The sequence below is a fragment of the Equus caballus genome, chromosome 3 (genome assembly GCF_041296265.1).
Source record: "Equus caballus isolate H_3958 breed thoroughbred chromosome 3, TB-T2T, whole genome shotgun sequence".
Classification (NCBI taxonomy): Eukaryota; Metazoa; Chordata; class Mammalia; order Perissodactyla; family Equidae; genus Equus; species Equus caballus.
Window position 1 is genome coordinate 59,112,383 of NC_091686.1, and position 72,089 is coordinate 59,184,471.

The 72,089-nt window shown below is 37.6% G+C and overlaps 1 pseudogene; it reads left to right on the forward strand.

Annotated features, from left to right (window-relative positions):
• Nucleotides 1-2,441: 2,441 nt before the first annotated feature.
• LOC102150594 (oocyte-expressed protein homolog pseudogene) lies at nucleotides 2,442-58,785 on the forward strand (annotated as a pseudogene).
• Nucleotides 58,786-72,089: the final 13,304 nt, after the last annotated feature.

Genomic DNA, 72,089 nt, shown 5'->3' on the forward strand with positions numbered 1-72,089 from the left:
GTGGTAATGCTAGTATAAATAAACTTACTGCGCTGCCAGTCATATAAAAGTGTAACACATAAAATTATGTGCAGTACATAATACTTGATAATGATAGTAAATGACTATGTTACCAGTTTATGTATTCACTATACTATGCTTTTTATCATTATTTTAGAGTGTACTCTTTCTATCTTTCTATTAATAAAAAAATTGTTTACCGTAAAACTGTATGCCATGTTATGCTGACAGCAGCCTCATACATCTCACATTTACTGTGTCTCCTGATTGCATTGTTTTCTGTTGTGCTTGATTTAATCTTGTGTTGTTTTGATCATCATGGGCTTTAAGTGTACAAAATCCACTGCTAATATTGCCAGTAAGAGGCCACATGGAGCGACTGACCTGGAAACAAAATTAAAAGTGGTTAAAGTCTAAGAAGGTGGAAAATTAGTGATGGTTATTGCTCACCACTCAGGCATGTCCCATTCCACCACAGCTGTGACCTTGAAGAACAAGAACGGTGACAGAGCTGTTAAACAATCTGCTTCATTGAAGGCAATGAGACTAACGAAAATTCAAGAAGGGCCTCTATCAGACATGGAGAAACTTCTATGACCTGGATTGAAGACCAGACACAGAAGCATATCTCTCTTAGCACCGTGACAATCATGGCCAAAGCAAAAACTTTGTGATGTTGAAAGAAAAGGCTGGACCAGACTGCAATATTGAATTTACTGCTAGCTCTGAATGGCTTAAAGAATTCAAGAATCGTTATTCATTACATAATGTGAAAGTGAGTGGTCAGTCTGTGAGTGCTGATGTGAAGGCAGCTGAAGAATTTTTGGAAACTCTAGATAAGCTGATTGTGGAGGAAAATTTCCTGCCAGAGCAAATATTCCAAATGGATGGAATCTCCCTATTCTGGAAATGGATGCCTAAAAGGACTTTCATCCATAAGAAGGCCAAGTCAATGCCAGATGTCAAGGTTTTTAAGGACAGGATAACAGTCTTGCCTGGGGGCAATGTTTCAGGCTACAAATTGAAACCCATTGTGATCTGGCACAGCAAGAACTCCAGGGCCTTCAATAAGCACATGCTGCCAGTGTACCACAGAAGCAATAAGAAGTCATGAATGACCTAGCCCCTCTTCCAAGATGCCCACCTGAATGGCTGTGCCAGCAAAATGGAGAAGTACTGTTTAGAGAACAGTGTACCTTTCAAGATTTTGCTCATTGTTGATAATGCTCCCGGACATCCGCCTTTTACTGGTGATCTTCATCCCAATATCAAAGTGGTGTTTCTCCCTCCAACACCTCTTTGATCCAACCAATGGATCAAGGAGATATAGCAGCTTTTAAGGTCTGCTGCCTAGGTAGAACCTTTGCCCAGGCCATTGCTGTAGCTGAGGAAGACCCTGAGAAGACACTGATGCAATTCTGGAAGGATTACAACATCTATGACTGCATCAAGAACTTTGCTTGGGCTTGGGATGATGTCACCAACGAGCATATGAATGGCATCTGGAAGAAGACACCCAAGAGGTTCGACTATGACTTCAAGGGATTCGCCAAAGGTCAAGATGATGCAAAAATCAACAAGGCTGTGGTTGAGACGTCAAACAACTTTAACCTGGGAGTAGATGAGGATGACATTGGGGAGCTCCTAGAGGCGATTCCTGAAGAATTGACTAATGAGGAATTGTTGGAACTGGAAAAATAACACAGTTAAAGAAGAGGCAGGAGAAAAGGAAACTGCAGGAGAAGAAGACAAAGAAGAACCCCCAACAAAATTCACAGTGAAGGGTTTAGCAGAAGCTTTTGCAAACCTCAACAAGCTCCTTAAAAAATTTGAAAACATGGACTCCAACACAGAAAGGTTTTCATTAATAGGGAGGAATGTTCATGGTGCATTATCTGCTTACAAGCAAATCTATGATGAAAAAAGAAGCAAACCACCATGGACATATTTCTGACAAGAGTGAGACCTCCTCAAGAAGAGCCTCAGGCAGGTCCTTCAGGAGGCGTTCCAGAAGAAGGCATTGTTATCATAGGAGCTGACAGCTCCATGTGTTGTTGCCTCTGAAGACCTTCCAGTGGGACAAGATATGGAAGTGGAAGACAGTGATATTGGTGATCTTGACCCTCTGTAGGCCTCGGCTAATGCGTGCGTTTTCAACAAAAAAGTTTAAAAGGTAAAAAAATTTAAAAATAGAAAAAAGCTTACAGAATAAGGATATAAAGAAAAAGGAATGTTTTTGTACAGCTGTACAATGCGTTTGTGTTTTAAGCTAAGTGTTATTACAAAAGAGTCAAAAAGTTCAAAAAGTTTAAAAGTTTATAAAGTAAAAAGCTTACAGTAAGCTCAGGTTAATTTACTGCTGAAGAAAGAAAGATATTTTTTGATAAATTTAGTGTAGTCTAAGAGTACAGTGTGGATAAAGTCCACGATAGTGTCCAGGAATGTCCTCGGCCTTCACGTGTGCCCACCACACACTCACTGACTCGCCCAGAGCAACTTCCAGTCCTGCGAGCTCCATTCATGGTAAGTGCCCTATGGGGGTCTACCTTTTTTATCTTTTATATTGTATTTTTACTGTAACTTTTCTATGTTTAGGTACGTAAATACTTACAACTGCCCACAGTATTCAGTACAGTAACATGCCGTACAGGTTTGTAGCCTAGGAGCGATGGGCTGCACCATATATCCTAGGTGTGTAGTAGGCTGTGCCATCTAGGTTTGTGTAAGTGTTCTCTATGATGTTTGTATAATGACAAAATCATCTAGCGACACATTTCACAGAACATATCCGCATAGTTAAGTGATGCCTGACTGTATTTAGAAAGAACAAAGCTTGACAACAAGGTAAGACATTTTTCTTTCTTAGTAACAAGTTTATATATATATATATCACATTTATGTGTGTGTGTTTCTTCAAGTCCGTTCAATGGTTTCTTTGACCTCACATTTAACTTTTAACCTCACATCTTCTTTCATAAAATACACTTCCAGTCATTTTATCTTTACAAAAAGAGAATATTTTACCGCAAGTTCAAGATAAAAAAGAAATTTGCAGCTAAAGGTCTACAGGGGAAGAAAATCTAAATGAGTCCATTAACGTAACTAAAAAGTCAGTCCATCACAAATGGAAAAGGCAAGTAAACAGTCACATTTAATGAAATGTAGTTAAGGAAATAAATCACTCTCTATTTCTCTTTTCCCCAATGCCAATGTTTCATGACTAGGTTTCTGAAACCAAGTGTTTGGAGATAAACTTAATTCTAAATGTGGTTTCTCAACTATTTAAATAGCAAGTCTTTCTCCCGTGTTTACTTAAATGCACACACAGAGCTTCATGAATCCAAACACTGAGTGCTTTATATACTAAGACTATGCAGTATCTGTGCAAATGAGAATGTACGTGATAAGAAACACCATGCTTATTCCCATTCTTTTCTGTCCCGAACAGACTTTTTAGAGATAAAAATGCTTGAAATTAAAGATTCAAAAAAGTTAACTTTTTAATATCACAATTAAAACAAAAGTTGACAGTTAACCTTTTACACTACACATTGTGTGGTAGACATTCCTATTTAGGCCATCAGGAAGTCACTGTTTTTTTTTTTTTGAGGAAGATCAGCACTGAGCTAACATCTGCTGCCAATCCTCCTCTTTTTGCTGAGGAAGACTGGCCCTGAGGTAACATCCATGCCCATCTTCCTCTACTTTTTCATATGTGGGACACCTAGCACAGCATGGCTTGCCAAGCAGTGCCATGTCCGCACCCGGGATCTGAACTGGTGAACCCCGGGCCACCGAAGTGGAACGTGTGCACTTAACTGCTGTGCCACCAGGCCAGGCCCAGGAAATCACTTTTTAAAAAATGTTTAACAAATATTCCACATTTTTGTTAAATAAATAAACATATAGAGAGCTTGTTATATGCCAGTTGATATTCTAGGCACTTGGAATACCTCTATAAGAAAAAAGAAATATATTAAACTTTGGAAGGGAACAGAAGGTGATAAATTGTTTTCTAATGAAGTAAAATTGAATGCATTTCTCTTGACTTATCTAAGTAGTACTGCCCTAAAAGTAGTTAAAATAGATAATAATACTAATTTCTCTGTTCCCTAATCTATAAAAGTAATAGTTATATTTCATAAACCAATGTTCTACTTCAACATATGAGCAGGAAGAAAGGATATTTTTTCTTTCCAAATTCTTTCAATCTCGCAAAGTACAGATAGTGATGCTATATTAACAAAAGAGTTTTTGTTCAAGAACGTCTCTATTGAATGAGAGCTCCACCCATGTAGGGACTTTCATCTGATTCATTTTTTGATGTATCTCTAGCATCTGGCACATAGAGGATGCTCAATAAATATTTGTTGAATGAAAATTGTTTTTAAAAAACCCTAAACTAAAGCATATAGTCTGCCAATAAGTAAGTTTAAAAGACTATCTCAGATCATCCACTATTCTGATGATGGAAAAAGTTGAGGAGAGGCCAAAATGGCATAAAACGGCAAAGGGTAGGGATGAAAAAAGGAAGAACCAGCATTGTCTAGTGATGTGAGTATCTGTGTCACATACTCCACTGTACTTCTGAGTTACAGTGGGCTCATCTTCACTCAGGTGAGTATGAATAAAACTCTTCACTGACTCTACAAAATCAAAACTATGAGTAAGGCCAGTGTATTAGTCTGCTAGGGGCTGCAGTAACAAAATATTACAGACTGGATGGCTTGAACAAGAGAAATTTACTTTCTCCCAGTTATGGAGGCTGGAGTCCAAGGTCAAGTTGCTGGCAGGTTTGATTTCCTCTGAGGCCTCTCTCCTAGGCTTGCAGACAGCCAACCGTTTGTTGCCTCTTCATGTGGTATTTGCTCAGTGCACGTGCATCCCTAGTATCTCTCTGTACGTCCTAATCTCCTCTTTGCAAAAGAACACCAGTCGGATTGGGTTAGGATCCACCCTAACAGCCTCATTTTAATTTAATCACCTCTTTAAAGGCTCTGTTTCCAAACACAGTCACGTTCTGAGGTACCAGGGGTTATAGCTTCAACATATGAATTTTGGAGGGACTCAATTCAGCCCGTAACAGCCACTGCGCTCAGTTTTGGCGGCCAACGCGCTCTGCTTCACAGGCGTGTAAAGCTAGTTCAGCGAGCTTTCTTAACCTCAGAGGGAGTCATGTGATTTTGTCCTCAGGAGTCTCTTTCACAGAGGAATTACTGTTGGGTGGTCAATGACTTGTGGTGATATGTGATCTTAAAATAAGCTATATCCCAAGGAGTGTAAATTTCTCTAAATCTCTTACAAATCTGATTCGAAACATTATGTTAAGTATGCAATGGAATCCAGAATGTTACAAAGTCACTGGCTATCACAAGAATGTAGGGATGTTAGGTCGTGTACAGCTAGATTGCTCTGAAAGTTTCTGAGACACAGACACGTAAACATATTTTATATGAAGATGATTAGAGGTATTTCTACCAGATCCTGTCTTACTTCTTCAAAAATAGACAGTAGAAATAAGGTAAAAGTATTTAATGAAAATAAATTGCACAGAGTGAAACTCTTACAGATGAAAGACATATGGGTTCTGCAACCAAGGATGGTATGTAAAAGAATGTAACACGTGTGGGCTAGAAGGAAATTAAATATCATTTTGCCAAGCACTTTTATTTTGTATATGGGGGAATTAATTCTTGAGAAAGACAATTGTCTTCTCCATGTGACAGAATGTAAATAGAATCCAGACCCACCTACTCCTCTTCATTCAGTGCCCTGGTTCCCATTTCCACACTCACTCTGATGAGTATATATGAGATCCAAGGTGAATGTCTTTCCCCAAGTTGTTTCTAATCTTGGTAGGATGTGATTCACAACTTAAGGAATAAGTGCCACCAACAAAATTTAGGTAGGAAATAAGAACCTAGTGGAAAGAGTGTAGAATCCAGAATCAAGAGACATGGGAACACAATTCACCATCTCTGTGACCTTACGCAAGACACTTCACTTCATTAAACCTAATTGTGTCATTTGCACACTGGGAATAACAATTCTTGCCCTATAAGCTTCACTAGGCTATTGATGAACAAAAAGGATAAAGGACCTGCAAATTCTTTGTAAATATTAAAGTGGTATTCAAACACTGTGATAATCATCGTTATATGCGAAGCATTAGTGTGCCAATGAGACCTAGCTTTTAGGCAGAGAGCTGATTTGGAAATGTAATACTAAGAATGAAAATGTCAGTTTTATTTACTTTCCTTTTAAAAGAAAATAGTGCCAGCTACGTGAACCAACTCAGAGTTCAAGTTTAAAGAACACTAGCTCCATTTTAATCAAAGGAGATAAACTATGGCCTGTAATGACAGCTACAACCAAGAGGACCTGGTATTAAAACCAGTGATTACTTGGCACCATTCCATCAGAACTAGGCTGTTTGGTAGAGAATTGTTCCAAAGCTCTAGAACTGAGTACTCTTCTTAGAATAGAACTCCCTGCTGGCAGGTCTCTGAAAATCCAATTAGCAACAACCATTAGGAATTAGTTATTGAAGATAACATCTACTTAAAACCTAAATGCACCTGTCCTTGCTAGTCTTTGCATACAAAATAAATTGATACTCATTTTCTCCTGGAGCCCGTACTTGTCTAATCTCCAGAAAATAGCCCCCGCTCTTTCTGAGTTTCCCGGAAGGCTATCTCAGGAACTGGTCCTTCATATTCTTCTGTTTCTGCCTCCCACACCTTCAGTGGCTGCCTCTGTTATTGATGAGCATCATGGGACCCTGATGTACTGTTCTCTGCTGGTGATAATCGCTGACATTCCATGGCATAATCTTTTGCTTGGCCCCTGGTCTTCCCCTACGTGGACACTCCAACTCACTTCCAGGACTGAGCATGCTCCAACCTTCTCCTGGCCTGAGAGTCCAGCCTCCTCTGATCTCCCATCCTCTCATCTCTGAGAAAAGAGAAAGACCTTCTTGCAGTCCTTCCCTCTGAAAGTCCAAGCCACTTCTTATGTCTTGCCCCAGGGCTGGCCTATTCACAACATGATTGACACTTTGCAGATACATTCCTTTCGGGAGAAAACCTCTATTTCCAGTCTGGGGTCTGGCTTCAGAGTAACACAATTAAAAGGGAATAACTTTCCCAAAGACTGGCTTGTTGAGTCTTAAAATTTTGATGTTTGGAATATGCAAAGTCTGGTTTAGTTTGTACTATTTTATGCTCAGTCCACACCTTTTTGCGTTATTTCGTTATTTCTTTTGTCGTGATGTAAAAAACTCAGGCCTGCCCCAGATTTCCCTGATGGTTTGTGCTTGGACTCTAGCTCTTGAAAACAAATAAACAAACAAATAAGAAAATACCCTGAGAAGAGAATTAAAAGACTCCTATAACCAGAAAGTCCTGGGATGGAGCTCCCTAAGGATGCCACATACTTGCCCCTTGTCACATCAGGATTCCCTCTTTCTCTACCTCTACCTTATACTTCTCTCTTCCTTGAGAAAGAATTCCTCCATGTAGCAGGTAGAAGGTTGAGGATTTCATGGCTGCAGACAAGTCTAGGCCAGTTGTCATCCTGCCCCATCTTAGCAACCCCAAAGGGAAGAACAGGAAGGATTCTGATCCACTATTGGTCACTTGCACATCCCTGGCCAATCATTACAGTCTAGAGGATATAGGTAGCTCCACTAGAACCAAATGGAGTGATGGATGAGGCCAAAGGAAAGCAGATGCCATTCCAAGAAGGAAAAGGTGAGCATGATGGACAAACAGAAGCAAGGGACTTGGATTGTCTAAATAAAACTTCAGAGACCTGAAAATGAATTTTCTGCCTCTTTAAAAATGGTTTACTAAAACCCTCAATATACATTACTAAACAAGACTCTTAATATCTTAGCCTGATAAACTGCAGTTAGGCACCTTCACTGAGTTAAAGACCATTTTGCTAGGTATTTGCCTCGTACCCCAAGTTCTGAAGTCCCCACCAAAGTGCTGCTTATTAAAGCAAAAGGCGTATCTGCTGCAAGCCCAGTGTCAGTCTCTTGCCTAGAAGGCAGAAATTGCTTGCGACCCTCTAAACTGGAGATTTTCCAGGTTTGAAATTAGTCCCACTGGAAAGACTGTTACATACGTAGTATTACTTAGTGATTATCCATCCAAAGCATGGATTTTAAAATCAGACAGATCTGGATTTGAACCTACCTACCACCTACTATATACACGACTTTGAACAAATTCTCAGTCTCAGCTTTCATGTGAATAAAATGGAGATAATAATCTCTACTCTACTGGGTTGTTCTGAGGATTAAGTTAAATAATGCTCTATAAGTGGTAGCTGTTATTACTGGTAGTAGTACAGTGGTTTTAGAACCAATTCAACTTTTACTTTCATTCGAATAGATTCTATATACTTTATTAAGAAGTGAGAGATCTTTCCAACTAAGTGACCATGCGGATCATCAATTCTAATCATTCAAGTGACTTAAAAAAGAAAATTGACAGCGACATCAGTTTTCAGACCCATCTCATCATTTTTTGCAGACAATGTGTTCACAATGGGATTTTGGAATGTATGCACTAAAAAGCAACAGAAGGAAAGAGAGTGAAAAGAGTGAGAAAGAATGAGCGGATGCTAGAGACAGTGAAATATGTGCTGGAGTCCTAATTCTAAAGGCAGGGGGTTCTCATACTAATTCCTAACTTAGAAACTCAGACTAAAGACCTCACAGTATTTGGAAATTTCAGTTCCACGGTCTGGGAGATTTGGGACTCAGATAACATTCATTATGCCTAAAGATATGCATGACCCTAAAGATATGCATGAGTCTGGGTCATATCCAATGTAAGTAGAAGGACCCCACTGAGAGAGATTCTTCCTAACTAAAACAAAACCATTGAAAATGTAAGACTCTTAAGGAAGCTTAATATCCCTGAGAAGGAGCGACCTGAATTCAGCATAATAAGGTCCCAGTCCTAGAAGAGTTTCATGTTTCAAAGAATTAAAGTTTGGAGAATTAAGAGTGTGGTGCATTAAGAACGTTGAGAGAATACATTAAAATCCAAAAGTTGGGACAAAGTCTGAAGAATCTTCAAAAATAACATCACTGAGGTTCAGTAGATTCTTTCCATGAAAATCTAAGATTCCACACTGAGATATGAGCAGGATATTCTGGAGAAAGGCAGATAGGGAGAGGAGAGAGAAGAAGGAAAGACAGAGGGGAAGGCGAGAGAGAGAGAAAAGAATGACCAGATGAGAAATGAGAATGTACTATATTGGGAACAGGAAATAAGAAAATGGTACCTGCCACAGATTTACCCATGAATCCAATAAAGTTTAAATTTTAGGGCCCCTCATTTGCTTAAGTCCCCTTTCAAGACCCAAAGGAGAAGCCTGAGATGTCTGTTCTCGAGGTATGTTCTATTAAATTTGCAAACCTAGGATCTTTTAACCCCCGACAGTCAAGACCACTGCTCTTTCCACTCCACCTTTCTCTCCAGTCAGGTGGCACTGGAGGGACTATGCATATTTTGGGATCAGACTAAGCGGAAGTGAAGTTAAGGATATCTTCAGTTTGAATTCAGTGGGATATATTTATGAAGTTCACAGTCACAGGGTCAGAGTTCATACTGCCATATGGCTATGTCCCATGGTACCAGTACCAGAAAGATGTGGCTGGTGGAGGAGAAAGAATGTTTAACATGGACAGAGCTAGAAGCTATCTTTGGAGAAATTCTTCAAAATGTTAGAACTTATATATGAGAGAAACTTGATACAGTTTTCCCTAAATTTGACAATTCTAAATTTTTGCATAAAATTACCAGTAACAAGCTAAGAGGCTCCATAAATTCTTCCAAACTGCCAGTAAATTAAAAATTCCTTGACTAACTATCTCAGAGGGTAGACTAAATCATTTTTCTATTCTTTTGTAGAAAATGATATTACTAGTGTCACCAGATAAAATACAAGATGCCTGCTTAAATTTGAATTTCAGATAAAGAACAAATAATCTCTAGCATAAGTATTCCCCATGTTTTATGGAATCTAAATTTAACTAAACATCCTAGATTTTTATTTGTTAAGTCTGGCAACCTTATAAATTTAAAAAAATCATTAGTATATGAAGAGATAACCAGAGAGTATACAACCAAAGAATGCAGGAAAGAAAGCATTATAGAGGTATGTCATGCAATTAATTAAGGAAGTCAATGCTATTTTTTATGATTTTGTGATATTTATAGTACTTGCCAGCTTTATCCTACAATAAATACATTTAAACTTAAATTTATAATTCTTCTTATAAGGCCGCCCACAGACCTGGATCTGCCCAAACCCCCACCTTTCCCCCATAAGACACAAAAATCTATCAGGACTCCCAGGAATGGAACGGGAAGGACAGCCAAAAGGAATAATGAGCTAATGCTGGCCAAATACATTAAAGGAGTAAGAAGGTGTTTTACAACTGTACCAGGGAAAAGAAATATTTGAGCATATGTAGAGCCATTAACAAATAAGGAAAGGAGTGAAATTAATAATGACTCTAAAACAGCTGAGATAATGAACTCCTTTTTCAACTCTGTCTTTGGCAAGATAAATAAGGAAATGGAATTTGCAGAATTAGGAAGTAATGAAGACCTTGTAAAAATATCTATTAATATAAGGTAGGTAAAAAATGCTTAGAAAACCTGAATAAATCAGAGTGACTTGGAAATATGCACCCTGGAGTCCAGAGGTGAGCACATAATGAAGTTACTAAACTACGACCATTGTTTTCAAGAATCGTGAGGTCTAAGAGAGGAAAGTGAGAGCAGAGAGAGGGAAATGGGAGGCTGCAAATATAAATGGACTCAAGGAAAGAATTTGAAAAGTTTAAAAAATTATTCTAGCCACTATAATGTACATCTGAATTATTTAATAACCCAAAGAAAACAGAACACTTTTTAAGGAAATCCAATAAAAACATTTATTAAAAGTGATAAGATTGCAAAATCAGAGAGGAGTCAATAATTTGTATGTAAACTAAGAAGGCTGCCAGATAATGAAATAAGCATGTATACTATTATGTTTCATGAACATTTGTTCTCCAAATTATTCTTTATTGGTTGGATGAAGAATATAGTTATGTAATTAAAATCAAGTAAAAAGTCATAAATAGCACTAAAATGTAATGCTGGGCAAAAAGTAATGGGAGACCACGGGAGTGGACTGAGCAGGAGCTATGCTCATTGCCAGTCAGACTCTTAAACTTGCTTTTAGAGATTCTTAAAAAAGAGATAAACCAAGTCTGTAACTGATAACAGTTTCTCACTAGGAAGATACTTCAACAGAGACCCCTTAAAAGCACAAGGTCAAAAACTGGAGTTCCTAACATAAGGCAGGCAAAACCAATTTTCACAAGACGAAAAATAAAATCCACAGAACTACAAATCAATGAAGAATTGGTTGAAGAATTAGCCAATTCATTCATTTTATAGATGGAAAAATTGAGGCCCAGAGAGACTAAAGAACTTGCTCAAGGGCAGCTAGAAGCAAAGCCAGAATTGGAAACCAGATCTTTCTGATTCTGTGTTTACTGGTCACACTTTACGTTTTGTTGTAAGCTCCATGAGGGCAGAGACCAAGTTTGTTTTAAATTGCTATACCTCAGCGCTTCATCCATGCCTGGCACACACTCAGTATTTGCTAAATTATTTAATAAGCGTGATACTATCATTCTCCATTTTTACTTTTAACTTAATAAAGAATTTCCCTCCATCCTCTCCTTTGGTTTCTAATGTCCTATAAGCAAAGGATTTTGGTACAGTTACTACTGAGGTGCCACAAGCAAATAAGTACTTATTCATTCTTGAAAATAGTGCTAGGGCCATTAAGGCCAACAGTGGCATTAAACCCCACACAAAGACATTAGAGTTAGCTCAACATTTTTGCACTTAAAGAAAATATTTGTGGATTCATCTTTGTGACAACTCTTTCAGGAATGCATGGGGTTGCATTCATTCAAAAAGAAAGTGATCTCTAGAGAACTGAGATTATGTATGTAAAGAACCTAGCCAACAACAAGCTTCATATATAGTGGAATAGTGGATGTTCAGCAAATGTTTGATTTCCTCTCTCATCTTTGAAACAGCAGGGGCATTCACAACCACGTCAGTCAGATCACTTCTTATGCATCCTGGAGACAACCCAGAATGCCAGTAGATGTTAATGTGAATGAAGAACAGTTTAGGAAAGGTGATGGAGGAGAGCCAAGAAGTCTCAATGAAGTACGTGGTCTCAATCTACTCTTAAGTGAGCCCTCCAACTATATCAATACCTGATTATATTGTCAACTAACCTTGTGACATTAGTGAAAGTGCCCTGTGTATCTGCAAATGAACCAGAAACCTCTGCTCAGTGAGGACTCCAGAATTTCTACAGAGGAAGGGCTAGGGGCAGCAGTGTTTCTAGATGCTAGGAAAATTGCGTACCAAACACAATATTTTAATTTAGATTGTGTATTTACTTATGGCGGCTGAAGGGGGTTGGTCTGGTCATAGAGATTATCAGTATTTCAATGTCCATCTCCCTCCCCAAGGAGGCCACATTTCGGCCTCTCACTGCCTCTGCCCTTAAAAATAATAAAGAAGCTAATCTTGGGCCCCTTGATGTGATGTAGGGAAGCGCTAAGCCTGGAAATGATCTATCTACGATGTGATTAACAAATAATTTGTCTCTAGGAGAGGCTGCACATGGAGAAAAATACAGCAGCAGAAGACATGGGAATGACTTGTGCTGACTGCACCACCAGCCTGGGAGGCACATTAGAGGTGATCTTAAATCCTGAACAGCTAAGAAAGAGGCTCAACTCTAGAAGTAGGACAGATCACAAACCACATTTGTCTGTTGTGTTCCTAAGTGCTTGTCAGTTCTCAGAGACCAAGCTCACCACAGTTAAGGATGTTTGGAATGGAGTCCTTTGTTAAAACATTGGGTTAGCGGGCCTATTGTGATCTTTTTAACATGGAGATGCTAGATTTCTTGACTACAGATAACCACAAGGTTGTGTACCTCATCTGTCATTTAGGTGCAAGTGGACAGTTAAATTCATATCTAAATATTCTCAAATTACTCAGACATGTTTCCTTCCCTTGAGTATTTTCCCCCCAAATTATTATGGCATGCGAGTTCCTCTTGTATGTCTCCTTTTGGAAAACCAGAACTGGGTCACTTTGCATTGTTGCTCAGAAAGAGACTTACTAGGAAAACAGATGAGAGGAGCATTCTCTCAGCTGACTTAGAAACTAATTATAGAAAAATGCAAAGACAGGATTCTTAGAGACTCAGAGAGATCAAAGCTGAGTTCAGACATGTTTCTGAAAAAGCAGACGCATAAATTCCATTCTGTCATGGAGAAAATTCAGTCTTCTTTTCACTTTGTTTTTAACTCAAATTTAAATGTTCGACTCTTCTCTTAGCAGAACATTGTTTTAATAAATCCCTTTTTGATAATAATTCAAACAGACAAAAAAGTTCATTACTTAATAAAAGAGACAAAATTGTGTCATTGTTTTGGCTGTGGCTTTTTAAGGAAACAGACTTCAGAAAATCACCCCAAGCAACATTAGTTTGAAGGTACAGCATTTATTAAGCTCAACTACATGAAAGGTACTGTGTAGAGCAAAGAAATTACAGAGATAAATAACACATGTCTAAAGACATAATTAGGAGAAGGGAGAGACACGTTTACAAATAACCATGATCCAAAGCAACTATAATAAGTAATTGATTGTGAACTCAACATGTCAATAGATAAGGGCCAAGATAATACCTATAAAATCTTACACTATATTTGAAGTAGTAAAAAATATATTCAGAACCATGAGGGGCATAGTTTTTCTCTATTTGGTGGTAGTTGGATCATATGTGTATTATTGGGTTGAGCTCTGAGTTTTATACTTTAAGAGGGATATAGATAAACTGTGTACCTTGAAATGAGAGTGAAAGGCTGGTGAGGAAATGGACAAAGCATGCTCTAAAGAGGAGCTTTAGGAACCGGGGATGTTCAGCCCTGGGAAGGGCAGTAAAGTGGTAAATGATAAATGTCTTTAAAGAACTGAAGGGCTCTCATATGAAGAGGGAGTGGACTTCAGTGGGCAAAGCAAGTATCAGTGGACGGAAGTTAAAATAGACAGCTCTGGATATAAGGAGAATTTTCTAGCAATTGCAACTGCCTTTAATTGGAATGTGTTGCCTCTGAAAAGCATGAACTGCTTGCTTGTAAAATTGTTAAAGGAAAGGTTGCAAGATTACCTGTGGGGGTTGTTGAAGGAGGGGTTTGTACCACAATGAGGCTTGGGCTAAATGACTCTTCAAGACCCTCCGAGGTCTCTAAGATTCTAAGTGCTATATGAGAGGAGTAAAAACATACAATGGAAGAATGGACAGGCAGGATTAATGCTGACTACAACAGTCGGGAGGACCCTGTACAGAATGGAGGACTTGGACTGACGTTTGAAGAGCAGCTGGGATCTCAGAACACAGTGATGAAGAGAAAGTGCATTCCAAGTCTAAGAAACAGCACAAACAATTGTAAACGATGTTACCCTGGGAAATGGGAATATGGGTCATGGAAAGAGTGTGGGCTCTGGAGTTAGATCAACCTGCATTCAAGTTCTGGCTAACTTTCTTTCAGTGACAGCATCTTCACCCCTGATTTCGCCTGAAACGTACTCTCCCAGGTACCACATCCTTCTCCTAGCTCCAAACCAGTTCAAGAGACATCTTAATGGGTCTCACACGCTTCTTAAACCCAATGTGTTTCCAACTAAGCTGGCTGCCTTCCATTTGAAATCTGCTCCTATTTCAAATTCCCTATTTCAGTGAAAGCATCACTGCGTACCCTAGTTGTCTGGCCAAAAGATAGGAGTTGGCTTAGATTCATCCTTTTCCACGCTGCTCATACCCACTGCCAACCCCCACATCCGGCCACTTCATCTCCTAAGGAGGTTTAGATATATCCTCCTCCTTTCCAAGCCCACTACCTCCGCCTTTGTTCAGAGGTCTGTTGTTTCTAACTCTATCTATCCAACTCTATTCCCACCACAGTTTTGCTTTCAGCACATCCTCCAATGCAGGGTAAAAATGCCATATTAATTGCCAATTTTACCCCATATCTCTGCTGCTTAAAAGTGTCACCAAATTCTTATCATCTTCATGATAAAATTCAATTTATTTAGTGTGGCATGCAAGGCCCTTCACAGTAGAACCCCCGTTGAGTTGAACTCAACACAACCCTATTCTACTCTCAACTCCAGCCCTAGTGAATTTCTTGCAGCTACCCATTATACCACATTTCTCTAGGCCTCTAGTCCTTTTCTCATGGGAACTCTTGGGCTAGAAGCCCTCTCAGTTATCCTCTTGGTTCACCCATTGGTGAACCAAGCTCTGGTATGATCACCCTTGGAAGCCTTTCCTAAGCACATTTTCCTCCTCCCTCCTCGACTTTGTTACGAGCTCCCATAGCACCCTGTACACACCTTTATCGAGGCATTACCTGCACTCCACTGAGATTGTCTGCTTATTCCTCCATCTTCCACACCAGTTGGTGAGCTTCTTGAGGGCAAGAATTGAGTCCTCTGCCACTGGATCCCTGGCACCTGGTAGGTACACAGCAGGTACTCGTGGAATGGATGACAATTCTCCTTACTGATTGTATTATCTTGAACTTAACTTCTATGACTCTCAATTTAATAATCTGAAGTATAAATTATATTGCTGATTTCTCTGGGGTTTTGTGGGAATATGCGAGAAAATAAATTATTATTATTATTAGGACTATTTTGCGGCTGGAGCACAGATTGTTTGGAAAGATGTAGCACATAATGAAGTCGAAGCTAGTGAAGGAAAGGTGTTAGATGTCAGGCTGAAGATGCTTGGTTGAAATGCAGAGAGATGGAAATAGTCCTCATTGTTATTCTTGAAGTTCGACACCTACACCAGGAACACAACAGTTTCAATAAGAATTGGAGCTATGGTCTGACGACAGCATATCATGGGGGTTAAGTGTCAAAAAAACCTAGGTTCAAATCCTAACTATGCCACTTATTAGCTGTGAAATCCTAGACCAATTATTTACATGCGAGAAAACTGAGGAACAGAGAAGCTGAGGATGTTGACCAAGATCACAGAGCTCGTAAATGACAGCAATAAATGCTCCTTAGGAAATACTGAACAGGTGGTGACTATTATTAATCGTTTCTCATTACTCTTTACAGCCCATTTTCAGTGCTGTTGGTGAATGAGTATCTTGACAGATGCCACACTGCTTCTTTAAAGCATACATTTTCCAGTCAGGTGATCACTGGGGGAGCTTGACAAATCAAGAGGATGGCTCATTGTTTAGTCTCTGGGAAGGAGAAGAACATCTCAATTTTGAGGATACATTATTATCAACAAAGAGCTTGTTATCATAAGTAATATTGAGTGGTATCAGGATATGATCCAAAAGTAATAAACGACTTTACTCTTTTCATCTCTTTTCTTATCTTTCTTGTTTAATAATTTTTGTGTCGTTAGAATAAATTCATTTGTGTTCACCTCAAATTCTTTCTGAAACAAAGTAACACATTTAATCTGAATCTAAGTGTTTAAAATATCGCTTGAACTTACAATAACAACAAATGTAAATATAAAAAATTTGCAAAGCAGACTACATGCTAAAGGCCCGAGCTATAATGAAATTATGATGTTTCTGTTTCTGATCCTATTATGCTAGTGCTTTCCTTAGTCTGATGAAAAATGTAGTGATGAACCCAGCTCATAGCAAGCAAATCAAGTAGTGACACGACATGGTACTCAGGGCTCAGGCATTCTACACAATTAGCTAAACTCAAAGCACACTTAGAAGTAAGATGATTGTGAGTCCAAGGAACAGGCTAAAGCTTTGTTTTCGTCCCCACCCTCTCCCCTAAACTCCAGCACCCAGAGGGTCACTAATGCCTCCTCTGCAAGATTCAGTCCCCCTTGATAACACTGAGGGCTGCTATTGGGAAATGAAACCCTTGTGATTCATTTATTGGATTTCTTAGAATACCTGTTTCATTTTGTAACATACTTGCCAAAGTCAACCGATGGCAAATTCTAAGGTCCTCTTCATTTAGCTGCCATTTATTGAACACTCACTAAGTGCTGAACACTGTTTGAGAGGTGGGGATGCAAAGGAAAGAGGCACAGCTCACAGGCACCAGGAAGTTCGAGTTGAGGAGAGGAACTCTATGTAAAAGCAGAACTGCAAAATAATATGAAATGTGCTAAATGGTGACACACAGGATCTGCAGAGGATGTACAGATAAGTGATGACTTGGGAGGTCTGGGCTTCTTGTGGTGACAAGGACGGGGTTAAAGGGCAAGGTGAAAAGTTAATCTTGACTCCAATAGGGGCTCAATAAATATTTGTTGAGTGAAGCAGCCAACAGGGATCTTAAAATTCACAAGCCAAGGGTTGTGAATTACAGATGATATCTACTGTATTTAATCACTTGACATCTACAGTTACTGCACTTGGCCAGCTTTGGGCATGAAGGAGAAACAGGAGATACTGGGGATGACCTGCCCAGGTATGGATACTGGAGGGGAGCCCCATGGCTCTTATCCTCCACCCTAAGGATAGATACAAAATTTCACTACCAGCTGAGTGGGTCCTGTTGGGGACAGTGAAGACTCCAGCCCAGCTGCAATTTTCACACAAGTCAGTTTCTTCCTACTGTCTATCTACACTGTCTTCACAAGGGCTTCCTCCGCCTCTGTCTGTCTTTTTGTTTACTTTGCTTTTAAACATCAACTGTACTGTTTAGGACCCTGTTTCTATTTCACTAGAAATGTATTAGCTTCATTTCCGAAGTCCTCTTGTCTCATAAATAAAAGCTGGAAAAAAGATGGACCAGGGGAATACCTGAGGCCAGGAATATCACCCACTTCCCTTCAGGATGCCACTCCACCCCCATTCAGTCTCTCATCCTCTCAAAGAGTCCAAAGAAGCTGCTTGCAGATAGCTTGAGAAAGTTGTTGTTTGCTGTCAGTGTGGAAACAAGATGGTGACAGCTCAAGAACCAACTAAGGCACTTAGCCACATGGAGCTCAGATGGTGCATAAAATCATTCAGTGTGAAGGATTCGGTGGCTGGGCCTCTGTTCATGCCAAAGTTTAACCACGGAGAACAACCAAAGAGAAGAGAGATGGCTGAGACCTGCCGAGTCAGACGTCTGACCTTTTTATGATAAGCTCACCCCTACACAGTTTGAGTGAGTGACATACTACATTCAAATGCAATATTCTCATTTTAACCTTTCAAAGGGGAAAACTACTGACGGAGTCAGAGATTGGAGGAATTCTAAACCACTGCCCAAGTAAGTCTACTGTGCCAGGAGAGGTGGTAGTTTTCTCTCTTGTGACCAAAAAGCTAAAGAGGTCAACCCTGTCAAAAAGAACATAAATAATCTGTCTTGAATTGATAGTGTATGTTTGGTGTGTGGGGGAGGGAGTCATAAAAATATCCATTTCTCCTTAAGGAGTGTCACTGATCCTAATTGTAATAATGATAAACAAAGGTTACCATATTGTTCCGGGAAGCCTTCTAGGCACTTTCCATGTTTTAACACACTTAACCCTCACCAATATCTTATGGGATTGACACTGTTATTATTCTTATTCTACAAATGAGGAAATTGAGGCACAGAGAGGTCATACAATTTTGCAAAGACACACAGCTGGCAAGAAATGGAACAGTGTTTATACTTATGCAGTCTGGCTCCAGGATATAGTCTTTTAATGACTACAATAGTTTAGTTTAGCAAGACATCCAGCTATCTAAAAAGATTCTGTGTTTACATAAATATGTTATTAATAAAATCCAAGTTCCAAAATTAGGCCAGAAATGAAGATAAAAGAGAAGATTAATGTGAAGTTTATAGGCATAGTGAAGAGAACATTGGAATAAGAATTTGTTACAAATGACGAAATTTATACTGATGATTTTCATTCAACCCTACGATTTACTACCTGAGGGTATTTTCATTCCCTCATCTGTAATATAAAGATAATGACACCTGCCTCACAGCATTATAAAATTAAATAAAACTTTGCAGGTAAATATCTAGTGCACAAGTGTAAATAAATGGTATCATGGGACACGTTCAGCATCTGTGTTGGGAATTTATCCATTTTGTCTCATTCTACACTTACTTCTTTGACCTCATAATTGCATTGGGGGCACCAAGATAATCCAAGATAACCTTCCAAACAAAACATCCTAAACTTGGGGCCAGCCCAGTGGCATTGTGGTTAAAGTTTGGCACGCACCACTTTGACGGCCCTGGGTTCATGGCTTTGGATCCCAGGCATAGACCTACACCACTCATCAAGTCATGCTGTGGCAGTCAACCCACATACAAAATAGAGGAAGATTGGCACAGATGTTAGCTTGGGGCCAATCTTCCTCAAGCAAAAAGAGGAGGATTGACAACAGATGTTAGCTCAGGTCCAATCTTCCTCAGCAAAAAAATCCTAAGCTTAATCACATCTGCAAAGTCCTTTTTGCCATGTAAGGTAACATAGTCACAGGTTGTGGGCATCAGGATGCGGATACCTTTGTGGTGGGGAGCATTATTCTGTTTGCAGAGACCATGGTCAGATTCTGACTGAAGTGATCACTAGTGGAAAATGCAAGAGTATTTGATCAGAAGAAATGCAAGAAGAAAAGATTAATAAAGATCAATAAATCCTAGGTTTCTCTTTTTATAGGATCATGAGCAATGCATATCATATGCTTATGATGACAATATTAACCTCAGTCTTGCCATTAAGTTAAATCTCTAACTTTTCTACTTTGTGACAATAGACCATCAATCGGTGATCACATAAGACAGGGATTGCCAACTCAAATGCCCACAGAGACTAGGTGGATAACGTAAATGAATGAAGTGTTTCGGGTATTGGATTAGGCAGAGATGGCTTATGTGACTTGTCTAGAAGGGGCAGCTTCTACTCAGTTGCAGCCAATTGTTGCCATACAAATGCCAACAATTATTCAACAGAATTTAGGAATCTGGATTTTTATGTGAAGACCCTTTCTTTTTAATAATTACTCAGATTTTAAAAAATCCTTCTGCTGGTCAAACAAAACACTTTGGCCTTTGGTAATCTGCTTGCCAATCATCAATTTGTCACCTCTGGAGTCAGAGAGACCTGAGTTCAAATTTTGATCTTGACACCTGCTAGCTACCTGATCAACTTAGGCATGTTGCTTTCCCTTTCTGAATCTCAATTTTCCCATATACATACCTCACATTGGTCGAAATAAAGGATGTAACATGTAAAGTTTTAGCATAATGCTCAGAGCACTCCATGTGTGCACACACACTTGGGTTTACTTTGAAGTTTCCAAAAACTTCTTTTATATGCATAACATTCCTAAACAACTTTATGAGAGAAACTTGTAAGCAGATCTTCCTTCAACCAAGCAGGAAGATTGGAAAATTCCAGCAGAATTCCATGAACGTTCCTAGGAATCATGAAGGATCCTTTTTCAGGAGATTCTTATGCTTTCTACACCCAAGTCTTCCTTTCGGTCATTATCATGTTACCTAAGAGAACCAAAACCAAAAAAATGGAGACACAAAGAGAGATCAAGTATGTTGATAATCTCATTAGACCCATTTCCCTGAAATCTTTCTGTCCAGCCTGTACTTGTTTTCCTATTGACAACAGCAAAGGTCAGTTCCTGGACTGTATGGAATATTTCAAGGAGATGCGTGATTCTGACCTCTGAATGAAGGCTGACTCCCATAACTCATAGGCTAGCTTCGGGAAAGCCGCCTTTGATCATCTCAGCTGGGGGGGATTCTATTAGGAGTGCTTACTGAAGACCGTGCACACACTGCCATTTTTGCCCACCCACTGTCTACCCACGACAAGGTAGTGGTACATGGTTTCTTCTGACTCCCACAAGTGGTACTTAAGGTTTAGTTTATTTCTTTTAAAGTTCAGCTCCCTTCATAATGACTTGTCAGGGGCCAGTCCCCATCACTTAATTGTCAAAGGAGCACCATACCAAGATCAAAGTAGCTGTGGAGATGGAAGGGAAATATTAGGATAACAGAAAAGAAGAAAAAGAAAGAAAAGGAAAGAAGGAAGAAGGGAGGGAAGAGTGTAGAGTCGGGTGGGATGCTAGCATCACTCCTGGGCATCCCCTTCTGCTTGTTTGTGTCTATTAAGGCTTCACAGACATGCGTCTTATGCTATACCTAGGATCTACAGGCAATCTGGGGCTCTGGGGCAAGCTAAGCTGCACATTCCTAAAAAGAGGCCAGTAAACTTTCAGGGACTCAGCCATGACCACCATCTCTGAGCTTTGAATACACATTTCACACTGGGTTCTGTTTGGCCTCTGCCTGGCTTCACAGCTGTGCTGATTGCTCAGTGGGGAACACCATGTCTGTTCTCCAAAGGAATTTAACAAATTAACTATGAACAAAGTTGCTTGGACATAACATAGATTCACACATGCTGTGTGATGCCAGAGAGAAGCTGGTCAGCTTGCTGTTTTCACAGATATGAAAAGAAAATTCCCAGGACCCACCAAATGGATGGAAGTACAACAATGTTTAGAAAAGAAGGCAGGAGACGAGGTGAGGGCACAGGGCAGCACCACAGGCCAAGATGAAAATCCCTAGAAATACCCACATTAACAGGATCACAAAGGCAGTTAATTAGTAATCAAAAAAAATCTCATCTTAAGCAAATCCTCACAAATTAGTACAATATCTATACACATGCAGAGATATATGCAATGATTTAAAACTAACAGTCAAAGAGAAACAACTTGATAGCCTGCATGGCTCCAGGGTTTGTGTGTGGTATTTTATGTACATGATCTCATTTTAGTTCACACGATGACCCAGTAAGGTGCATGTTAAGTCTGGAAGACAGTGGGGGAGACCAAAGCTCAGAAAGAAGTTAAATGGGCAGAGAAGGTCACAGATGGTATGATTCCATTTACATGAAGTATCTAGAATCGGTAAATCCATTGAGACAGGAAGCAGATTAGTGGTTTCCAAGGGCTGGGAGGAAGGGGGAATGAGGGGTGATAGCTTAATGGGTGTAGATTTCCTTTTGGGGTGGTGAAAATGTTTGGGAACTAGACAGAGGAAATGGTTGCACAACATTGTGAATGTTCTAAATGTCACTGAATTGTACATTTTAATATGGGTAATTTTATGTTATGTAAACTTTACCCCAATTTAAAAAAGAAGTTAAATAAATTTGTCTAGAGTTACACAGCTAGTGAGTGGTAGAGCCTAGATTGGAACCCATGTTTGGCTAACTCAGGTCCATAACAAAAGATGACCAGTCAGTAAATTCATTAGTGGTTCGTATATAGAACTAACTGTATTTGCAAACGTACAGTGTTCTCGTTTTAACTCTGGCCCTTGGTACACTCTACTTCTTCATATCCTTTTTCCTCAGTTCACCTGCCCTAGACTTTTGCCTGACTAACTTCTGGCTCTTTAGGATTCCTTCTCCCTCGCTATGACCATACCAGATGCTTGAATACATTATTTATTATGCTGTATTTTAGCCCTGATTTATTTATGAGACAGAGAAGTTTTGTCATGATGATTAGATACAAGAATAGTGTTGGTGAGGCACTTTTATCAAAGAAAGGCAAAATTAATTGTATTGATTAGTTTAAATCAAGAAGCAGAGGGGTTCATAATGAATCTCTCCGACTGGTAGAAGATCATTTTTATATGCTTTGGTATGTTTATCTTTATTTTTTCTCTATACCAAATATGAATAAATAAGCATTAGATTCAGAAAAAAAGTCTTTCTTACACCCTGCTATCAACTTCAATAAATTTATAGTGTACAGAAATATTATTTAATTTTTTCATTAACCTCTATCCTCATTGCCTTTTCGTTGTTATTCTAAACATCATCACCAAAAACACAACAGGACAAAACCTATCACGTTTTAGTGCATTTTTCTTTAAGTTAATATCTAGTACTTCAACAATATTTCTGGATATTTTTTACCTTAAAGGTAAAAATACTTAATTCATTAATCTTGAGTTCATAGAAAAATATCTTCTTTTTATCTGATTTACGGGTTTAAAAAGCTCTGTGAACTGGATTGAAATCCAACCACCACTTAGAAATTCCTTGTGTGGATGGCTATATCCCCAAATCCCAATCCACGTGGAAAGAAAATCTCTGAATACAAACCCTCTCGAGCTGGGAACTGCCTGTCCTGCTCTTCTCTCAAAGAGCCACCGATGCTAATTCACTCATCCACGCCAAGTCCTTGACAGCCAGTGGCAGGCACTATTTCCTCCATGTTCTGGATGGGGAAACCAAGGTCAGAGGGGTTAAATGATGTAGGGAAGACTCACAGTTAATCATTGACAAGTTTAACTCTCAATCAGTCAGAAGTGCTGATTTCTAATCAAAAATTTAAAACACAGCCAATGTTGAGAAGCGACATTTCTTTTGTTTTCAAGAAGAACCAGAGCATCTTCCACACACTAATATCCCAGAAGCCTTGTCCCCTGGAACTGTTGACAGTCTGCCACTTTCTAGTCATCATATTTAAGTTGGGCCCAGTCAGCTTCACTGATACTACAGAACGCTGATAGCCTAAAAGCCAGGAATGATTTTCCATGAAGCATACAATGGGGGTAAATTACAGATAAACTGGTGAGAGACCATAGATGGCATTGGATTGTTCGTGGAGAAACTGCACAGCCACAGTTAATCTGCTACATAAATCCCTTGATTCGGCACAAATAAAATTTTGATTTATGACATTAAACTTTTAAATGAAAAAGCAGTATGTTTTTGTTTGACTTAATGTGAAGCATACTGAAATTGTACTCTATTTCTACAAGGAGTGGAGAGCAAGAATGTTCAAGGGGCTCAGCTTATTTTTTAAGCTGTCATTAGAAATGATTAATATTTAAGAGAAATCAATAAAAATTGAATTTGAAAAAATCAATATTTAAGCAAAAGCATTACAAATCACATGACTAACATTGACACCCTTCATATATTAAAAAGGTTTGTTTTCCTATGGCATGTGGGTAATGCTACAGCTGTATGAAGCAAAATTTTAAAGTGGTGATGTATTAGTATGAGCCATAGGGATAAATCATTTTGAAAATCAACCTCAGTCCTTTAAGACAAAGAAAAACATCGGAGTAAATGCCAGCAAATATTAAATCTCACTGTCAAATATATATTAAATGTAAGTACGTATGGATTTGTATATATATCTATTTCTAGCAATCTTTCTTCTACTCCTTCTTGCTTGTACAGTAGCTGTATGTCAAAAAAGAAGACATGGATATTTAAAATGGTAAATATAATTGTGCGTCATTTAAGTTGTGACAGAGGTAAAGAATAACAGTATCCTTAACTTCAGAAGCATGTTATAATCCCAATCCCAAGGGATTTTCCAAACACATAGACACTCTTTGTAGCTAGTTATACCCTTATCCCCAATTCTCTGTAGGATTTTCTATCCTGGTGACCAAAACCAGACTACGCATGAGCTTCACAGGCTCTTCTTGTCCCTTCAAGCACTAGTGTCCCCAAAACTGAGCCCCTCTCTAGTTTCTGCTTGGCTTTTCAAGGACAGCCTAGTCTCATTCCAAGAGAGATGCTCCCTTAACCATGTCACACTGTGCTGCGTGTGACCCAAGAAAAACAATGGAAGAGAACATTCATCTAAGTCTTCTTCTATTTAGAATTGTTTTACTACACCCCCAAATTTATAAATCATTCCTATCCTTTCATTCGGATACTCTTTCAACCTCACGTCCTTCCACACTTCTCCATGTTCACTTTGTTTTAGCTAAACTGGCCTTGACATACAAAGAAACGGTGCCCTGTAGCTTGTTCAAAGGATGATCAGTCTACCTCCTTTGTTGTACTTGGTCCCAGCTCTGAGGTCTACTAAGAGGATTAGAAACCCAAATCCCTCAAGCACTAGTAGTACATACAGTTTCTACTGTTCCGATCCATGGGTGTTTCTGCTAATTAAATGTTATCTCTACTAGCAAGTAGGCTAGATCTTGACCAAAAACAAGTACTGAAATATTCACTCAATTTAAAGAACATAAAAAGATACCTCCAACATCATAGAGATTTTACTATAAATGAATAGTTATACAGGAAGAATTTTAAAAGATTCAAGCCAATTTTATTATGATGATTAAAATCATAAATTGTTTCACATTTCTTTAAGGTGCTTTCTAGAACGGGAATTTATAACTTGTTAAATTTTTTTTAAATTCTGAAGCTAGTTAACTTCCTGCCAAGTATTAAACACAATTGGGTTAACTCAATTTCCTTTTAGTCAGAAATTAATCTTTGAGCCACTCAAATGGTTCATTCAAATTGACTAATTTTCTAAGAACTTGTATAATTTGTCTAACGTATAATGTGACAAAATGTAAAGTTGGTTGAATGATTTCCTTTGTCAGGAATAATATGATCAATGTCTATCTCCTAAAATATTGTTAAATCAATGCTGCTTACAGTCGACTGAGAACAATTGTAAACTGGAATTTTTTTCCCTCAAGACAAAGGCCACCATCTCGAAGTCTCCATATGTATAGGTGTGGGAGGCAGAGATACCTATTCAGCCAGCAAAATCAGGTGAATCAAATATTTTGGATAGCAGAGGTTCTAGAGGTTCTTTCCAGCTCGTCTCATATCCAGAGTTAAATAAAATTTATTTCTATTATGTCCCTGTTCCATGCACTGTTAGTGCACTCATTAATACATTAATTAATTCACACATTCATTAAACATATTTATTAAGGGCCTACTATGTGTCTTAATAAGAAGACATATTTAATCAGATTAGTAAAACAATATGATGAGCAAAATGGGAGAAAAATCATGAGATATTTTCGGAGCAGAGGGCAGAGGTAATTAATTCACCCTGGAGAGTGATGTCAGGCAAGCCTTTTAAAAGGGGAGGCACCTGATACTAGTTTTAAAGGCTGACGAGGAAGAAGAGGCGGAGGAAGTATTAGCGAAGGCATGACGCTCAGCATACTGTGTGCTAGAGCAGTTTTGTGTCAGCAGAACACCAATTTGAAGGCACAGAACTGCAGCAGATGAGGTGGGAGTGCTAAGCCAGGACCAAGCACCAGGGGCTTGGCCACCCTGAGGAACGTGGATTATATCCCGTAGTGAGGCAAAGTCATTGAAAGGCTTTAAATAAGGGAGCATCATAGTCAGATTTGAAACGTAGGTTATCCCCTATGGTGCCTGCATGGAGGAAAGCAATTTGAGGTGGACAAAACTGGAGCACTAAAGTGATTCGAAAGTTATGGTAGTAACCCAAGTAGAGACATAGGAGGAGTCAGAAACTGGACAGAGGCAATAGGCTTGAAGGACACGGTGCGGATTCAACAAATGTTTAAGTTCTAAAATTTGCAAGACTTAGTGAGTAATGAAAAATGGGTGTTGCGTTGGAGGGTGAGGAGAAGGGCCATCGAGACTGACAGATTTGTAACCTTGGTGACTGCTTATGTTACTCAAATAGAGAATCCACAAGGGGAGACAGGTTTAGGGAGAAGGTGCTCTTCTCCATCAGTTTGAAATCTGAACAGTATGAATTACATATGGAGTCTCTCACTACCAGAAAGATAGCAGAGTATCTCACATGTTGACTACTGGAAATTAAAACAGAAAGTCTGGGCTAGAGATAAAATTGTGGAATCAATCCACATTATACAACAGTTTAAAATACAAAAGCAGATGAGATCTGATCTTTTACCTCACTTTGACAATGAGAATATAGTTTTGGTACCATAAACATGGCCACTTGTGGTTGTTATTTTAGCTGATCTTGTAGAAAACTCCTTGTGCTCTAGAAATTATCAGGGACATTTCTCCTCCCTTCAGATGAGAATATTTTAGTGAGTGACTGTTTTCTAAACTGTGTATCATAACCTCTTAGTAGATTGTGAAGTCAATTTCGTTGATTCAATAAATATTCATTCTGAACTAAATAAAAGGGAACAAAATAGACCAGGATAGAAGAGGCAAGAAAACAGAATGCATCTCGTATAGTAAGTGTATGTACTGTTTGTGTGTGTGTCTGTACTGGGTTGCAGTGTTTGGATTGTGGTAAACAACCATTTGAAATCTCTTCCCCAGACTGAGAGAAATTCAAAGTGGTCTCTTTTAGATAGGAGAGAAAAGAGAAAATAAAGAGAACTCTAAAAATAGCAAGTTAATATTTAACAGTCGGTTCACACTTGTATTTAGGGGAACAGCTAGAATTAGGCAGAGGCCAACAAATCATGGGTTAAGAGAAGATCCAGGAACTTTACAGGAAGGTAAAATAAAGAATGATATGCCAACTTGTGTAGAACTTGGCTTTAAATAAATTGTTTATTGTAATTAAAAAAAAAGTAGATGAGATCGATTAAAAATATGGTATAAAAGGAAAAGAGTATTGGATTAACGATAAAGCACTGAGGCACATAAAAATAAATACTGGTGAAGCAAGGCTGGCCCAGTGGCGTAGTGATTAAGTTCGCAGACTCAGCCTCAGCAGCCCAGTGGTCACCATTTCAGATCCTGGGCGCAGACCTATACACCGCTGATCGAGCCACGCTGTGGCAGCATCCCACACAGAAGAACTAGGAGGACTTACAACTAGGATAGACAACTATGCACAGGGCTTTGGGGAGAAAAAAAAGTGCATAACAAAAATATTGGTGAAGCAAGAAGTGTCCACAAAGGAATTTGAGAAGGAATAACTTGAGAGTTACAAGGAGAGTGGGCTGTCATTGAAGACTAGGATGGCAAAAAGTTTCAAAACTTCCCCAAACTCTACAAAACACCCACCTCCAAAATCTCATGGAAGAGGTTGCTACAAAAACACCAAAAAAGTGAATGCCTGTTTGATTTCCTCTGCCTTTGTGAAATCTCCCTTTGACTTGTGTTTTACACTTTAAACTAAAGTAAATTAAAATTAACTTTAAATTTAGAACTTTGCAACTCTGGGGACAAAAAAAATTGCGAAACTAAGACGAAGAATCATGGTCTCAGGTCTGGGTTTTCCTCTGTCCGTGACAGAGTTGAGAAAATCATCTCTCTTGTTAAAATTTGTTACTACCTTATCAGAGAATTTGATTCAGCTCTGGGTAACAGGAAAACCTCAAATAACACAGCTTTACAAATACAGAAATTTAGTTCTCTCTCTCAATCCATAAGTACAGAGGTCAACAACCCAGGGCTAATATAGCACTCCACAGTGAGAATGACATGGGTCCCACTGGATATAACTTTCCTCCCCAAGATCATCTCATTATCCAATATGGTGGCACCTGTCACCAGGGAAAGGAGAAATGGGGCTCATCCCTTCCCTTTAAAGACACTTCCCAGAAGTTCCATTTGTTACTTACACTCGTGTACCATTGTCCAGTCCTTAGTCACATGACCACACCTAGATGGAAAGTAGGCTAAAAGATATAATCTTTATTCTGGGCTGTTATGTGCCAAGCTATAAATTCTATATACCTTAATAGAGCCAAGAGATTCTAAGATCACCATTATCCAAATAAAAATAGTCCCCTTTCTAGGGCGGTCTATCTTTTCAGTTTTCCTGGGACTGAGAGGTTCCCTAGGATGCAAGACTTTCAGTACTAAAAATGAGAATGTTCTGGGTAAACCAGGGTTACATATCACCCTACCTTTGACATAGCCAAAAAGATTATACACTTATTTTCAACAATACTGCCAATCCTAAAATCATGTTTGGAATGTCTTGTTAAAATATAACCTTTAGAACCTGAAGTTGATTTACGAAAATGTACTCTGTAGTAGAAAATCTTCATCTCTGAGGGAGGATTTCATTTCTGCAAATAATTAAGACTCTTTTGGAGACAAGTCTGATAAAGAAGGTCAAGTAGGAAAATACTCTGACAATAAACCCAAAATATATGTCAGGAAATATTTTAAGCATTAATGACATTGTTGAAACAAGACTTGAATCCTCTCATAGGACTACTTTGAAAGGAAATAACTGTAAAGGAAAACGACTTGCTAATTTACAAGCAAAACCCGATATATTTTCAAAAGACAATATAGGTTAATTAACGTTAATTAACAAAAGGCCCCAAATATTAATAAAATTATATTTAATTCCTTTGAAAGTAAGATTGTCTCAAGCATATCTGTATTTGATGTTTTTCAGTCACTTAAATTTCCAGTAAACCTGCATTATTTTTTAATTGTGATTCAGAACCAACATTGTCCAAGAGATCATTTCCCATTACAGTGTTTGGAATTGACCTTACCTGTTTTCATAACAAGTGATACAATCCAGAGAGAGCTCCCCAGGTGGGGATATCATTCTGATGGCTTCTCTAATAACCACACCTGCACGACCTGCAGTGCTGCAGGCTTTTCGTCAGCCAGGAAGGGAGGGGATGCCAAGGACCCACTCCAACTTAATGTTTACTTGTCAAATCTGGACTATATTTTATTTCACAGAATCAGAAGTAATGTCTCAAAACACTTGCTGTGGGGGAGGACTTCTAGATTTGAGCAGTATAGGGCAATTTCATTGGACATTTCAATCAGGTGGCGGATTTGTGTACTATTAATGGAGAAAGTTAATGAAAACAAGTCTCCAGAAAAAAGAAGCAGCTGCAAGTCAGCATTTTAGACCTTTTGGCACCAAAGAGTTTGTTCTCATTGACAGGTAGGCACAGAAAAATCATTCTACTATTGAGAAAAAAAATGCGTTTTATCACCCTCATCATATGTGAATACAAATTTCTTGTAGAATGAAAACACAGGAAACTAATAAGCCACTATTTGGCAAAGGAAGAGGAGGCAACATTTAGGCCTTGAAAGATTTTGCTCCCAAATTATTATTATTATTTTTATTGCAGTAACATTGGATTATAACATTATGCAGCTTTCAGATGCACACTGGAATATATTTCGAATTCTGTGTAGATTACATCATGTGCACCACCAAAAATCTAATTATAGTCCATTCCCTCACATGTGAACCAAATCATCCCTTTTGCCCTCCCCCACCTTCCACTATGGTAACCATCAATCCAATCTCCAATGCTATTTGTTTGTTTGTCATTGTTTTTGTCTTCTACTTATGAGTGAGATCATATGGTATTTGACTTTCTCCCTCTGACTAATTTCACTCAGCATAATACCCTCAAGGTCCATCCACGTTGTCACAAATGGCCTGATTTCATCATTTCTTATGGCCCAGTAGTATTCCACTGTGTATATAGCTCATCTTCTTTATGCATTCGTCCCTTGATGGGCACCTAGGTTGCTTCCAAGTCTTGACTATTGCGAATAATGCTGCAGTGAACAAAGGGGTGCATGTATCTTTATGCTTTTGTCTTTTCAAGTTCTTTGGATAAATACCCAGCAGTGGAATAGCTGGATCACATGGTAGAACTATTCTTAATTTTCTGAGGATACTCTATACTGCTTTCCATAGTGGCTGCACCAGTTTGCACTCCCACCAGCAGTGTACAAGGGTTCCCTTCTCTCCACATCCTCTCCAACACTTGTTGATTCCTGTCTTGTTAATTATAGCCATTCTGACCGGAGTGAGGTGATATTTCATTGTAGTTTTGATTTGCATTTCCCTGATAGCTAATGATGTTGAGCATCTTTTCATATGCCTGTTGGCCATCTGTATATCTTCTTTGGAGAAATCTCTGTTCAGATCTTTTGCCCATTTTTTAATTGGGTTGTTGGGTTTTTTGTTGTTGAGATGCATGAATTCTTTGTATATTTTGGATATTAACCCCTTATCTGATATATGGTTTGCAAATATCTTCTCCCAATTTTTAGGTTGTCTTTTCGTTTTGCTGATGGTTTCCTTTGCTGTGCAGAAGTTTTTAGTTTGATGTAGTCCTATTTCTTCATTTTTTCTTTTGTTTCCCTTGCCCAGTCAGACATGGTACTTGAAAATATGCTGCTAAGACTGATGTCAAAGAGCATACTGCCTATGTTTCCTTCTAGAAGTTTCATGGTTTCAGGTCTTACATTCAAGTCTTTAATCCATTTTGAGTTGATTTTTGTGCATGATGTAAGGGAATGGTCTACTTTCATTCTTTTGCATGTGGCTGTCCAGTTTTCCCAACACTATTTATTGAAGAGACCCTCCTTTCTCCATCATATGCTCTTGGTTCCCTTGTCGAATATTAGCTGTCCATAAATGTGTGGGTTTATTTCTGGGCTCTCAATTCTGTTCCATTGATCTGTGTGTCTGCTTTTGTGGCAGTACCATGCTGTTTTGGTTACTATGGCTTTGCAGTATAATTTGAAATCGGGGAGTGTGATACCTCCAGCTTTGTTCTTCTTTCTCAAGAATCCTTTGGCTATTCGGGGTCTTTTGTTGTTCCATATAAATTTTAGGATTCTTTGTTCTATTTCTGTGAAAAATGTTGTTGGAACTTTCATAGGGATTGCATTGAATGTATAGTTTGCTTTATGAAGTATGGACATTTTAACGATGTTAATTCTTCCAATCCAAGAGCACGGGATATCTTTCCATTTCTTAGTGTCTTCTTCGATTTCTTTCAACAATGTTTTATAGTTTTCGGTGTACAGATATTTCACCTTTTTGGTTAAGTTTATTACTAGGTATTTTATTCTTTTTGTTGCAATTGTAGATGGGATTGTATTCTTAATTTCTCTTTATGCTACTTCGTTGTTAGTGTATAGAAACACAACCAATTTTTGTATGTTGATTTTGTTTCCTGCAACTTGACTGTATTCCTTTATTATTTCTAAAAGCTTTTTAGTGGATTCTTTAGGATTTTCTATATATAAAATTATGTTGTCTGCAAAGAGTGGCAGTTTCACTTCTTCTTTTCCAATATGGATCCTTTTTATTTCTTTTTCTTGCTTTATTGCTCTGGCTAGGACTTCCAATAATATTTTAAATAAGAGTGATGACAGTGGGCATCCTTGTCTGGTTCCTGTTCTTCAAGGGATAGCTTTCAGTTTTTATCCATTGAGAATGATATTTGTTGTGGGTTTGTCATATATGGCCTTTATTATGTTGAGGTATTTTCCTTCTATATGCATTTTATTTAGAGTTTTTATCATAAATGGATGCTGTATCTTGTCAAATGCTTTCTCTGCATCTATGGAGATGATCATGTGATTTTTATTCTTCATTTTGTTAATGTGGTGTATCACATTGATAGATTTGTGGATGTTGAACTATCCCTGCATCCCTGGAATGAAACCCACTTGATCATGATGTGTGATCTTTTTAATGTATTGTATTCGATTTGCTAGTATTTTGTTGAGGATTTTTGCATCGATGTTCATCAGTGATATTGACCTGTAATTTTCTTTTTTTGTGTTGTACTTGTCTGGCTTGGGTATCAAGATAATGTTGGCTTCATAGAATGAGTTAGGAAGTCTCCCCACCTCTTCAATTTTTTGGAAGAGTATGAGAAGGATAGGTATTAAGTCTTCTTTGAGAGTTTGGTAGAATTCACCAGGGAAGCCATCTGGTCCTGGATTTTTATTTTTTGAGAGGTTTTTGATTGCTGTTTCGATCTCCTTCCTGGTGATTTGTCTATTCAAATTGTCTACTTCTTCTTGGTCCACTTTTGGAAGGTTGTAATGTTTCTAAGAATTTATCCATTTCTTCTAGATTATCCAGTTTGTTGGCGTATAGCTTTTCATAGTATTCTCTTACTATCTTTTGTATTTCTGAGGTGTCCATTGTAATTTCTCCTTTCATTTCTGACTTTATTTATTTGAGCCTTCTCTTTTTTTTTTCTTGGTGAGTCTAGCTAAGAGTTTGTCCATTTTGTTTATCTTTTCAAAGAACCAGCTCTTGGTTTCATTAATTTTTTTCTATTTTTCTTTTTTTTAAAAGATTTTATTTTTCCTTTTTCTCCTCACAGCCCCCTGGTACATAGTTGTATATTCTTAGTTCTGGGTCCTTCTAGCTGTGGCATGTGGGATGCCGCCTCAGCAAGGCTTGATGAGTGATGCCATGTATGCACCCAGGATCCAAACCAGCAAAACCTGGGCCACCGAAGCAGAGCACGTGAACTTAACCACTCGGCCATGGGGCCAGCCCCTTCTCTTCTTTTTTAGTCTCTATTTCATTTATTTCTGCTCTGATTTTTATTATTTCCTTCCTTCTGCTGACTTTGGGCTTTGTTTGTTCTTCTTTTTCCAATACCTTTAGATACGCTGTTAGATTGTTTATTTGGGATTTTTCTTGTTCATTGAAGTAGGCCTGAATTGCTATAAACTTCCCTCTTAGAACTGCTTTTTCTGTATCCCATAAGTTTTGTCATGTTGTATTTTCATTTTCATTTGTCTCCAGGAATTTTTTGATTTGTTCTTTGATTTCTTCATTGACCCAATCGTTGTTCAGTATTATTTTGCTTAATCTCCACATTTTTGTGGCTTTTCTAATTTTCTTTCTGTAGTTGATTTCTAGGTTCGTACCTTTGTGGTCAAAAAAGATGCATGGTATTATTTTGATCTTCTTAAATTTATTGGGACATTTTTTTCTGCCTAATATGTGACCAATCCTGAAGAATGTTCCATGTGCATTTGAAAAGAATGTGTATTCTGTGGTTTTTGGGTGGAATGCTCTATATATATCTATTAACTCTATCTGGTCAAATGTGTCATTTAAGGCAAGTGTTTCATTCTTGATCTTCTGTTTGGATGATCTATCTATTGGCGTAAGTGGAGTGTTAAAGTCCCCTACTATTATTGTGTTACTATTTCTCCTTTTATGTCTGTTAATAATTGCTTTATATATTTAGGTGCTCCTATGTTGGGTGCATAGATATTTATAAGTGTTATATCTTCTTGTTGGATTGTTCCCTTTATCATTATGTAGTGCCCTTCTTTGTCTCTTGTTACAGTTTTTGTTTTAAAGTCTATTTTGTCTGACATAAGTATTGCTACCCCCACTTTCTTTTCTTTGCCATTTGAATGGAACATCTTTTTCCATCCTTTCACTTTCAGTTTGTGAGTGTCTTTAGGTCTGAAGTATGTCTCTTTTATGCAGCACCTATATGGGTCTTGTTTTTTTTATCCACTTGGCCACCCTATACCTTTTGGTTGGAGCATTTAGTCCATTGACATTTATAGTAGCTATTAATAAATATATATTTATTGCCATTTTGTTACTTTTTTCTGTGTGTTTTAGTAGTTCTTCTCTGTTCCTTTCTTTTTCTCTTGCTCTCTTCCCTTGTGGTTTGATGACTTTCTTTAGTAATATTTTGATTTCTCTTGTCTTACTTATTTGCATACTTATTATAGGTTTCTGATTTGTGATTACCATGAGGATTACTACATAATATTCTATGTATAGCAGTCTATACTGAGTTAATAGACTCTTTAACTTGACCTCTTTCTAAAAGCTCTACTTTTTCACACCTCTCCTCCCACAGTTTATGTTTTTGAAATAATATCTAACCTCTTGTTTTATGTATCTATCCATTACACTTTTATCATTGAAATAAGTAATTTTATTACCTTTATCTTTTAACCTTCATATTATCTTCACAGGTGATTGATCTGCTACCTTTACTATATTTTTACCTTTACCAGTGATATTATTGCCTGGTTTTGGGGGGAGCAGGTGATAATTTTCTTATCCCTATTTGTGGTCATCATTTTCCCACTTAAATGAGTCCCTTCAGCATTTCTTGTAGAACTGGTTTCTTGGTGATAAACTCCTTTAATTTTTGCTTGTCTGGGAAGCTCTTTATCTCTCCTTCCATTCTGAATGATAACCTTGATGGATAGAGTATTCTTGGCTGTAGGTTTTTTCCTTTTAGCACTTTAAATACATCATGCTGTTCTCTTCTCGCCTGTAGGTTTCATTTGAGAAGTCTGCTGATAGCCTTATGGGCTTTCCTTTGTATGTCACTTGTTGCCTTTCTCTTGCTGCTTTTAGGATTCTCTCTTTATCTTTAATTTTGGACATTGTAATTATGAATGTGTCTTGGTGTGGGCCTGTTTGGGCTTACCTTGTTTGGAGCTCTCTGTGCTTCCTGTACTTGGATGTCTGTTTCCGTCCTTATGTTAGGAAAATTTTCAGCTATTATTTCTTCAAATAAATTTTCTGCCCCTTTATCTCTCTCTTCTCCTTCTGGGACACCTATAATACGAATGTTAGTGTGCTTGATATTGTCCCAGAGTTCCCTTAGACTGTTCTCACTCTAATTCTTTTTTCTCTTTTCTGTTCGGTTTGGGTGATTTCCTCTAGTCTTTTGTCTAGCTTGCTGATCTGTTCTTCTACATCCTCTACTCTGCTATTGAGTCCCTCTAGTGAATTTTTCATTTCCAGTATTCTATTCTTCATTTCTGATTTTTATATTTTCCAGTTCTTTGTTGATGAGCTCACTGTGTTCATCCGGTCTTCTCCCAATATCTGTGAGCATCCTTATGAGTTTTTGTTTGAACTCTTTGTCTGGTAGGTCGTTTATTTCTGTTTCATTTAGTCCTTTTTCTGGGGGTTTGTCCTGTCCCCTTGCTTGGAATGTATTCTATTATCTCCTGATTATGCCTCTTTCTCTGTGCTTATTTCTATTTGTTAGCTGAGTCAGTTATGTCTCCTGATCTTGGAGAAGTAGCCTTATGTAAGAGATGGCTTTTGAGGCCCAGTAGTGTGCTTCCCTCTCATCAGCAGTCTAAATGATCCAGGAGTGACCCCTTTGTGGGCTACTGTGTCCTTCTGCTGTGGCAGGGTTGCTGTTAATGCAGGTACCCTGGGGTCTAGTCTTTACTTTCCTGGCTAGCTGTTTGTAAATCCAGTTTGAGTAGCCTCAGCACCATTGGCTACAAGGTCTAACAGCACACTCCTGTTGCAGTTTTCCTGTTAATTGGGTAGGTACCTAGTGTAGCTGGTTGCTAGGCTCAGCGACTCACAGTTGCTGTAGGCCTCAGGCCTACAAGGCTGTTGTCAGTTCTCTTAGGAGTACAGTTGAGAGGGGCTTGCCCTGGGCATGGATCACTCAATTGTTTCAGGTTTTGGAAGGTGGGACTGATCCTTTTTATGGCTATTTGTGAAGCACAAGTCTTCTACCACTGATAAGCCTACTCCCCCACAGGACCACACACACCATCAACACAGTCCTGGTCCGTGCACACTTCCCAACCCCTTGGAGTGTACCCCTACACCCCACTGCAGAGGCCCCCACCTCTCCATCAATACCCCCCACAGTTCACCTGGTCCTCACATGGCCCTGCCCAACAGAGGTGGACACACTCGCCTGCCTGTAGAGGAACAAGGTGCCAAGTCAATGCAGACCAACAAGTAGCCTTGAGGGCTTGCTGTTCTGCGGGACTAGGCCCTAGGGAAGGCTGCCTGCCTTGGCTGAACTGGATTAAATCTGCACTCTAGCTAGTGTGGCAGACCCCTGGGCTAATAGGCCAGTGGAAGAATTTCAATGGTGTCTACCAGGGTCATGCCTACGCTAGATCACAATGTCCACCACCAATGTCTCAGTCTCTGGAGAGGTCTCTCCTCTCACTGAAATGCACCCAGAGCCCACCAGGTGAGTCTCTTTTCACCAAAGGACTGTCAGCCTTCTCTCTGGTGATTTTAGGTTGCTGAGACCGGTGAGTTTGTGTGTGGGCCCTTTAAACCCCGGGTCTTTTTGGCTTTCATCTGATAGCTTTTCTGGGGGTATCCCCTACTGCAGTTAATAGCTAGCAAACCCAGGTAGTAAGACTCTAGTCTCAGTTATGCTGAGTCTGAAGGATGCTTAAAGCAGTATCAGCCCCCACTCCAGACCTCACTCCTCCAGGGAGGACTGCATACCTTAGGGTGACTCCTGCCTGGCCAGCTGAGAAACTCTGCTGCTACTGAAGGTGGGTTTTTTTTCTCTCCAGAAGGAATTTCTGCCTCTTCTGCCTTCGTCAGGACTGTCCCTTGTTGTGGGGGTTCCTTTTATATCCAGTTTCCAGTTTTCTATTCAAGGTAATTTTTCCAAAAATAGTTGTAACCTGGTTGTGTTCATGGGAGGAGATGAGTTCAGAGTCTGCTTACACTGCCATCTTGATGAGATCTCTTTTGCTCCCAAATTAAATTTCACCTTATACTTTGTTTGCATAGAATGTATTTGATTCTGTTTAGATTGTTCTATTTACCAAAAAATAAATGAAGACTTTTGACCTGACTTTATAGTTTTTATGACGTGCTCTCATCCAGCTCATAAATGGAAAGAGTTTTGTTTTGTTTGTTCCTACTGGAGTCAGTGTGGTGAACAGCAGCAGGATGGAAAGCTCTGCCAACCACTTTCCTTGACACGTAAGGAAAGTGCTTTCCACTTTTGTCTACCATCTTGTATCTACCACAACACTAATTAAAATATTCTCTCCCTTTTTCACATCTCTTCACATAATGTCTCTATAATAAAGAATGATTATCATTTTATAGCAGTTCATAATTTGTGAAGTACTTTCTAAATCAACATTTCATTCTACCCTTCCAATAACACTTCTGGATTAATATTATTTTGCCTATTTTTCAGACAAAGAAATTGAAGTATAGAATGTTTAAGCATCTTACCAGGGATCTCACAGCTGGGAAGCAACTAAGAATTCAGTTCTTCTGAGCTTAAATTCAACATCCTTTCCCCAATGCCAAAGATTCTACTTGAAAAGTTGTCATAATTCTTTCATGCTGCTCATCAGAGGACAAAAATAAAACCAGTTCATGCCCTGTTAATGTGAGAAAGGTACACTAAATACCAATGTTCTTCAGCAAAGATCTGGCAGAAACAGGACCTAAAAACTCACATAGACATGCCCACACCTGTACGCGTGCACACACACACACACACACACACACACACACACACCAAGCAAGAGGAAGCAGGCAGTTGACCTTCTTGGAGTCTATATAATGAAATCCATAAATCCTTTCCACAGAAAAAGGCATGTGCCTGCATACAAACTTTATGGACAATTTCTAGGAGTTGACCGAGCCCCCTTAGCTCCTCTGTGGACAACTGTAGATAGAATCTCTACTGCACTGGAATTTTTTAGTTGCCAGACTCTCCTAACCTTATCTGTTTACCAACACATCAAATAGGCATTTTCTAGTTCTCCTCTTACTGGGCCCCTCAATAGCATCAGACTCTGGTCGCCATCCTTTCATTCTTGAAACATTTTCCTTGTTTAATTGGTTTGATATCACAAGGGTTTTGTCCTACTTATCTGGCTGTTCTTTCTTAGTCTCCTTCTCTAGCTCATCTCTTTCTACTGGTCTCTGAATGTTGGGAATTTCTCCGGGCTTGGCCATAAGTGCTTGTCAATCTTTAATCTCTCCCTAGATGACATCATCAACGCCTGAGACTTTATCAGCATAAGTAGATAACGTCCAAATTTCCAGTAAATATATTTCCAGCTGGTGGTCTAGCGGTTAAGATTCAGGACCCTCACCACCATAGCCCAAGTTCATTTCCCAGTCAGGGAACCACACCACCCATCTGTCAGTTGTTGTATTGTGGTGGCTTTGTGTTGCTGTGATGCTGAAATGTGTTGTGTGTTGCTGTGATGCTACACCACTGGGATTTCAAATGCCAGCAGGCTCACCCATAGTGGATGATTTCAGCAGAACTTCCAGACTAAGACAGACTAGGAAGAAGGACCTGGCAACCCATTTCCAAAAAAATTGGCCATGAAGAACCTATAAACAGCAGCAGAGCATTTTCTGGTACAGTGCTGGAAGGTGAGAGGATGGTACAAAAAGACCAGGCAGGGTTCTGCTCTGCTGTACACAAGGTCTCTAGGAGTCAGGATCAACTCCACAGCACTAACGACAAGTATTTATTCAGCTGAGACCATTTTTGTGCATTCCAACTGCTTAATCAATATCCACTTAGATGTCTCAAAACCATATCAATTTGTATCTGTCCAAAAGTCAACTTCTGTGTTGTCTCTAGAACTTAGTTCCTCACATGTATTCTGTCTCAGTGGCTATCTAACTATCTAGTAGTTATGAGTGGAACAATTTCTCACCATCATCTTCAATCTAATCCAACAAGAAATTCTGCCAGATTGACCCCCTGAATATCTCTATCACTATCTTCACTATCCCAGCCCAAGTGGGCATAATGACTCATGGGCTACAGCAATAGCCTCCTAATTGATTTCCCCATATCCATTCATGGCCACTTCACATTCATTCTTCATGTTACAAAAGAGAACTTTTTAAAATGAAACTGATCCTTCAAGCTTCCTGTGTAAAACCCTTGAGTCGTTTACTATTGTCCTTAGGCTAAAACAATATCCTTTATATGACCTTAAATGTGCTAAGCACAATTAGCCTTTATGGCCACATTTCTTACTACCTTTTACCCCTCAATGTCCTGTTAAATGACTCTCTTTCTGAATTTATAGTGTGCCTTCCTCTCTCATCACAGCTAATTGGTCCCTTCTGCCTGGATACTCCCGCCTCACACCTATCACACTGTCCTGGTTACCATCTATTCAACCTTCAGCTCTCCATTCAAATGTGATTCCCTCTGAAAAACCTTCCTTGATCCCTCAGATTAGTCACCCCTTAACCCTTAACACCTTGTCTTCCTCCTTCCTAATATTCATCATAATTTCTAACCGTGTGTTTATGTAATTGTTTGATGATATTCTTTCTTCCACACTAATATGAAAGGTCCATGAGGATAGAGATTAAGTCTTCTTTACATTGAGGAGTAATTAACATACAAAAAACTCACAGATTCCTAGGTGTACAGTTTGAGATGCTTTAAAAATGTAGCCACCCGTGGAACACCTCCATCAGGATACAGAGTGTTTCCACCACCCAGACAGTTCTCCACACGCCTTGTTAACCAACCCTCCAAACCCAGTGTCAACCCCCACTCTGATTTCTATCATCACATATCAGCTTTGCCTGTTCTTCAACTTCATATAAATGGAATCACATGGTATTCCTCTTGGTCTGGCTTTCTTCATTCGCACATGTCTGTGAGATTCATTCACATTGTGTGTATCAGTAGTTTGTTCTTTTTATTGCTGAATCCATTTTATGAATCTATCACCATTTGTTTATTCATTCTTCTGCTAATGTACATTTAAGCTGTTTCCAGTTTTTTACTGTTATGACTAAAGCTTCTATAAACACTTATGCAAGTCTTTTAGTGGGTATAAGTTTTTATTTCTAATGGGTAAATGCTTAGGAATGGACTTGCTGCGTTCTAAGGTAGAGGTATGTTTAACTTTACAAGAAGCTGTCACATAGTTTCCAAACTGTTTGTAGTATTGTCCATTCTCACTAGCAATGTATAAGTTCCTTTTGCCAGTATTTGCTTTTGTCAGTTTTCAATTTGACCTAGGTTAGTGGGTGTAAAATTGTCTCTCATTGTGCTTCTAATTTGCCCTTTCCTGTGATTAGTGATCTTAAGCAAAGTTTGATGTGCTTATTGGCCATTTAAATATGTTCATTTGTAAAGTGCATATTCAAATATTTTCCCTTTATTTGGGGAATAGGAGTTCCTTGTTCTTCTTATTATTGAGTTGTAGAAGTTCTTCACAATTTCCAGACACAAGTCCTATGTCAGATATACGTATTGCAAATATTTTCTTCCAGGTGTCTATTTATTTTCTAAGAGTATCTTTTGATAAGTAAATGATTCTTTTTTTTATTGAGGTAATGTTGGTTTATAACATTGTATAAGTTTCAATTGTACATCATTATATTTTGACTTCTGTAGAAGTCGAAACATGGTGTTTTGACTGCGACGTGTTCGCCACCAAAAGTCTAGTTACCATCCATCACTGTACATGTTTTCCTTTACTCCTTTCATCCTCCTTCCCCTCTGTAACCACCAACTTGTTCTCTGTATCTACGTGTTTGTTGTTATTTGAAATCTTCCACATATGAATGAAATCATACAGTATTTATCTTTCTCCATCTGACTTATTTCACCTAGCATAATACCCTCAAGATACATCCATGTTGTTGCAAATGGCAAGATTTCACCTTTTTTATGGCCTAGTAGTATTCCGTTGTGTGTATATATGTATACCACATCTTCCTTATTCATTCATACATCAATGGGTGCTTAGGTTGTTTCCAAGTCTTGGTTGTTGTGAATAATGTTGCAATGAACATAGGGGTACATATATTTTTTTGAATTAGTATTTTTGTGTTCTTTGGATAACTAACCAGGAGTGAAATAGCTGGATCATATGGTAGTTCTATTTTCAGTTTTTTGAAGAATTTCCATACTGTTTTCCGTAGTGGCTGCACCAGCTTACATTCCCCCAGTGTAGCAGGGTTCTCTTTTCTCTGCATCCTCTTCGACACTTGTTATTTCTTGTTTTTGAAGTGATGTCTCATTATGGTTTTGATTTGCATTTTTCTAAAAGTTAGTGTTGTTGAACATCTTTTCATGTGCCTGTTGGCCATCTGTATATCTTCCTTGGAAATATGTCTGTTCAGATGCTCTGCTCGTTTTTTAAGTGCGTTGTTTGGCTTTTTGTTTTTGAGTTGTATGAGCTCTTTATATATTTTGGATATTAACCCCTTGTTGAATATATGATTTTTAAATATATTCTCCTAATTGGTGGATTGTCTTTTCATTTTATTAATAGTTTCTTTTGCCATGCAGAAGCTTTTTAGTTTGGTATAGACTTATTTATTTATATTTTCTTTTTCCCTGGCCTGAGGAGACGTATTCAAAAAGATACTGCTAAGACCAATGTCAAAGAGTGTACTGCTTATGTTTTTTCTAGGAGCGTTGTGGTTTCACATCTTACATTCAAGTCTCTAATCCATTTTGAGTTAATTTTTGTGTGGTGTAAGATAATGGTCTACTTCTGTTATTTTACAAATGGCTGTCTAATTTTCCAAACAGCATTTGTTGAAGAGACTTTCTTTTCTCTGTTGTATGTTCTTGGCTCCTTTGCTAAAAATTAGCCGTCTACAAATCTGTGGGTTTATTTCTGGGCTCTCAGTTCTGTTCCATTGATCTGTGTGTCTGTTTTTCTGCCAGTCTCATGCTGTTTTGATTACTTTGTAGAATAGTTTGAAATAAGGGAGTGTGAGACCTCCAACTTTGCTCTTTTTTCTCAGGATTCCTTTAGCTTTTCAGGGTCTTTTGTTGTTCCACATAAATTTTAGGATTCTTTATTCTACTTCCATGAAAACTGTCATTGGGATTGCATTGAATCTGTAGATTGCTTTAGGTGATATGGCCATTTTAACTATGTTAATTCTTCCAATCCATGACCAGGAAATATCTTTCCATTTCTTTGTGTCTTTGATTTCTTTCAACAATGTTTTATAGTTTTCAGTGTACAGGTCTCTCACATCCTTGGTTAAAGTTATTCCTAGGTATTTTATTCTTTTTGTTGTGATTGTAAATGGCATTATATTCTTGATTTCTCTTTTTGTTATTTCTTTGTTAGTGTATAAAATTGCAACTAATTTTTGTGTGTTGATTTTGTACCCTGCGACTTTACTGTATTTGTTTATTTTTTCTAACAGTTTTTTTGGGAATTCTTCAGGTTTTTCTATATATATAAAATCATGCTCTCTGAAAATAGTGATAATTTTACTTCTTCCTTTCCAATTTGGATCCCTTTTATTTCTTTTTCTTGCCTAATTTCTCTGGCTAGGACTTCCAACACTATGTTGAATAAGAGTGGCAAAAGTGATCATCCTTGTCTTCCTCCTGTTTTTAGAAGGATAGCTTTCATTTTTTTCACCATTGAGTATGATGTTAGCTGTGAGTTTGACATATATGGCCTTTATTATGTTGAGGTACTTTCCTCCTTATCCGTTTTATTCAGAGTTTTTATAATAAATGGATGCTTAATCTTGTCAAATGCTTTCCCTGTGTATATTGAGATGATTGTGCAATTCTTATTCTTCATTTTGTTAATATGATGTATCACATTGATTGATTTATGGATATTGAACCATCCTTGCATCCCTGAAATAAATCCCACTTGAGTGGTGTATGATCCTTTTAATGTATTGTTGTATTTGATTTGCCAATATTTTGTTGAGGATTTTTACATCTATGTTCATCTGCAATATTGGCCTGCAATTTTTCTTTTTCATGTTGTCCTTGTCTGGTTTTGGCATCAAGATAATGTTGGTCTTGTAAAATGAGTTAGGAAGTTCCCTTTCTCTTCAATTTTTTGGAAATTTTGAGACAGATAGATATTAATTCTTCTTTGAATGTTTGGTAGAATTCACCAGGAAAGCCATTTGGTCCTGAACTTTCATTTTTTAGAGGTTTGTGATTACTCTTTTGGTTTCTTTGCTAGTGATCAATCTATTCATATTCTCTATTTTTCCTTCACTCAGTTTGGAAGCTTGCATAATTCTAAGAATTTATCTATTTCTTCTAGGTTATCCAATTTGTTGGTGTATAGCTTTTAATACTATTCTCTTCCAATCGTTTGTATTTCTGTGGTATCCCTTGTAATTTATCCTCTTTTGTTCCTGATTTTATTTATTTGAGCCTTCTTTTTTTCTCAGTGAGTCTAGCTAAAAGCTTGTCAATTATGTTTATCTTTTTCAAAGAACCAGTTCTTGGTTTCATTGATCTTTTCTATTGTCTTTTTGGTCTCTCATTTATTTCTGCTCTGACCTTTATCATTTCCTTCCTTCTACTAATTTTGAGCTTCGTTTATTGTTCTTTTTCTAGTTCCTTTAGGTGTAATGTTAGATTGTTTATTTGAGATTCTTCTTGATTTTTAAGGTAGGTCTGTTTCGCTATACACTTCCCTCTTAGTACTGCTTTTGCTGTATCACATAGATTTTGTATGTCACAAGTAAATGATTTTAATTCCAATGAAGTCTAATATATCTTTTATTTTCTTTTATGTTAGTGTCTTTTGTGTACTAAGACATCTTTGTCTAATCCAAGGTCACAAAGATATTCTCTGTATTCTTCTAGAAGTTTTATAGTTTTAACTTTTTGCTTAAAGTCTATGATCAATTCCAAATTAAGCTTGTGTATGGTGTGAGGTCATGATTTATTTTTTCCACCAACTTTCCAGATTTTCCAGCACCACTTATTAAAACGATTTTCTTTTTTTCATTAAATTTCTTTAATGCCTTTGTGGAAAATTAATTAGCCATACAAGTGTAGAACTATTTTTGGAATCTCTATTCCAGTCAGTTAATATATTTGTCTATCCTGACACCATTATCATCCTACGTTTACTTTAACTTTAGTTAAATTAAAAGATAAATTACTTAACTTTAGAGTAAATCTTGAAATTAGACACTATAAATTTTCCAAATTTGTTCTTTTTCTTTCAAGATCATTTTGGATCTTTTGTACTTTCAAGTTCCAGGTATGACTTGCCAAATTTTTCAAAAAGACCTGTTGGGGTTTTAACTGAAATTGGGTTGAGTCTATAGCTCAAACTGTGAAAAACTGACATCTTAACAATGATTAGTCTTTTAATCTGTGAACATGATATTTCTATTTAGTTAGGACTTTTAAAATTCTCTCAGCAAACTTTTGTAATTCTTCTTATAGTAGTCTTGTGCATCTCCTATTAAATTTATTCCTTAATATTTTATGTTTTTTGATGATACTGTAAATGGTGCTGTTTTTAATTTCATTTTCAAAATGTGGGTTATTATATAAAGATACAATTGATTTTGCATGAACACATATCCTGTAAACTTACTAAATTATTTAGTATTTTTGGAGATTCTTTAGTAGTTTTCATTCACACAGTCATAACATCTTAGGATAAAGAAAGTTTTACTTCTTTTTTCCTGATCTTTATGCTTTTGTTCCTTCTCAATGCGCTAAGACCTGAATGGAAGTGAGGAAAGTGAAATCCTTGCCTTGTGACTGATCTAAGGAAGAAAGCATTCAATATTTCACCTTTATGTATGATGTTAGCCGTAGGGGTTTTTTTAGATGACTTTTTCAAGTTAAGAGAATTCCCTTCTATCCTTAGTTGCTGAGAATTTTTATCATGAGTGTTGACTTTTACCAAATGCTTTTTTCATATTTACTGAGATGATAATTTCATTTTTCTTCTTTATCTAATTAATGTGGTGAATTATATTGATGTTTTAAAAGGTTAGCCAATATTTAAATACAACAATTTGCATTTCTGGAATTAAAGTTACTTGGTCAATATGTAGTAACTTTTTTATATATTGCTAAATTTTGATTTTCTAATATTTTCTAAAGGATTTTGTATTGGTGTTCATGAGGAAAATTAGTCTATATTTTCTTTTCTTGAATCATCTTTTTCTAATTTGGTTATCAAGGTTCTGCTGCCTCATAAAGTAAGCTGAGAAATGATCGCCTCTCTTCTGTTTTCTGAAAGAATTTGCACAAAATTGGCATTATTTCCCCTGAAATGTTAGACAGAATTCACCAGTTAAGCCATCTCTTATGGACTTAATTGTGCCCCCCACACCCCAAATTAATATGTTGAAGGCCTAATTCCAATGTGACTGTATTTGGAAATATGGCCTTTAAGAAGGTAGTTAAGGTTAAATGAAGTCATAAGGGTGGGGCCCTAATCCAATAAGACTGGTATCTTTAAAAGAAGAGAGGGAGACACCAGAAGCACACGAACACAGAGGAAAGGCCATGCGAAGACACAACGAGAAGGCAGCCATCTGCAAGCCAGGAAGAGAGGTTCACCTAAATCCAGCCATGCTGGCACCTTGATCTTGGACATCCAACCTCCAGAATTGCGAGAAATAAATTTCTGTTGTTTAAGCCACCCAGTCTATGGTATTTTGTTATGATAGTCCAAGCAAACTAATACACCATCTAAGCGTGAAGCTCTGTGTGTGTACCCGTGTGTGTGTGTGTGGTATGAATTCATTATGGATTCATTTTCTTTAACAGATATAAGGCTATTCAGATTTTCTATTTCTTCTTGCGTCCATTTTGAAAAATTGTGCATTTCAAGGAATTTGTTCTCATCTAAGTTATCAAAATAATTGGAGAATGAGTTGTTCATAATATTCCCTCATTACTGTTTCAATGTTTACAGAATATTTGTCCCCTCATTAAAGATTAATATTGGTAATTTGAGTATTCTTGATTTTTTCTTGATCAATCTTGATTGTTTCAATTTTATTAATATTTTTAAAGAACTAACTTCTAATTTTATTGATTTTTCTCAGTTGTCATCTGATTTCCATTTCATTGAGATGGACTCTTTAGTATCTTCTTCCACCTAGTTAATTTGGGTTTCACTTTTTTCTTCTTTGTCTACCTTCTTAAGGTAAAAGATTGGATGATTTGACTCAAGACCTTCCTTCTTTTATATAATTAGCATTTTAAGACTATTTTTCCCTCTAAATAGCATTTTAGCTGTATCCCACAAATTTTGAAATGTTGTGCTTTTATTTTCATTCAGTTTGAAATATTTTCTAGTTTTCCTTGTAATTTCTTCTTTAACTTTCAATTATTCAGAAGAATATTTTAATTTCTAAATATTTATGGATTTTAGAAATTTCTTACTAATTTTTAATTTAATTTCATTGTGATCAGAGAAATACACTCTCTGTATTTAAGTCTTTTTAAATTTGTTGAAATATCTTTTAGACTCCTGCATATGGTCCATGTGCACGTAAAAGAATGTGTATTATTCTGCTATTGTTGGATAGAGTGTTCTATAAATGTCCATTAGGTCAAGTTGGTTGATAGTATTGTTCATGTCTTGTGTCCTAATGGATATTTTTTGTCTGTTCTGTCAATGTCTGAAAAAATATTTACCTATTTTTCCATCCAGTTATTTCAAATATTTTTTCACATATTTTGAAACTCTGTTATTAGCTGTATATATATTTAAGATGTTTATTTCTTCTTAACACATTAAACCTTTTATTATTATGAAATGCCCTTCTTTATCTCCGTTAATGCTCCTTTTCTGTTTTGAATGATATTAATGCAGCTATCTTCTAATTAGTGTGGGTGTGGTACATCTTTTTCCATCCTTTTAACTTATCTGTGTTTTTATATTAAGTGAACACGTTATAAACAGCTTATATTTGCTTCTTACCTTCTTGTTCAGACTGATAATGTCTGCCTTTTAATTGGCCCTTTTCTAGAGCAAAATGAGGTAAATGGAGCAGTATTATTCTAAGCTTCTTACATTATAATGGGAAGTGGTATAACATTAATTTAAATTAAGTTGTGAGAGGTTAAGAATACATGTTTTAATCCCCAGAGGAGAGACAAAGGAGCATAGCTAGAAATATAGCTAGAAAACATAAAATGAAACACTAAAAATATATGTCATTAGTCCAAAGAAAAGAATAATAAAAAGCAGGAAACAAATAACAAGATGGTAGACCTAAACTCAACTCTATCAAAAAATTATATTAAATGTAAAGACTTTTTATTTCTACATATATTATGAACACCACAATATGTTTTTACTATTGCCTTAAATCGTTAATTGTTTAAAGAAATTTAAAAATAAGAAATAAAAGAGATATTTTAAAATATTTAATGGCATATTTACCATTTCTGGCATTCTTTATTTTTTTCAGAGGATCCAAATTTCTTTCTAGTTACATATCCCTTCAGCCTGAAGACTTCATTAAGCATTTCTTATAGTTCTGATCTACTGGCGTTGAATTTTCATTTTCATCTATCAGAAATACGTGTCTTTGTTTTTGGCTTTCATTTCTGGAAGGTATTTTCACCAGACACAGATTGGCATTTTTTTCTTTCAGCACTCTGAAGATGCTACTTCACTGTTTTCTGCCTTGCATTGCTTCTGAGGCAAAGCGAGCTAGCATTGATGTGGTTGCTGCCCTCTATATAATCTGTCTTTCTTCTCCAGCTGCTTTGAAATTTTTCTCTTCATTTTAGTTTCTCGATAATTTGGTTATGATGTGTCTCAGTATAATTTTCTTGATATTTATCTTGCTTGAGGTTTGTTGAGTCAATGAATCTAAGTATTATTACCTTTCATCATATTTGGAAAATTTTCAGCCGCTATTTCTTCAAGTAATTTTTTGTCCCATTTTCTCTTTTCTCTCTTTCTGAGACTTCATAGACTGTTTATATTATCGCTGATGATTTGCTTGCATATGTTTGTTTACAATTTTTTTCTTTCTGTTTCGACTGGATACTTTTTATTGATCTATCCTAAACTTCACTCGCCAATGCTTTTTTCCTCTCTTGTCCAACTTAATGTAAATTCCATCTAATAAAATGTTGATTTCAGTTGTTTTATTTTTCACTTCTAGCATTTCCATTTATTTCTTTTTGAGAATTTTCATTCCATATCTTCACCATGACATCTCCCTTTTTCTGTAAACCCTTTAACATTTTTATAATAGCTGTGTTCAGGTCTTGTCTGCTAATTCACAGAAGTGGGTCATCTGCAGCTCTTCTGTTGACCGTATTTGCTTGTGATTACGGGCCACGTTTTCCTGGTTTTTCATATGCCTTGTAATTTTTAGAAGATAGAACAGTGAAGATGGAGATGTAATATCTTTTATTTTATTTTGCTTATTTTGCAGAGATTATAAACTACTTTCTCTATAACTAGAATCAAGTTGATCTGGGATAGGATTTTAGCTTTCATTAGATTGAGTTGATCTATGGTTTGCTCAACTTCCAATCTCCCATGTCAAAATTAACTTTTTGATCTTTTCAATATTTTAGCTGGGATGAAGTTGGGCTCTAGTTGCAGATACTTTTGTTTTTCCTTTAATTCAACTTAAGCAAGGCCCTAGAATTCAGACCCCTAGAAGGTGCAGAGGTCTGCGATTTCCCTCCATTTTCTAGATCTTCACTCACTGCCACTTTCTCAGCAAAATTTGTGATGGGGGGTAAATTCCCAGGCCAAGTAATTTGGTTTTTGTATCTGTGACTCTTTCAGATTTCAATCTGTTCACCTGGCCCACTTTTTTGTCTAAAGCTCAGATGATTTTTCTTCATCCCTGCAGAGTCTCTCTATCTGTGTCAGGCTGCTTCTTCCATTCACCCCACCCAGGCCAGGAAACTGTCCCCCTGGTATAGAAGCTGCCATGGTTTTCTGCCCACCAGTGTAAGTCCCATTTCCTTTTGGAATTCAGTTTATCAAGGCTCCCTACGTCCACTGCACTTGGTTTTCATCTCTCTGTGAGTTTCTTCTTGTTATTATGAGAGTGAAGGCCCTTTGTCTCTTTCTATATCCTAACTAACAGTGGAACACCAAGATTATGTCTTTTTTGCTCATCATTAAACCTCCAGTGCCTAATACAGTGATAGAAACACATAAAGCTCTCTAAAATATCTGCAGATCATAAATAAAAAAGGAATGAAGATGATTCAGATACGTGGAGCCAATAAAATATGATATTTAGTTTATGGGATAAAATAATAGATGGTAGTTCAGGACCGAAATATTTTTAATGATGTTTTAAACAAGGATGTCATTGTCCTTGAAAAGTCAAGTGATGCTTGGTGATAACATCCATGACCTGGAACTATTCTTAGATCAGAACAAATAGATTGTTGGAGGAATCCTCTCAGGCAACAACCTTGGATACAGAGATAAAAATCCAGGTCTTGAGAAAAATGGTAGTTACTTTTCAAATCCAGCAGCCTAAGGGATGAAAATCATGAGGGAGACACTCCTAATGGAGCATTGACCTCCCCCAAAGCTCCACGCTGTCCACGAACATGCCCTTTGCTGACAGAACAAGGTTGTAATATCTACAGCTGGGTTGGTGCTTCGTCTCTGGTCTTACTTAAGTCCCAGCACCGCCGTATCTATCCCATTTTCTTGGAAATCTGAAAACTTTTAGGATTCGATCTAAAGTTTGAGAGGAGGCTGAGATTGCAAGTGAAGATCAAGTGTCCCCGTGCTGCATGGAAAGAAAGTTTGTAAAGTCTGGAAATCAGGACAACCCTGGCGTCTCACTATATGCACGTGGGAAAGGAGTTAACCTACTGGTAGCAATGCATGGAATTATATTCCTTATTCCAAAACTTCTCAGGTCTCCGAATCTAGAAAGTACACGTAGATTAAAATAACAAAAGAAATCCAGTCTTTCCATTACACGTTTTCCCATATTATTGTATTAAAGTGATAATAAGTACATTTTAAAATACCCATTAGCAAGAAATGGTGTAGAATATGATGTCATCAAATAACGTTCAGGTGCCCATTTATCTCCCACTTACAGATTGCGCCCCATGTCCTGATTTCCAGAAGGTAAATTATGAGTGACTCTGAGCCAGCAAGGGGTCTAACAGCCTATATTAGGTCCATTCTCCACTAATGCTGATGATATTACTTTAATACTAAAATGCTGATGTCAATAGTGTTGTGTTGGAGTTGATGTTATGCTGACATTGGCATCATTTTGTTGGCATTAAGCCTATTGGCCTAGCTCCTCCATAGGCTATCATTATTGCATCTAAGGGGTTTATTCAGTGCCTCTTTCAGTGTATTTCTCTGCTGGATCTGTTCTTTAAGATCTGATAATATGTGGTAAACAACAGTGACAGCCAAACACCCAGATAGCGAAATAAACGTTCATTAAGCGTCTATGTACGTGGAGAGGGAAATATGTTTATTGCAAAGGGGTGGTTGAATAGAAAACTGTGGAAGGAATGAGGTCAAAGGAAATTTTCTACTCTTCTAATGGGCCCAGAAAGTTTTCTCTGAAGTAGGAAGATATTAGGAACTCTAAAGAAAGAAAGGACAGTGTATGAAGTATATGATGACTCCTAAGCAGCTTAGAAGTTTGATGATTAAAAGGTTATATTTAACAAAACGTGTTCAAGAGGTGTAAAAGGGAGATTACATGATCTACAGAGAATGGGGAACAACTACTCCATTCTGTAAATGATCACTCCTGCTGATGATGAGATCCCAAGTATATTTCAATCAGACATATAAGGTCCTCACTATTTTATCAAGACCTTAAATGATATGATGCTAGCTGACTGATGAGGCTAGCTGTAAGTTAATTTTGGACATAAAATGACACAATTGGATCAATTTCCATATAGTTACCTTCTTTGCCTCCACCTCTTCAGCCCTTACTACACATCATGCCCTCAAGTTAGGAATTGAGGACACTCCCTTAGGTCAATTATTAGGTCAAGAATTAGGTCAATTCTTTCCTTTATGCAAACTTTGCCCTCCTTAATTCATTGACAAGAATACAACATTTAGTCAATTACTTTGTCCAAGGCCCTGGTTTAATTTAAAGTATGTGTAAACTTAACAAAATATGAAGAAATTAGGGATAAATCTAACAAAATGTGTAAAGGATCTATATGGGGAAAACTATAAAACTCTGATGAAAGAAATTATAGATTATCTTAATAAATGGTGATATGGCCCATGTTTATGGATTGGAAGACCCAGTATTGTCAAAATATTAGTTTTTTCCTCACTTGATCTACAGAATCAATGAAATCTCAATCAAAATTTCAGCAAATTATTTTGTGGATATTGACAAATTGCTTCTAAATTGTGTATATAGAAAGCCAAAAGACCCACAATAGTCAACACAATACTGAAGAGGAAGATGAAAGTTTGCAGGACTAACATTACCAGACTCCAAGACTTACTATAAAACTACAGTAATCAGGACAGCATGGTATGGATCAGCAGAGTCAGAAAGACACTCACACATATAGTTAGCTGATCTTTGACAAAGGAGCAAAGTGAATTCAGTGAAGAAAGGATAGGTCTTTCAACAAACAATGATGGAACAATTGAATGTCTGTACGAAAAATAAGAAATCTAGACACAGATCTTACACTTTTAACAAAAATTAACTCAAAATGGATCAGAGATCTAAATTTAAAACACAAAACTACAAACCTTCTAGAAGATAGCATAGGAGAAAATCTAGATGATCTTGGGTTTGATCAAGAACTTTTTACTTATCAAAGAAAATATGATATCTTGAAAGAAAAAGTTTCACTTTATTAAGATTAAAAATTTCTGCTCTGCAAAAGACACTGTTAAGAGAATCAAAAAACTAGTCACAGACCAGGAAAAAATACTAACAGAACACATATTTGATAAAAGACTTGTTTCCAAAATATACAAACAATTCTTAAAACTAAACAATAAGAAAACAAACAACCCAATTAAAAAATGGGCAAAAGATATGCACAGACAGATCTCCAAAGAACATACACATACAGAAAACAAAGATATTAAAAGAGGCTCAATATCACGTCATCAAGGAATTGCAAATTAAAAAAAGATAATATTACACACCTATTAAAATGGTCAAGATCCAAAAAACTAACAATGCCAAATGCAGGCAAGGATATGGAGCTACAGAAATTCTCATTCATTGCTGATGAAAATGCAAAATAGTACAGCCACTTTGTAAGACATTTTGGCATTTTCTTACAAAGCTAAACATAGTCTTACCATATAATCCAGCAATCACGCTCCTAATTATTTACCCAAATAAGCTGAAAACTTATGTCCATACAAAAACCTGTATGTAAACATTTATAGCAGCTTTGTTCATGGTTACCAACAAAATATCCTTCAATGGGTGAATGGATAAACAAACTGTGGCACATCCATACAATGGAATATTATTCAGCAATAAGAAGAAATAAGCTACCAAGCCACAGATAAGTCATGAAGGAACCTTCAATGTATGTGGCTAATTGAAAGAAGTTAGTCTGAAAAGGCTACATACTTTATGACTCCAATTACATGACATGCTGGAAAGCCAGAACTATAGAGACAGTAAAAATATCAGTAGTTGTTAAGGGAGAGGGGAAACAGGAGGGATGAATATCTGAAGTACAGGGATTTTTAGGTAGTGAAATTATTCTGTAGGCACTGTAATGATGGATACATGATGTTATACCTTTGTCAAAACCTATAGTATGCTAAAACACAAAGAGTTAACTTTAATGTGTATAAATTTTTAAAAATCATTTAGGAGGTCAGGGGATCCCAGGAAAGAATAAAGATTGTGACAAGAAAATCTGACTGTATGAAACCACGTTGGAGGACAAGGCACAGACTTAAGTAACTTTGGAAATGAATGGAGTCTGTAAGACTAAAGGCACATGGAACTGCACACAAATGTAACCTAGTTGATAAAGTTGTTTCCCACGTAGGAATGGTTAGCAATTCTGATACTGCTATACATATACACTGGAACTGAATGAAATGGATAGAATATGGTGAAAGCTGGGTTTTTCGCAGATGGAGCGAGAATTTACAGATAAGCAAGGGGAAGAGGCTAGAATGATCCATGTGCTCATGGATTAGAGAGTTGGAGACATCAGTAAGAACTCGTGTTTAATTTAATATGCAGACTTCTACATATAGAAATATTTACATATGTGTGTATACATACAAGTTAATATATTCATATATACATATATTTAATTGCAGTAACATTGGGTTATAACAATATATAGCTTTCAGATGTACATCGTAATATATTTGGAATTCTGTGTAGATTACATCATGTGCACCACCCAAAAACTAATTATAGTCCATCACCACACATGTGAGCCTAATCACCCCTTTTGCCCTTCCTCCTCCTGCCCCATCCCCCTATGGTAACCACCAATCCAATCTCCATTGCTATGTGTTTGTTTGTTGTTGTTTTTATCTTCTACTTATGAGTGAGATCATATGGCATTTGACTTTCTCCCTTTGACTAATCTCACTCAGCATAATACCCTCAAGGACCATCCATGTTGTCACAAATGACCAGATTTCATCATTTCTTATGGCTGAGTAGTATTCCATTGTGTATATATACCACATCTTCTTTATCCATTCATCCTTTGATGGGCACCTAGGTTGCTTGAATGTAAGACCCGAAACCATGAAAATTCTAGAAGAAAACATAGGCAGTACACTCTTTGACATCAGTCTTAGCAGCATATTTTCAAGTACCATGTCTGACTGGGCAATGGAAACGAGAAAAAATGAACAAATGGGACTACATCAAACTAAAAAGCTTCTGCACAGCAAAGGAAATCATCAAAAAAATGAAAAAACAACCTAACAATTGGGAGAAGATGTTTGCAAACCACATGTCAGATAAGGGGTTAATATCCAAAATATACAAAGAACTCATACATCTCAACAAAAAAACCCCAACAACCCAATTAAAAAATGGACAAAAGATCTGAACAGAGATTTCTCCAAAGAAGATATACGGATGGCCAACAGGCATAAGAAAAGATGCTCAGCATCATTAGCTATCAGGGAAATGCAAATCAAAACTGCAACGAAATATCACCTCACTCCGGTCAGAATGGCTATAATTAACAAGACAGGAAACAACAAGTGTTGGAGAGGATGTGGAGAGAAGGGAACCCTTGTACACTGCTGGTGGGAGTGCAGACTGGTGCAGCCACTGTGGAAAGCAGTATAGAGTATCCTCAGAAAATTAAGAATAGACCTACCATATGATCCAGCTATCCCACTGCCGGGTATTTATCCAAAGAACTTGAAAACGCAAAGGCATAAAGATACCTGCACCCCTATGTTCATTGCAGCATTATACACAATAGCCAAGACTTGGATACACATATATTTTTTGCTACATTAACTGTAAGGGTCAAAAATAAACAACATGGCAGTAGCATCAAGCACACTTAGCACCCAGATCAAGAACCCATGCTCCTTGGTGAAATTGCTCACTCTAGAACCGGGAAAGGAAATGTACAAGATGAGCCTTGAACATCTTGTAGCACCAGAAAGTAAGGAAGTATTAAAAAAAACAAGAAAATTGATGGGTGTATCTGAAAGGGGCACAGGAACCAACCAAAAGAGCTCCCAAGGGCCAAAGTTGGAACAATTTCAGCAATAAAATAAAGTAGTATTGGATTACACCTCAAGGTTAAAATAAATACCCTTGTGTCTACAGTGACATAAATAAATGATTGAATAAATTAGTAAGCGAGGAAAAAGGGACAAATGTCCCACCCAGAGGCATTCCAAATAAATAATGCAGGGACTCCACCCTAAAGTGGAGGAACCACATCTCCCCACTCCTTAAGTATGTGCTGTGCATAGTGACCGCCTTCTGAAGCGTACAGTATAGAAAGGGGGTAAAAAGGAGTAATTTTACAGTGGAGAAAAATGATAAACACTGCTTCAGCCAGGTGATCAAGGTCAACATGAACAGTCATAAATCAAGTTCACAGTATGTACCCTCGATATGATGTGATGAAAATGACACTTTACCACTGTGATCTTCCTCTCTAAAACCCATAACCCCAGTCTAACCATGACAAAAGCCATCAGACACTTTCTAATAGATGGACATCCTATGATATACTCAACCAGTACTCCTCAAAACTGTCAAGGTCATCAAACTCAAGGGAAGTCTGAGAAACTGTCACCACCAAAGGGAGCCTAAGGAGACACGACAAGTAAATGCAATGTGGTAACCTGGATAGATCCCAGAACAGAGAAAAGAATATGTAAAAACGAAGGACCTCTAAATAAACTGTGGATTTTAGTTAATAATAATGTATCAATATTGATTCATTAATTGTAACAAATGTACCATATGAATAGAAGATGTTAATAACAGGGGAAACTGTTGGGGGAGGGGTGGGGTTATATATAGGATCTCTTTGAACTATCTGCCCAGTTTTTCTGTAAGTCTACAACTATTCTAAAAAATAAAGTCTTAATAAAAAAATTTTGTCAGTTATATTTTACATATTAACAAGAATTGGACATTAAAATTAAAAATACAATATCATTTAAATAGCCCCCAAAACATGAAATACTTAGGGATAAAATTAACAAAATACATGAATGATGTATACACTGAAAACCATAAAACATTACTGAGAGAGACTAAAGAAGTCCTAGATAAATGGTGATATATTTTGTTCATAGACAGAAGTCCAAATACTGTTAACATGTCCATTCTCCCCAAATCAATCTAGAAATTCAATGGAATACAAGTAAAAATTTCAGCAGAGTTTTCTTTTAGAAATTGACAAGTTGACTCTAATGAATATATGGAAATGTAAAGTACCTAGAAAAGTTAAAACAATTTTGAAAAAGAAAAACAAAGTTGGAGAACTAATTTTAAGATTTATTTTAAAACAACATTATTGGAGTAAGAATTGATATAAAGATTAATGGAATGGAATGAGTCCAAAATTGAACCCACATGTGTACATGATCAATTGATTTTTAGCAAAATGGCCAATATAATTGAATTGGAAAAGGACACTCATGAATGAACGGTGCTGGAACAATTGGATAGCCATACACACAAAAAAAGCATGATCTTTCACTCACACCTTGCACCATATACAAAAGTTGCTTCAAAATGGATCATATCCCTGAATGTTGGACATAAAACAATTCAATTCCTAGAAAAGAAAAGCATTTATGATCTTAGTTTAGATAAAGATTTCCTAAGATACAAAAAGCTCAAACTATATGAAAAAATTAATCAGTTGAGGGCCAGCCCTGGTGGCCCAGTGGGTAAGTTCAGCAAGCTCCACTTTGGTGGTCCAGCTCATTTCTGGGGGGAGGGCGGCCCACACCACTCACCTGTCAGTAGTCATGCCATGATGGCAGCTCATATACAAAAAGAGGAAGATTGGCAACAGATGTTAGTTCAGGGCAAATCTTCCTCAGGAAAAAAAAAATTAGTCTATTGAATTTCATCCAAAATAAATTTTTCTCCATCAGCCCTGATTGCCTAGTGGTTAAAGTTTGGTGCTCACCACTTCAGCAGCCCAAATTCGCTTTTTGGCTCACAAAGAAGAACTAGAAGGACTTACAACTAGGACATACAACTATGTACTGAAGCTTTGGGGAATAAAAAAAAAAAGAGGAACATTGGCAACAGATGTTAGCTCAGGCCAAATCTTTCCCTGCAAAAAAAAGAAAAGAAAAGAAACCCTCCTTAAAAAAAAAAGAAGAAGAAATAAACAAATCTTTATCTCTAAAAGGCACTGTTAACAATGAAAAGGCAAGCCACCGACTGTGAAACAATATTAGCAAAACATATATTTGATAAAGGCTATCTTCTTGTATCCAGAATATGCAAGAAACTATTAAAAGTCTAAAATAAGAAGACAAACAACCTGACTTTTAAAAATGAGCAAAGGATTTGAACAGACATTTCACCAAGAAGATATGTAAATTGCAAATAAGTGCATGCAAATATACTCAACATCATTAGTCATTAGGGAAATTCAAGTTAAAACCACAATGACACACCAGTACACAGCATCTAGAATGGCTAACATTAGACAGACTGACAACACCAAGTGTTGGTGAGGATGTGGGGCAACTGGAATTCTCATACACTGCTGATAAGAATGTAAAACTGTAGATCCGCTTTGGAAAACAATTAGGCTGTTTCTTATAAAGTTAGACATACACTTACAGCATAACCCAGTAATTCTACTCTTCAGTATTTACCCAAGTGAAAAGAAAACATAAATCCACACAGACTTGTACACAAATGTCCATAGGAGACATATTCATAATAGCCCCAAACTGGAAACAGCCCAAATATCTACGGACAGGTAAATAGACAAACAATTATTACATGTACAAAAAAGTGAATACTATCCAATACTTATGAAGAATGAACTTCTGATACAATATCTCAAAATCCTTATGCTGAACAAAAAGAAAATGAGATGCAAGTATATATAATGTAGGGTTCTGTTTTTATGAGATGCTACAAAATATAAATTTAATCTGCAGTGACAGCAGATCACTGGTTACCTGGGGCTGGGGCTTGGGGTTAGGGCTCGCCTAGGGTGGGGCACAAGGGAACTTTTCACATGATGGAAATACTCTGTATAATAATGTGGTGGTGGTTACATGGATGGGTCATTTGTGAAAACTCCTCAAACGTACATTTAATGGTACATTAAATGGGTGCATTTTATTGTATGTAAACTATATCTTTTAAATTTGATTAAAAAAAAAAAAACTGGGAGTCGAGGGGAGCTGGTGGGCCTCGCTCCTGGCCAGCTGTCCTAGAGTGGTGGACGACACAGGGCTGCTGAGGCCCTGGAGACGCCTACTCAGTCCCTGGCTGGTTGCTGAGGTTATTGCATCCGCTACCGCGGGCTCGCACCCGGCCGCCGGGGTTTCCTGCGCGAGAACTGAGCGATCCGTTGGTGTTTTACCTGGAGGCTTCGCTGGCTGCCTCCATCTTCGGCCCAGACCATGCCAGAATTCCAGAAACGGAGTGGATGAGCCAGGCCCTGCTGACAGTGGACACAGTCAACCCCGGCAACTTAGTCGAAATCACCATCTTTGGACAGCCCATTGTACAAAATTGGGTGAAGAGCCTGCTCCTGAGCCTGGCATCCTGTCACCCGGAACATCGTGGCCCGAGTTGCGAAGATGGAACAACCCGAGGAGTTCTTGAAGGCCCTTGCATCACGTCCAGGCTCCCCAGCATCCTGTTGCATAAGTATTGTCAGGAGCATTATGAGAACAGTCGTGCTCCAACATCTAAAGTTCAAGAGCAGCAAGTATTCACAACCTCTACATTCTTTTTTCCTGATTCTCGATGGGTAGTGGTTTGATTATTTTGATACAACCTGAGTTTGTAATGCCGTTCTAGTAAAGAAATGAATTTCCTTTTTGTTCAGTGGCATAAAGGTCTTTGCTCACTTAAAATAAATAAATAAACAAACCAGCAAACAAAGCCCTTTCTGTATGTTCCTTTTGCAGTTAAAATAAAAAGGGAGGGAGGTAAAAACAAGGAAAAGCTAAGAGATGAGCCCGTACTCCCAACCCAACATGCCTCCACCAAAAAGCAGGACATTTTTTAAGAATCAGAGAAACTATTTTTAATTGGTTACACTTGTCCCATATGGTTCACAGGAAACTTTTACAATTAAAGTGAGAGAATTCGTAAATGTAACCCAGGCCCAGAAAAGAGGCAAATTGTTACTTAGTTTAATAAGGTCAAGGTTTTTATTTTGGGAGGAATAACTTACAAACTTCGGTATTCTTGAGCCTAAGTGATCTTAAGAAGAAAATCATTTTTTTTTGTGGTAGCAAAATATGTTCGCTCTTAGACTATTAAACAGCAAAACGAGTGACAGCCGTTGCTGAGGGCAACTTGGAGCTGGATTTGAAGTGTCTATTCCCTCTCTGCATCCTCCGGTACTGGTGGTCCAGAGCACTTTGCCCTTCCCTCCGGAGCCAGAGGAGCTTGGGCACTGACCACACTTTGATATCCACATGCAGTTTTCAGTGTGCAAAAGGAAGGAGGCGACCGGGTTGGAGACTTTGTTTTAGGAAGAGCCAGAAGTGACAATGTCTCAATAAATCATGCAGCCAAACCCAGCAGGAAGGAGCCCTGCCCACGGAGGGAGGACGCTGCAAAATGTCATTGTGAACAGGGTGTGGATCCAGGGAGGGGTGAAGAACTGGGGCCATTAATGAAATAAATACATTGCACTCAGCTTTCGTGGATGCATCTGTTCGTGTCCCTCCCACACGTAAAATCTGCTCAGACCCATTCCAGAACTCACAAGTGTTTTTCAGTAATGGCCTTAGGCTCAAAGTCTTGACACAAGTCACGTCAGTTCCCTGAGCAAAAACGTCTGGTGGCTCCCCAATGCATTTAGAAAGGTATGTAACGCTCCCCACAATCTCATTTCAACTTCCCTTTCCAACATCAATCTCTACACTCAGGCTCTTCTCCTAGGCAGCCAATATCTAGCCTTCCTTTGTTACTTACTATCCACTAACACATCATACTCCTAGTGCATTCATGCCTCAGACTGCTCTTTCCCCTTCCTTTATTCTCCTAGGCAAACAACAGTTCACTTCTATCACTATACTGTGAGCTCCACAAGGGGAAGAAATATAACTGATTCATATTTTTATCCTTAGCGCCTGAAACAGAGTAAGTACTCAATGAATGTCTGTTGAATTAACTAAAGCATTCAATTATAAAAAATGGCAGCCTTTGTTTGTAGAGAATTTAACTGAGTCAAACAAACTTCATAGCTTTTCCTCCTGAGGTCAATCTGGAAATCTGGGACTGGAAATAGAACTCTAACCTAGGCGTTGCTTGGTAAGTGATGGCATTCAATTCATAATTTATGCAATTAGATACAGGTATCACTTTGGCTGGAATATCATATCTATATGCTGCACATAGTTTCTATTCATTGTCTGTTTATCCAAGAAGACTGAGAATCAATTTATTAGAAGCCCCACTCTTTTTGGTTTGTGCTTCAGTGTACAAGTTTGGGGAAAGAAATGGGGGAGGCTCGAAACACAGTTATAACATGACAGAGGAAGAAAGGCAACAAAAGAAAGCGTAGGGGATGATTAAGTGCTTCTGAATTTACACAGTGAAATATGGACAGTTTAAATGTCTTTGCTATTTGCTTCTTTTCAAACTGTGAGCAGTTTCAAACACCCCATGCTGCTCCAAGATTAATTGAGTTCTGCATGCTTTTGGCTTGCGCCGGGTACCAAGGAGAAAGGATTTCCACAGAACCTGTATTTGCCAGAGCAAAGAGAATATCTCATTAACGTATGATTAATAGTCATTTGTGAAGTGATAAATTAGTCATTTTGACAATAAACTGAGCCTATGTACATGTCTTTGCTGGACTCCAAGTTTCACACATAGAATAAAAAGAGAGAACGCCTTGCTTCTCCTTGCTTCCTTCCTGCACCAAGACTGGAAAAATCCAAAGGCCTTTGCATATTCTGGTCTTGTCTGATTTCATCTGGTTTGTCTTTAAGAACAACGGCCCTGAAATGGAAGCTCTCCAGCATGATTGATGGCTTCTCTTTCTATCTGCAAGTTAGAAATACAGAAAAGGATTTTTTCCCCGTAGGTCTTACTGCTTATTGGTACAAGAGTTATTTCCACTTTGCCGCAGAATTGATTTGCAACATTGGTGTATGAGTTTGTATATTTTTCTCACTGGTCCGTCACAAAGCATAAGTCAGCAAGTCTTCTGCGGTATGATGGATTATGTAGCCAGGAGCCTCCTAGTAATGTTTCCATTAAAAGGATGAGCATATTGTCATTTACTTTTGGGGACTGAAATATCCAAATTCTGTACCTTGACATTTCACAAACTATATTATTTAGTAGCATTCATTTTCCCCACATCTAATACTATCTGCTGGACGTCAGCAAGATTCCTACATCTCTGGCTGCCCACTCTGTAAAATAAAGACATTAGGAAAACGCTAAAGGATTGATAGCAATGCGTCTAAGTTTACATTCTGCTTTTTTCCAAATAAAACCATTTATTTAATCCAAAAAAGGAAAAGAACAAAGAGAATGGGGAAGAATACTTGCTTATCTAAACTATTACAAAGAATCGTTTATTTTGGGATATACTCAAGCATATTGAGAACTGAATTATCCAAAATGAAAACAGGAGCAGAAAAATGAATCCTAAAACTCCTGATTTCTAGTTTATTGTTAAAACCCACTGAGTGGCATGGAAGTGCTCATCTCCCCTCTCCTTGTCCCTTTCCTCTCCCTCAGTTCTGTATAATTTTGTGCAGGCTGTATGTGTGTTTGGGGGGTGTACTACAGAAAGGCTTTTTCGGAATAAGTTTGAGTAAAACTAAATAAAACAACATAATAAAATAAATATGATGTGTCTGGGAGAGGCACCACAGTGGTTAAAAATAAAATGGGTTTGTTTTATGACAGAGCTGGGTTTGAATCTTAGTTTCATCAGTTTCTAATTGCATGGCATGAACAAGTAACAATCCTCACTAAGTCTCAGTTTTATTTGTAAAACAGACATACTAGAGTCTATCTCACAATGTTGTTAATATTATAAGATTAAGATTAAATGTCTACAAAATGTATAAACAATGCCTGACACATAACTAAGGCTCACTAAATAGACATTGGATATAGAGCTCTGTGTGTGTGTGTGTGTGTGTGTGTGTATGCAACACTGTTAATACCATTATTTCACTTTATTTAGAAATGCAACATGTGTACATAGATCAGCTTCTTGTACAACCATGTGCATAGAGTTAAATGCAAGGGTCCTGGGGCTCTGGGGCCATAGAGGGCCTCCCAAAAAGAGATCTACCACCTCTGAACAACCAAGGTCTAAACTAATCAAAGATGGAGAAAAGGTCTACTCTTCAGAGCATCTTGTTACATAGGCCTAACTTTAGTTAACACATGTCTGGAGAATGTTCAGACTGAAAATTGTAGCTTTTAATAACTCACAGGCTATCTTTTCCTTGTTAACAGTTAACACAAAGAAAAGCACACTTTGCATCACCAGTTATCCTCAATGGACACAGCCATCTTACCGTTTTCCAAAACTTTATGACTCAGGTGGGGACGTAAGAGGACTCTGGAGGGCAGAGCTTAAAGAATACAGCTGATACCTTTTCTCATCATTCTAAGACATATTTTCTTTTCACATTTTAACATTTCTGATTGCAATCAGAAATGTCTTATAATAATTGGTGGGTCAGTTTAATTGGCAGCATTTTGTATTTTTTAATGGAATGTAAAATGTTAGTTTGACTTATAATTGAAGATGTCTTAGAATTGATGAAATATATTAAGAGGCTTTCATGAATCAAGAGCAAGTGTTGCCACAGAATTCTCACATGTTCCATTAGGTGGCCTCTGGAGGGACAGCAGAGCCTATGTCTGGCCACTGCAAACTACTTACCATTTTGTGGTCAATATTTTGTAAGGGAAAGAACCGTTATGGATTTTGGTGGCAGAATAGGCCTCAATTTAGTAACAATTCCATTGGGAAGAGTGTTAGATAGGATAGCAACTTTTTCAAGGATGTAATCATAATTTCTACCTAGATTCCCAAGGAATATGTATTATAAAGTATATAATAAGAGCCATCTTCTGAAATAAGCATAGTAAACTTAATAGGAATTAATAGACTGCTTTATTGTCACTTGACAACTTCCATTACCAAATTCACCATAAAACTAAATTATATATCTCCAAGAAAACTCAATCAATATCATATCCAAGTCATGCTGTTATTTTATGTAACTTCTAGCCAGCAATAAATATCTTTTGATTTTTTGATTTGCTCTAAGTGTTTGAAATCAAGTGAAATATTGCCAGTAAAGCGAGTAGTTGACATTTTCCATTTTATTCTTAAGATTTCTTAAGCCTTTGAATTCAGTCTCCCCAGGAATTTTTTAGCTTAAGAAATGTCTAGCTATATTCTTACTTTTTTCCACTAATGCAAGTGACATAATGACAGGATCACATGTATTATTTATAAGTGGATAAGAAAATGAGCTTTATCTTTGGCATGAATGATTCCTGCCTTAATATAAGAAAGAATTTTATAGCAGTAAAGATTTTATAATAATGAGACAAGTTCCTGAGGAAGGTTTTGAATAATCCTTTCTTTCAAATAGAATTTACTTTTCATATCTGTTACTTACGATTTATCTACCTATAGGTAAGGGAAAAAAGTGGGTTCTGTATCTCCAGCTAAATCTTACTATGTTTTAATTCAATGATAGACATCCATTTACCAAAATCTCTAATAAGTGGGACTCTCAGAAAACGGAGAATAAAGTTTGTCTTCCCTGAATCAGGTAACTTAAATCAAAATTGGGCAGATCAGACAGATTCCAAATTAACAGTATACTACACTCTTCCTTAAATATATTCAGAGATGGGGAGTAAAGAGGGATTCTTCTGTTAAGCTAAAAATCAACAATAAAACACAATAAGCCAATTCCAGTCTCATATTTAAAAGGCTTTCCTTAATAATGATTAAAGTAACAGGATGAGTGGAATGAAATTGTACTCAATAACAAGAGATTGCCACGATCTGAAACCAAGATCAAATTCAGGAAAATGGGAATTCCAGATTCATTTAATTTGGATGATTATCAAGAATGAACTTGAGTTCTGTTATCGTTCTACGGATCATCCTAATCTCCACTTACCAAGGTGTTCATTGAGAATATTTAATATTCAAAGTCACTGGAGCAGCATTTCTGGTATTTGCCATGCCCTTTCTCTTCAGCAGGTGTATTTTCAGGATGTGTGTGAGTGTGTGTGTGTGTTTTCAGCTACATTAACTATGTGAAGATAACAAAACTCTATCTGCCACTCAAAACCCACTTTATTTCCCACCTTGCCATTGAGAGTCAGTGACAAATGATGAAATCCAGTTCAATTATGATTTTTTGATGTTGGTTTTATGTTGGTACTCTTCTCTTGGCTCAATATGGTTTTCTCTGTGCATTCTTATCCAAATTAGTTAGTTTTAACCTATTTAGGTTCATACCCCTTTTTGGAATTATGATGACAACTTGAGGACATGTTCCTTTCACAAATGCTCATAAATTCACACAGACCAAACCTTCACACATTCTCACTGGGCATGTGGCATTTAACACGATGGAACAGACAGGTGAGATGAGAGTGCTGAGTCTATGGCACATGGACAGCGTAAGTTCAACTGATTTTTTGAGATGTGAGAATGTGCCATAATAGTCCTTTTGCTCTAAAAGAAGGTAGAAATTGAGATATTTGTGTGACATCTCCAGATTTTTTAATGTTGATAACTATTTTCTTAGAATATTGTGTAGGCCAAACAAATGTATTTTAGAACTCCGTGTAACTAGTGAGCCTTCGGTGATGCAACCCTGCCCAGGGACCCAGCTCAAGACACCTTGTTTAAGCAATAGAATTGCTGCAATCATTCCAAGAAGAGCCATTCCCACCTGCCTTAAGGAGAAAGAGGAACTGACAACAGCAGGTATCAATTCAGTAATTTGTGGGTGATATGTAGGGGTCTCTCTAATCAGATGGAGTCTCTCGTAATCTCTAACACACAATCCAACGTTTCTGACGTGTTCTGTTCCCACAGGTTCTCACGTGCTACTTCAAATATCGTCCAAAGTCCCAGAGTATTACACAAACAATACGTTTTTGTTCAGAACTTATCATTTCCAGGCTCTGTGCTAGGCACTGGACATACAATGACAATAAATACAGCCCTTCCCATGTAGGCGGCCATAGCCTAATAAGATTCGGGACACATAAAGAATTCATTGTAAGATGTAAGTGATGTAATAGATTATATACCAAGGTACACTAGAAATACCAAAAAGAGAGAGGGCAACTCTAGATGGAGATTCATGAAAGATTTCACAGAAGGAAAAATGCTTGGGCAGAAGTCACCAAGCAGAGAAGGAGAGGAAGTATGTTCCAGACTGCGGCGGGGGGAGGGCAACGTGCAATGGCAAAGAGGAGGGAAACGGTATAGAGTGCTAGAGTGCTTTGGAAAGCAGCAAGGAGCTTTACATGGCTAGAGTGAAGACTCAGGATTGCAACTACAGAGACAGGTGGGGGCCTTGAATGCTCTGCATGCCATCTTAAGGAGTTGAGCTTTTCCTGTTCAAGATGGTTGGAAGTAGGATGGTGAAATGATGACTTCAAGATATGCAAATAGGACTTTGTATGTCCCATTTCTTCCTGGCAGGTAGGCACACAGAATCTCCTCAAAGGCCATCCCTCCTCAGGTGGCTCATCTGTGCACACAGAAATGTGTACAAGCGGCTTGGCCCCACACCCCATGAGGTTTTATTTCCTTGAGCCTGCTTTCAAGCTGGTGGAACCAAAAGAGCAGCAAACTGAGTTTTCAGATTAAACAAAATTAAGGGAGGAGAAAGAAAAGTTAAAACAGGTGTATTTGCTGTCAGTGAGAGAAGAAAGAAATAAGTTAAGCTAGTCCACATGGAGAGACATTTGAAATGAAACTCAAGAACGAGCCTCATATAGAGAGAGACACAAGAACCTGAACTCTTTCGCTCTGTCTGATTACTTCTGCAATAACTTGCTAGTTTTATTTAGGAATCCCTCTAGCTGGGGATGGAGTCTCTTATATCAAGAGTACCAGCACTATATAAATGAAATAGCATTCTAAAACAACAGACAGATATCTGCACCTACGCATATTAATGATGTACTAACATCTCACTGTGGTTCAGAATTCACAACGAGCTTTCTCTCCCCCAAGTGCACAGTGGCACAGTACAGGTAACGTGTGTGCAATCACACCTTTAAAATAAATGCAGTCCATTAATCAAAGATGACCCAGGGTAGCAGGGAAAAGAAATCTTGAAAATGTGATTTTTATTTTATTGCTTGCCCCTCCATGCAAGTTTTGGCTCCCTGCCAGCCACTGATGGAGAGCTATTCCCTGTAAAAAGGGGCCTGATGCTGATTATAAGGGAACCCGCTGCGTTTCTTCAGTTCCTTTAAAAAAAAGTGAACAGAGCATTTTAAAAGTCAACTGAGTTCAGACTCTTTCTTCCATGCACTTAGCTGCGTAGTAATAGAGCCCAAATCTTTGTCAGAGAGGCTGTGTTGCAGAATAAAGGGGACAAGAGATCACTGAAGAGCCAAGACCATTCCTGGAGTCCCATTCACGTCTGAAAACCCAAGGGTTGCCCCATCCCTGCCAGGTCACACTTTTCGGCTGCCTCTCCAGCAGCATGGGTCTTCTCCATGATTTTTTTACCTCTGTGTAAGGGAAGGAGCCACTTCAGAGACCCCCAAGCTTTCCGACCGTTGCCCGCAAGATCATATCTGGCTGATATCTAGGCTGGAATTGACAATAAACCTTATTCTATTAGGGAGGGTAACTATAGCCTCACTAAAATTTTTCTTGAAATTTGTATTTAACAGAGACTGCACAGATCTAAGAAGAAAAATGCATGATGATGTAAACTTAATCTTCCCACCTCTTTGCTTTCGGTTTTAATCTAAGAAGTGGAATTTCAGCCAAAAAATATCATAGTTAAACACTGATGTTATATAATATAGTCATATAATAATATATATCATATGTAATATATTATAATATATATTTATATGTAATGATATATTACATAATTATATTGGGATACACACTAGTGTACACCACACAGTAACTGATAGAATAAGCAGACAAAAACCAGTAAGGATTTGGAAGATAAGACAACAAGATTGATAAACCTAAACTAATTGGGATGAGGGTACCGTGTCCAACAAATGCAATTTACACAGCCTTTTCCAAACTTACATAGAGTATTTTTATAAAATCTGACCATACGGTTGGCCATGAAGTAGACCTCAATACATTTCAAAGAATTTTAATCATTCAGAATCTATTCTTTAAATACAATAGAATTACAATAGAAACAGTTAATAAAAGAATAACTTTTAAAAACCCAAATATTTAGAAAGTAAACCAGGCACGTCTTAGTAGCTGATGGGTCAAGGACAAAATTGCAGTGAAAATTAGAAAATATTTTTGACTGATAAAGAAATATTTGATATCTTAAAATGTGTAGGAATATAGCTACTACAGTGTATAGAGAACAACTTATAGTCTTATTTACACTTACTAGAAAAGTAAAACTTAATCTAAATATCAATCTCAAAAAGTTAAAAGAGCAACAAATTATGTATGAAGCAAGTAAAAGGATGGAAATAATAAAGACAATAGCTGAAGTTAACTAAATAAAAATTAAATTTGCAATAACACAAATCAACATCCAAAAATTAGTCTTTGAAGACAGCATTATATGCCCTATAGAAAGTAAAGATACATAAGAGGATATTAAAAACATATGTATGCCAACATGTAATAATTTAGATGAAATGCATAAAATCGTAGAAAACCATACTTTACCAAAACTGACACAAGAAGAAATATAAAATCTGAATAGTCGTATTCCATAATATGTATAATATGTGTGTGTGTGTATACATATGTATATAATTTAAAGTCTTCCCATATAAAGAAACCTTCAGGCTCAGATGGCTAAGCAGTGAATTCTTCTTACCATTTAAAGAAAAAAATAGCACCAATCTTAACTCTTCCAAAATAAAAAAAAGAGAAAATACTTTGCAATGCATTTTTTCAGGCAGTCATAAACCTGACATGAAAAAATATCAAGGACATTACAAATAAAGGGCAAGAGCATCTTTCTCATAAACATACATCCCAAACAAGTATTAGCAAATTCAATCAAGGTGATATACGTTTTTTAAAGTTAATACGTTGTCATCAAGTTGAGTTTATTGCAGGAATGAAAAGTTGATTTAACATTTGACAATCAATCAACATAATTCATCATATTTACAAAATAAAGGGGAAAACATATGGTCATCAATAGTTTTTTAAAAACATCTCATACTTATTTAAACTACCGTAAATAAAGCCAAGCGTCTAATAAGTACTCAACATTATACTAGTTTGTTTTCTTTCCTCTCTACATCCTTGATTGGCTTCTTCCAGTGCCACTCACAGATCATTAATAGATTAAACTCTACAAGAGATCAGTTATGATCATTTTACTCCTTTGTCAAACTCCACATTTTCCCCTTGACTATGAAATAAATTCCAAAGTTCTTATCCTATCATCTAAATTGCTCCACAGTATGTCTCAACTTATCTTTTCCGCGTTTACTCTCAAGATTCCACCAGGCATTTCATATACTTTAATGTGCTCTTAGTTGAAAAAAGCGCTGGAACCAATGGTAAATTCACTGTAGAGAATTTGATAGGGACATCATCCTTTACATCTTCCATTGTTCTCCATATAAATATTCACATAAATAAATTCTCTCGAGGAACCGGCACATTTTCTCCAAATGGGAAATGAGACCCATATAATTAACCAGTTTTCCTTTTCATTTTGATCATCAGAAATTTGAAAGTCATATTCAAATCTTGTGACTGTGTAAGATTTTAGAACGTTTAGTCTGTATCTATTTCACTTCTCTTCAAATTCCTTGTGTAGGTGTTGAACTTTTGTTATAATTTACATACATTTATCTCACATGCATCTGATTATTTTCCTTTTTAAAACTATTTTTAATATCTCTCTTATAAATGGTCTATATCCCTTACAGAATTAAGTCAAGCACACATGAAAATTTTAAATTCCAGTCCAGATGAACATATTTTAAACCTTCAAATTTATGTGCCTTTCTTTTTTATTTTTTCTTAGCCTAAATTATTCCCGCCTCATTTACACCACTCCATCACCTAAAATATTTTACTGTCTGTACTCCAATGATCAAAATTGTATCTTTCCTTCAGTGCTCATCTTGAATGTTTTCTCATAAAACATAAATATTTTTATGCTTTCTCATAAAATTTTCCTCACTCACACTGAATGAATTCAACTTGTGTAAAGTTCACCTTCAAGCAACAGAAAATCTGACTCAAACTTTTTGAACTTCTCTTACCCTGTCCTCCTGCATGTACTGGCTTTTTCCTCAGGCTGGTGTTAAGATGACTGCAGCAACACCAGGCATCTCTTCCAGTCATGGCAGCAGGAAAAGGAAAAAAGGGCCCATTCTCTCTCTTGCTAGAGGGTAAGAAAACGTTTCCCAGAAATCATCCCACACAATCATTATCAGCCAGAGCTGGGTGCATAGCCATTCCTAAACTACGCACAGGAGACAATAATCGGATCCCCATGGTTGGCTTAGAGTAATCAGCTTAAATTCTCTGAAACTGGGCATGGGGTCAGCTGCCCTGGAACCCATGATTGTAGGGAGAACAGTGGATCCCAAACAAAATAAAAAATCTGTTAGGAAGGAAAATAGAAGGGAATGAATATTGGGTAGACCAATTGGGTGGGTTCTGTAATTGTGATCTCTCCCTCCCAGAATTCCCACAGTATTTTATTTGCACCCTTCATAACTCCCCTTATGCTTTCTTGTGTTATAGTTATCTGTGCACTTATTTCATTTCTACTTCCTATCAGCTTTAAGTTCTTTGAGAATAGAGACTCATCTGAGTTCCTCACTCAGCAACCTAAAGAGTGACTGGCCATATTAGGCACTCAATAAGTATACGTTCAATTAAATTCCTTATTTTCCTCCTGGACAACATGGGTATAAAAACTGTGCCGCTCTGGGTTTGTGTCCGTAGCAGATACTTTTATGTAGCTTCATGTTTTGATTTGGAGTGTCTGCCTCCCACTAATTACCACCCACTGGCCCACACCTACAAAGATGTTGCCATAACCTTGGGTGCAGTAAGTCCTGTGCTTTTATTTTCCTATAGCAAAATGAATCCCTCATTCATCACCGTACTCACTCACCTGGTTCCCTTTCTGATCCATTTGTAGACTGGCTGGCAGGGGCTAGGTGCAAACTAAGGCTAAAGGACAAAGCTTTTCTCTGTGCAAAGGTGACTGGCTCACACCTGGATCAAGCTTGTGGCCCAGGCCTCATTAGCACCATATTCTAATCATTCAGAGAGCTCTCAGTCAGACCTCTAAGAGCAGTAAGAACAGCAGACAGTGCCCTGCAGTGACCAGGCCCAGCCAGGAGGAGCTGGGCAACATCTGGTAGACCAGAGGGCGGCTGCAAAATATTCAATGTTTGAAGAAAGGAATCGCCCTGACCTGGCCAGGCCCCAGAGATACAGCATTTGAAGAAAGATATCTCCTCACTCAAAGCTGCTCTCTTTCCCCCAACGCTGGCAGCAACAGCAAAACTTCAAATAATCCCAGTGGTTCTTTTCCTCCCACAGCGTGAATACAATCTCAGTATAAGCAGGCTGTTGTTTCCAGGATCCAGTGGAATATTTTATTTATTTCAATTAGAAATCATCCCAATCAACTCTTTTGAAAAGACATACCCTGGAATGCACAAACACTGCTTTATTCCCTATCATGGAAGAAAAGATAGATTGTCACGTGGAAGAGAGGCGAAACAAATAAAAATATTCCTAGCTACATTCCTGAGAGGCAAACCTGACCAAATTTCCAGGAGCTTCTCTGACTAAAAATACCACCGATTCCATGTTAATGAGATTAGGGTGCTTTTAAGCATTAATGTCTGACTAGTTAGTGGAGGGAGAGTAATCACTGTGGGTTCCCCAAAAGTGTTCAGGGACTCACAAAAGGCAGAAAAATCCTCTGGGATGACCACCCAAAAAGGCAGTTTCTGGGAATGCCGGACTAGGGTCAAGGTCATAAAATTGGTTTAGGAGTTTGGAATTTAGATCTACACTACGCCCTTCAGCACATCTCTGTGAAGTTGAAGGTGCCCGTTATCTTTGATCCAATGCAATGCAGGAAACCAAAGTCCTGGCATGGTAAATTGTTTTGAGGGGGCACCATCCAACAGGATTGGGGGTGCATCACCAGTTTGCTTTCTTACTTTGGCTTCTTTGTATTGTGTAAGTATTTTAGTTTTACTTCTGGATGAGCAAAGTTCAGATAAAAGACTTACAGCAAAAAATTAGAAAAATGAGGGGGCCTAGGGGAAAGGGAAGCTTTACATGTGATGAATATTTGTGCTTCTTTGAAAACAGTGTGTTTCCTCTGCTAGAGGTGAAAATAGGGGATCTAGGTACCAGTATTCAAATGAATAATGAACGAATGAGAAAATGAATATAGTGTAGGCTCTTATTGACACTATGACAAGTTACTCAGCCTCTGTGAATGTCAGTTTCCTCATTCATAATTTGGGAAGAGCAATAGTTTCTCATTGGTGATGGAAGGAGGATTAGGAATGATAACCTATGTACTGTGCTTTGTGCAATGCTTAATACATTGAAATAATCCAAGAAATGTCCATCACTATGATTATTATAATGGCTTGGCTTCCTTTTTCCATGATAATAGAGCTCTGTGTCTAGAAAATGAGTGAAAGGATAGGATACAGCAACTTTTAAGCTACTGACCACAAAGGTATGTCTTGAGGACTGGATCATTCTAGGCAAAAAGTTATTCCATACCAGGTAGACAGTATTAACTGGGTCATGGCAAAAAAGAAAGCCTCCAGCCACAGGGAAACCCAGATAGCTACTGTTGACAGCAAGCAGCCAGTCAGCTGCCCATGATGTTGATAGAGTGACTTAACTGAAAGCTGGATTTACTGGCTGGAGATCAGAACTGCCTCTTGATGAAAAGCAAGGGACAGTAGCCTGACTGAGGGGAAAAAAATCACCAGAATCAGACATAAGCTCAATGTCACCGTGCTTGACCTTGGGGAGAGGGGCATTCAGCTGACTGTGAAGCCCCATCTAGAGAACTGGACCAAGGACTGTTAAAAGGATATTTGACTTTCA